General features: G+C 31.9%; 2 long non-coding RNA genes across 3 annotated transcripts; one reads left to right on the top strand and one right to left on the bottom strand.

Moving 5' to 3' along the window:
- Nucleotides 1-1150: 1150 nt before the first annotated feature.
- Nucleotides 1151-1819, bottom strand: LOC132727093 (uncharacterized). 2 transcript variants are annotated; one of them, XR_009625290.1, is made up of 2 exons: nt 1593-1819; nt 1151-1357 (listed from the first exon to the last, which is right to left on the bottom strand). It is a non-coding gene; the product is annotated as an uncharacterized LOC132727093 (long non-coding RNA). The 2 variants fall into 2 exon arrangements; XR_009625289.1 differs by having other exon boundaries at nt 1598-1819.
- Nucleotides 1820-35337: 33518 nt separating this feature from the next.
- On the top strand, nt 35338-66384 carry LOC132727092 (uncharacterized). The gene is made up of 3 exons (XR_009625288.1): nt 35338-35836; nt 62693-62835; nt 63870-66384. It is a non-coding gene; the product is annotated as an uncharacterized LOC132727092 (long non-coding RNA).
- The last annotated feature ends 5705 nt before the right edge of the window (nt 66385-72089 follow it).

The raw sequence follows: 72089 nt of genomic DNA, 5'->3' as shown, positions 1-72089 counted from the left end.
ACACTATAACCACCTATGATAGACAAATCGCTTCGTTGACAACGCAAACCCACCACCAACCACTACCACCACTAACCAGCTACCACCACCACTACCACTACCACCTACCACTACCACCACCACCACCACCACCACTAACTACCACCACCACTACCACCACGCACGCAATACTCTTCTACAACTCACTGCTACTACTCACTACTAATTAGCTTCTACTTCTACTACCTACTACTACTATCTACCACTACCAACATTCATACTACTCATATATCAGACTACTCACTAGAATCTTCTAGCCTATAACTACTATCTACTACATTCTGCTGGTGTGAATGTATATACAATGATGATAGAACCGAATTGATAATGTTTCTGTTGATAATAATAATAATATACAGTTGTAAAAAACAACAATTTCTTGTTTTGTTTTATGGCTTTTATTTTGAATCGTAAGATCATAATTCTATTGCATAATATTAGGTTAAGACATAAATATAAGTTACACTGTATATATTAAAAGGAAAGAACAATATATATCAATACTATAGGAATTTTTGCAGTACATTACTGCCTAGGTAACAGAGGATAAATAACTAGAAAAATATATTTTACACGTCAAGCAAATTAAGCAATGATCAAGGCAATTAAACAGGAGAGAGGTGACAGCGTAAACACAAACTATATCCCAGTCATTATGATATCCATAGAATGGAGCAAAATTATATAGAAAAGCCGCACGTCCTCGCAATTTTAATGTAATTTTTTTTCCTGTTTTTTGTATGCTATTTCGAGGGTTCACTTTTTTTCCCTAGATATTTATAATCGAGCATATATTCTCTAGCGTCATAATATACATTTAAACACCGATCACACTTAAATGTTCAATTATGCACTACTGCACTACACTGTGTAAAACTATATTGAAAATATATTGAAAATATACATTTCAATGAAAACCTAAACACAAACAACAACAACACCAACAATTTAATAACAACAACAATAAGGCAACAACACTGCTGTAAGTAACACTCTTTTGCACACAATATAAATTCTACTCATTTGCTGTGGTATATATATAGATAGGTATATTTTAGTAATGATACATGTATATATACAATCAATTTTTATGTCAAGGAAATAGATGTAAATATCCATCGTTATCAGTTCCCAACGTGTTTTGCGAAGAATTTCCAACGAGTCTACTTTGCTGTATTCTTTCAGAACTCGAAGTACTTCCATCGGGAATATAAGACATTGCTGAACCCGTTGGGCTACCTGGTAAGTCATCCTTCCTCATGAGGTCGATTTCTTATCGGTGTTATATACGTATTATTAAATCTAAGTTGACCATCATCTTAAAATATGAAATAATATATTATTGTTTTAAAAAGGAAACATCAAATTACATGCAATTCTTTTGTCAGTTTTGCAATACAGATATACTACGTTCAAAATTTGAAATGACATTTTTTGTTAATATAAAATAAAGATGTTATGTTTTAAACTCGATACACTATAGATAGACAGAATATAAAAATATAGTGTCATTTAAAAGTGTTTTTTGTTTTTAAAAAAAGGACCATCTTTACTTAACCCTTGACGACTCTACTTTGGTGTATTATTTCAGAACTCGAAGTACTTCCGCCAGGAATACAAGACATTGGTGAACCTGTTGGGCTACCTGGTAGGTCATCATAGGCTTCCTCATGAGGTCGATTTCTTTTTCCTCCTCTCATATACATCGGTGTTATATACGTATCATTAAATCTAAATTGGCCATCATCTTAAAATATGAAATATATATTTTTTATTAAAAGGAAACATCAAATTACATGTAATTCTTTTGTCAGTTTTTCAATACAGATATATACTACGTTCAAAATTTGAAATAACATTTTTTGTTACTTTAAAATAAAAAAATGTTATGTTTTGAACTCGACACACTAGAGATAGACACAATATGAAAATATAGTGTCATTTAAAAGTGTGTGTTTTTTTTTAGAAGAAGGAAACTCATACTTTACTCAAACCGTGAATAGGGAATGCAGATTTCTCAATGAAAGCTAGTTTTTAAAAACTTTAGCACAAATCAGAACATATAACAGTAAAGATTTTCTCAATAGATTCCTACGACTCAATCTTTTTATCTAAAAACTAATTTCTATACATATTATTTTCTATACAAAGGCTAAAACTACATTCTTTAGATGACGTTTTATTCTTTATTTTTGCTAATGAAAATGACGTAATAGTAAGATTTCATTTAGAGTTTTTGAGCATTGTGCAATGCACACACTCCGATTTTGTTACTTTTCGGCCCTTCTTTCGTCAATCTTCGGATAATTACTTATTTATTATGAATTGTCGTCGGGCAGTTCTGGATATTATGCACATTTAAACATTAAGGATAATTAACACTACTGTTTTGCGCTTAAATAATTATTTAACGTCAACAAGCACTATGATATGTTCATATTTTCAATGTAAAGTATTGTATATATTTTCAAGTCCTCAATATCACTTATATTTTAAGAACAAAACCACCGCACTCTGCAGCAGACGAACACCCAAAACTGCCAGAAAGCAGAACCAAGCAGGTGAACACAAGAAGAATAGAAGGGCCATTAATTGCAGAGCTTCGAAGGAACACTTTATTCTGAAATTTTTTTTAAGTGAAATTTCTAATAGAAATACTGACAGGCTTCAAAAGAGTAATAGTTCTAGAAATATAGCATTAGTTACTATAATGTAATGCGCCTTTTATGTTTTTTTTTTTATATCGCTTGATGCTGCTATTTTGATATCACTTAAATATAACCAATTTACATGGACTATGCACTAAACGCGGTTTTATTGTGGTTCTGACAGGAAAATTTTTTCAGAAACATTTTTCAGAAGATGTTTCTTATCTTATCATAAAATTTGATCTTGTCAAGAAAAAGTTTCATATTCAAACACAATTTGCCATGTGTATTATAATATATTAGATAACAATGCTCACGGAGAACGGTGCCCTGTTTTCGGTCACATTTTCGCTCGGCTGTATTGAATGGTATGCAATATTGGATTTTTGTCGGGGCTAGCGATGTCTTGTGAACGGTAACAACTCTGTCTCTAGTCCTCACAACATTTTTATGTTAAGATTAAGATTTTTTATAAATAGATGGCACCCGTCGAAAAATTATTAAACGTTTCGGTTGTATATCATTTATCATAATCAATTAAAATATTGGGAAAATAATTAATGGAAAATTAAAATAATGCGTATTTAATTATCAGTTATGTTGTTTCTTTATATGAAAATACATTATTTTTACTGCAGTAAAACTATTTTCCGGTGATATTTTTCTACTATGAATGTGCTTTTATCGGAACTAACTTTCTCTTTATTCAGCCAAACACAAAAACTCACACAGGAGAAATGTTTAAGAATTGTGATATGGTAAAGAAAAGAGTTACAGGGCAAAATTTTATTTTCATTAGTGGATATAAAAAATAGGTCTATTTATACATTCCACATAAAATAATCAATACTAGTAATTGTTTATAAGGAAAAAAACTTAAAATAGCCTCTAAGTTAATATGCGAGTCTTATATTAAAAATCGTTTGATATCTAGATATCATATTGCAAATACATAAAACACTTCATAAACTGACATGTCAGGATGAAATGAAATGTCATTCATTTATTAAACTTTGCATATGTTTAGTTCTTTTTTAAATGACGTGCTTGTATTTAATGATGTTACTTACTCAGATGTACGTGGAAAACATTTTTTGCAATTCTCAATGTTATCAGAGCAAGTTGACTTATTACATGCGCTCCCTCGAATTTTTCACTCAAAGATGTAATCTTAGTTGGAAAAGTAAGTCTATCCGGCATCTTCCGGTGCAACAGAAACTAAAGTCACCAGAAATACTGATAATAGAATAATTTAACTACCTTGATTTGTTTAAATAAGTTTAGATAAGTAGCTGTGTAATTCCAGAATTGGAATTATTGTCAATTATTTTTTTCGATACAACAGTAATTATATTTGAAGTAAAATTACTAAATAATTGCAACTGAACGACTTTCTAAAAAAATAATTATGGCTATAACATGTTCGAAGACTGGCGGTAGTCATCTTTCTTCATAAAACATAATCTATTAATCTACGATATACCGGTATACTCAGTTCTTATATAAAACCTTCTTCATACTCGACACCAGTTTAATAATTTTCAATCTTTTTCTTGAAAATCATTTTTTTAGCAAAGTTAACGAAAATAAAAGATATCTACTGCTAATATTAAAGAATTTACCTCTTTGTATTGCCCTTTTTCTTCTAGATTTACGACATATACTTGTAACCCTGCTATCCCATCACCATTATCATCAAATATTCTTGTTTTGAAGCTGTTAGTCCCTTGAATTTCCACTTTCTTGACTGCTTCATACATCTAGAAACAAGTATGTAAACCATTCTGATCCCTTATTAAAAGATAAATTCTATGATGTATGTGCCTAGTTTGTGTATTCTCACAGGTCGTTTGTCATATAAATGAAAAAGGAAGGACGTGTTTTGGTCTCAGTATCAGGCCTATTTTATCAACTCCGTCTTGTACAATGTAAGATTTTAATAATAACTTTTAAAATAATAAATGAATGACTATCGTATAATAATTTCTATGCTTTAAACTCATAGTAATCCAGCAATAAATGAACCGCCCAAATCGATTTTCCTAAACCCACACAGGCACATAAGATTATTTGGAAGGACTGTTAAATATGATATTTGTTTAGCAATTAACATAGTGAAAAAAATATTTATAAATGCGTGTCTTGAGTGATTTGCAAGATCTTCGGCCCTTGTTCCTCGGGCGAACTCTACTACATATTGTCCAAGCAGGCTCGTCCTTTGTAAAGCGTCCACATAGTTCTGTAGTATTTGTCATCACATTTGGTCTCCTCAATGCCTGGCAGTTTCTGCGCGCCTGACAAAAGAGCGCATTTTAAATACAATGCAAATACCGCGTATCTAAGTGCCAACAACGGCGACCTGCATCCAATCGAAAATTCGGGGTGTTAAAACACGCATTAATGGGACACATTTTCTCTGACTTAATATTAAAGGACCAGTGATAATCTGCATATCACGATATAAATATCTCCTAATATAACTGTCTTTATTGGTTTTGGAATTTCAGCAAAAACATGTTATCAGCGTATAAATTCTTTGTTTTAATGGTACTAGTATATCATGTAACTTAAAGAATTTTCTATAATTTCCATTAAGTTCTGGTCGTGACTGCTTAAAATTTTGGAAAGCATTTAAAACGTTATGTTTTTCAACAACACAGTATAGATCATATAGCGATTTCCAGCTTAGCTTGTGGAGGAAGACCTCAAGTGCCCCCTTCGTGCGTTATTTCAGGCACAAATGGCCATTTTGTTCCTTAAGTTGAATGAAAACTATCGTTACTAAGATTTGTAAGATGGTATTAAACATCGGTATAGTATTAAATATAATACAAAAATTTGATAATGTACTTGCGAGCTTTTTCCTCGATCTTTATGTGTATTACTTTACCATTCAAAATAATAAATCAAATCTCTTTTACTCACCATGTATGCGCATCGAATCCCTGAATTTATATTTTGATCGATTCAGGCTTTTAGTGCACACAGCAAAGTGGTCTTTCAGTTCTCCACGTCATGTAACTAGTTTTAATTGTGACGTTACTGGTGATACAGCATTGAGCTTTCCGTACAATGAAGCGTTAAATTCTAGTGCCCATCCTTTTTGGCACCGAACTTATAAAAAGAATTCAATTTCTGTTGAATCATACTTGAAATATTTTAAATAACTCGCTACGAGCGTCAAAATGAACCAAGGAAATTAATGGACGCTCGAATATGTATGTATGCTTTGAAATTCCGGTGTAGGTTTATTATAAGTACATTCAGAACCATATAGTGTCGGTTTTTCACAAGGATATTGTCTGAGCGAGCACACATATCAAATTCTATTATTTTTATGTAAGTTCCGTTAAATAGATCCTACCAGCCACGGCTAAGTTACGCACCTAGTCACTGTGAACAATTTGAGGAATATAGTTTTCCTTGTAGTCTCTACTACAATCTTCAAGATAGTTTTCTCGCTTTGTTCTTATGCGATCCGGGATAGGCGTACGACAAGATGAAATACTGGGATACTAATTTGATCGTCACTTAGAATAAGGAGTCCGTTGAGGCGGTAACTTATTTGTGATACTCTAAGCGCGAAATAATAATCGGCACACGGCTTTTTTGAGTCTGGACAGTGGACGGAAACATCAGCTAGACCAGCCACCGATGTAACCATCAAGGATTTTGTCACAGGCTGAGATCGGTATCACTACCGGTCTTCTTACACCATAAATCCTGCCAAATCTATGTATGTTTAAATATCTTTTCCTGAATGATTTGTGGATCATTAGCGGTCTTATTATCAATTAACGATCTCCGTCGACATAATGTCGCTTTCAGGCTTCGATTTTAGCCTCTTCACGAGCAAAACCGGACTTGTTTCGACGGAATAATCAAAACTCGGTTTTTGAGTTTCTACCAACAATTTCAATGGAAGTGGAATCCTCTGGTATGATGATATAGATAGAGGGGCAACTCCAATTATATAGATGTCACCAATGGGATGAACAAAATAAGACTCTACAAGACAGATCAGTGGGGCAAAAGTCGGACAACAGCTTTACCACAGGACAGCTTGTGCCTTCTTCGAACTCTTGCGGACCACAGCAATTCGATAGCCTGTTATGTTTGTAAAATCGCTTTATATCTGTATGAGATTAACAGTTCAACTTGTCTTTTGAATTTACTTGTACGCCCCGGCAATCTTAACTAATTCAAAAATTACAATATACGAAACTCAGTTTAAGAGATATATTAATGAAATCCTACTGAAAGTCACTAAATAGTATTATTTAAACAAATAGAATCTCTGCCATTTCTTTCAATGGTAAATTTGTTTGGGTATAAGTCGAGATCTTGTATAACAATTTGAATTACCATTTTGGCAGTACATGAAGTAAAAATAAACAACATATGTTTACAAAAGAATTGAACTGAATTCGTACCGTTATGTTGTACTAACCTTAAATCATGCATGGTCTCTCTTCTCTTGACCATATTTAGGAGTGACTGTATACCTCAAGATATTTGAGAAGAGGTCGCCAGAGCAGGTTGATCTCAGACGATTCCTCAAGAAAATTTACAACTAAATGTTGTCTGGATCTCGAAATCTCTGAAGTTTCTTATATTCTCGAGAATAGCCCAAGTTGTCAAAGTTTATTTCTGTTATGGAAGACAATTCTTTAAACAAAACAAATCATAATCTGTCGGCGTTCTGTTTTTAGTGTCATAGAAAAATCGTGCACCATATTTCTTTATTCAGAGCACGCATTTCTCTCCAATTATTGCTTCCACAACCTTAGGCATACCGAGAAGAGGTTGTCTGACACTCGGCACTATTGATTATAAACCGATACTGGAACCATCTCTACAAATTCAGGTTTAGTCAACTGGCGACACGTGTTATTTTCTTTTGTGTCAGCGGGAGTGCAGTTAAATATTTCTGTATATACTTCTCGAATCAATGAATTTAGATTCATTTTCCTGATACAGTGTTAGCGTAATCTGTGAAGATCTGTGTCCCAATGATCCCTCGAAAGCTGCTGATTACTCTTTAGGTGGACTTAAAAAAAGCTTCCCCTTATTGTAAATATTTCGCTTAGACCGTGCCCTGGATATATTCGACCTCCAGCTTCATTGAGAAATAGAAAATACTGTGTATCGAACAACACTCTTTTGTTTTATCTGACTTGAATTATCTTTGGTTTCATAGTTTGTTAAATGCAGATGACAAGGGTAGCTAAAAATGAAGACTTCCAAATACCAAAACCCGGAAATAAGTAATAAATCTGACACGCAATATAATATTTTGGTCTTTATGCTCTAGTTTTCCGCAAATTTGAGTTATCGCATTATTGTAAATGTATTGTGATTAACAGGTAATCTCGACAGGAAGCCAAATCATCAGGACGACCTTTACTGCTGCAAGGGAGTTATTCTTTGCCTCCTATTTAGTTCCATCCTGAATCCATTAGTTCGTGGAATGATTGAGCCATATAGTTGTCCAATTTTTCAACGTCCGTGACATAAAACTCTTCATACCTAAAATTTGAGTTCAAGTTTATATTAATTTTGTATAATTCAAATTTATTTTTTTATCAGAAGAATTAATAACATGAATAAACTATGATACTGACAGTGTACTTATATGGTCTTCAAATGTGAAAGACTAAAAAGTAATCAATTCTTTTTTCAGAATACTTTTAATTTGTACAAGCGATTTTTGATGATTTGGTACTCGAACGCATGCTGGGATTGTTGTGAAACAAAAGGTTTGAAAGAAGTTATTGGTCAGAAATTTCATACGAAGAGAGTCCAATGAATCGCATGAAATCTTACCAGAATAAACAGTGCATAACCCTCTTAAAAAAAAGTTTTCCCGGGGTTCTAATTATCTTTCTCGACAAAGATATTAATTAAAGAAGAAAAAGATGTTTGCCTAGACTTTTCCATAGAAAATGATCGTGGTGCTCCTGTATAGGCTTAGAACAATTTGGAACCATCAACTTGAAACATCATCAGGTGGGATTTGTCCTAAAGAAGTTCTTTGTAAACATCGTTTTCTGTCTCGAAGAGACGCTGAGGTAGCAAGAAAATGGGCACCTTGAAGCAGACGATTTTCTTCCGGTAGGGAGCTCAACAGTCTTGAGATATCTTTCAGTTTCAAAACTGTAGTCGCGATCGACTATAGACGCCCTAAAAAGTAAATAGTGTTTACAAGGATTTGATTGAAATATGCATTTTTTGTTTACTAAAGATTATCAACATTTGGTAATGTACTACTTTCGGTAGTTGTTAAAATAAATTTCATTATTAAAATTATAGAAGAGAACACAATGTTTAATATTCTATTTATGGGCTCTCACCAAATAAGAGTATCAATATCCATTCCCATTCAATAGTTTTGGAGATACCAAATTGCATGCAAACTTTAACCGAATACCAGACACAGCCTGAGTGCGGGTAAATAGTTCGAACAAGACGAGCATAAAAAACAAAAATGGATATTGTCGTAAAACTACGAAAAGATAGTAGTCGTTACATAACGTCAAACACGGAAGAAAGTGGAAAGCGGTTAATAACATTTTTAAACGCTTCTTCAGTTTACTTCGCACGCATTATTTTCGTATTTCGTAATCACGAAATATAAAAGTGACAAGGACATCATACAAAAATTAACAAGATTTATCCTTTTACTGACGAAATTGTACCTTGGCAAATATTGGCAATCAGTTTTTGCACGCAACTATTGGTTAGCGTAATTAATACTCAAAAGTTATTTATGTATGTTTATACATATGTCACTGTACACATCATCGTGTTTATCACATATATATATTCCACAAAAAACTCGTAGTGCAATTTTAATGAATATCTTAAAACACCACGGAAAGCGATAATGTCGTTATACAGAACAAATAGAATGTACAGATATTGATATTACCAATTATTCTGACATCTTTTCCACTTATTATTGTACATTTCCGTTGCAATCTGGAGTGCTATTTTTTCAGGTTCTCCTCTCTTATTACATGTCTGGCTGATCCGAAGACCTGCAATTGTTATAATGTTAATAATTAAGTGTTCCATAATAATGACATTGTTAATGGGCTGAAGACTGTCATATAAGCCGGAGGCCAAAATAATAACCAGTGGCCAGAAAAGGATAGACATTTCAAACTCACAAATAAAATGTAAAAAGCAATAAGCAGCGAATTAAGAAGGGAAATAATTATTATAAGATTTTTCAGTACTACGTATGGTCCCTCTTAATAAATAATTTAAGTTTTAACGCTCAAATGTTCAAGGTTAGGAATGTAGTCCGCATCATTGAGCTTTAATAAAAGTCCATTTTAAAATGGCTTGAATGTTTTTTGTACTGTTCATCCGCCTTGATATTATTACATGATGAGTTGGAGTAAATGGCTCCTATGAATTGAATGTAGACGTCCCATCTAGTATTGTCTTTCCTAGTCCATAGACATTGACCACAGCAAACAACAGTATATAAACTAATGATAACGTCTGTAATAATAATAATAATAAGCTGATTAATAATAATAATAAAATAATAATAATAATAATCTTCAATCATCATCATAATCATAATAATAATAAAAAGTGATGATGATGACGATGATGGAATGATGATGATCTCATCATGTGAAGATTTCGTTGACCGTGACGTTGAAGATACTGATGATAATTAATCCAATGATGACAGCATCAGCAGCAGCAAAAATAATGATTATGATAAGAAAAAGAAATCATAGAAATAAAACCTATCTCTTAACATAGGCGATATATCGGTCGTAAATTTCAGGTAAAATTGTAATATGCTTATAGATTAAGACTTTCTGTCATTTGCCCGATATTCTAATTATTCTATTAATTGGTGTTATGAATAGAATGATGAACTTAAAGGGTCGCTCTGATAATACATATAAACTAAGCATATCAAGCTCGTCTTAAATATAATGCATAGCGATGCGTGCGCAGATAACTCCTGTTTTGTACTCGGATGTCGCAAAATGAAAGTAATTGATATAAATCAATCTTTGAGTTGCAGTTTTTTTGTAGGATATGAAATGACATGGCGCAGGTCATTTATAATCACAGAAAGCGGATATGGTTTTAAAATGAGTTAAGTTACAAGAGCGAATTTGAAACGATAAAACCGTGGCATGATTAAACTATAATACTAGAGAAAAAGGTGCGAGTAATTGGAACACTACTCAATATTTTAACGTGCTCAAAAATCACTTAAAAAGCGCCCACACTTTTATCAACTCAATACACAACGAGATATATGTTATCATGTTATGAAGATCAAATATTGGATCCAAACTTTTTGAATATGAACCTGTATGATCCCAATATTATCAAAAGTTATTATCATAAAGGGCTAGGTACGGTTTGGGTCGATTTTGGCCCATCGGCAAAAAATATTCAAAATTTGATATACCAAACATTTTAACTATATTTATAACAAATGCAGAAAATTGAGTCAGATATCTGTTTTAGACAAAAAAAACAGTTATAATAAATCAAAACAACCTATCAAGAAAACAAAATACCACAGTTTGACGTCATCAACGTCCCGTATTATTTTGAGCGCATCGCTTCGAGGTAATTAAAAATATAATGACGCATATGTATTTTCCAATTTGTTTATCGTGTAATGCAAAGGAGTTGATAATACATTAGATGTACATTTCCACCGTTCAATTGCGATAGCAGACATAAATAATTAGTCACTGTGAAGTATATTAAAGCAGAGACATATAATATATACATTATATGTATTTTAACGTCTCTGATTAAAGCAGACGAAAAGGAAGGCATATACATTAGCTTTTATTTATATAATTTACTTACCCTATTTTAGAAGTGTATTCAGTTACTGCTGTTTTATAAAATACATAATTACTTTAACAAGTTCATAGCTAAATTATCGGCACTGAACCTTCTTCAGTTTAAAAGGGCTAAACACCGAAATCTATGTACGAAGAGGCACATATTCGTAACATTACCGTTATGACAATATTTTTTATTCATTGGTCTGATAATATAGCCTATTTAGTCAAGTTCCGAACTTATATGTAGGCACGTGTTTGATTATCATCATAATCATCATCATCATCATTATTATTATATTATTTATTATTATTATTATTATATGATCTAAGATCGGAGAGTTACTGCCATATTGCCACCGGAATTGCCGGATTCGTCAAGGGTTAAGTACTGTTTTAAGATTTTTTTTTTTATAAGATATAAACATTATCAATGATATGGTTATTTATGCATTTTAATAATATTTGTTTTGCCTGTTTTTATAAAATTTAAACGTTATAATTGGTCCCCAAAGGAAATGTGAAAAAAATAGCTTTTAATTAACAGTGAAAAAAATATTTAAAATCGGCGAAAACGGGTAAACTGCCGGAATCGGCGAATCATTACCGAAATCGGCCTTTAGTTTGCTTACTTATGAACTTTTAACCAATATTCTTGCATCTTTAATTAAATATAATGATATATAAAAAGAATTTTGTAAATAAAATCACTATTGATTAATAAAACAAGATATTTAATATCGGCAAGTTACTGCCATTCTATCGGAGGGTTTACCGGAATCGGCCTATAATTTGGTCTCTTTTTTGCACTTTTTAACGTTTGTTTTGCTTTTTTTATTAAATATAAACATTATCTATCATATTCAAAATAAGAATTTTGCAATTCGCTTTTGATTAATAAAACAATCGAGTAACTGTCATACTGCCGAAATGCATACCAACTAATTATGTAACTATTCGTCAATATGATCGACCTTGGTACGACTCGGAAATACGGCGATTTTCAAGAAAAAGAGATAGAACGAAAAAAATCGCTATTAGAACTAAATCTGTTAATGACTGGAGCCGATTCAAGCATTTACGCAATAAAGTTAATAATTTAAAAAAACACGCCAAAGAATTATTCTATAGTAACCTTGAATTTTCATTAGAGGAGGCCAAATCAGATAACCCGAAATTTTATTGGAAAACCGTTAAAATGTTAATTGAAAATAATAACGATCAATGTCATTGTAATAACATTCCAGTTTTATTTTCTGAAGTTAATGACGCCGAAATATGTTATTGTTCTAATAAGGAAAAAGCTGACTGTTTAAACGAATATTTTATCTCAGTTTCTACCGTTGATGCATCAAATACCCAATTACCGCCTTTCTTTCCTAGAACGGAGAGCATATTACCCAATTTCACTATCCAATCACAAGAGGTAAAAGATATTCTTGCAAATTTAACTTTAAATAAAGCAACAGGGTCGGACGAAATTAGCCATCGAATTTTAAAAGAAACGCGAAACAGTATTTGTTATCCTCTTAGTGTACTTTTTAATAGATCACTCAATGAAGGCTCATATCCCAGTTCCTGGAAACTTGCAAATGTTATGCCCCTTTTTAAAAAGGGTGACCCCCATATTCCCTCCAATTATAGACCTATATCTCTAATAAGCTGCATTGGGAAAATCATGGAAAGAATTGTATTTAAGCATATATATAACCATTTGCATTGTAATAAATTGATATATCCGTTACAATCAGGGTTTCTTCCGGGCCATTCGACAGTTTATCAACTAATCGACATGTATCATCAAATTTGCGAATCGTTTGACAAAAAGCAATCTACTTGCATTGTATTTTGTGATATATCAAAAGCGTTCGATAGGGTGTGGCATTCGGGTTTACTTTTCAAACTGAAACAATATGGTATAAATAATGAACTTCTTACATGGATTGAAAATTATTTATCTAATCGTAAACAATCTGTTTTTGTTGGTCCTGAATGTTCGGAAGTGCTAAATATACCAGCGGGTGTCCCACAGGGCTCGGCCCTAGGTCCCCTTTTATTTCTTATATATGTGAACGATATTGCTGAAAATCTATTAAGCGTAACAAGACTTTTTGCTGACGATAGCTCTTTATCCGTTTCCTCTAACGATCTAAATTACATTGAAAGTACTCTTAACTCCGACCTTGAAAAAATAAATAAATGGTCTAAACAAAGGTTGATTAATTTTAACCCAAATAAAACAGAAGTTATATTCTTCTCTCAAAATCATGAAATCAAACCCTCTTTAGTTTTTGATAATATCTCTCTAGATTTCGTGGATAATCACAAACATTTAGGATTAACTCTTTCTTGCGACTTGAAATGGCACGATCATATTAATAATATTTCAGCTTCTGCGTCAAAAGTATTAGGCTCTATGCGTGCTTTAAAATTCCAACTTAAAAGATCTACTTTAAACCAGATTTATATATCTTATATGCGTCCGATACTTGAGTATGCCTCAATTGTTTGGGATGGATGTGCTGCATATGAAAAACAATCACTTGAGCAATTACAATACGAAGCCGCTAGAATTATTACGGGTGCAACTCGGTCAGTATCGATAGATTTTTTGGTCAAAGAAGTTGGCTGGGTCTCACTCTCTGATAGGCGAAAAATTCAAAAACTTGTAATTGTTTACAAAGCTAAAAAAGGTTTACTACCGGACTATTTATCTTCTTTGTTTCCGCCTACTGTGTCAGAAATTTCTTCTTATCCTTTGCGAAATAATAACGACTATGTCTTATGCTAGACGCACTCAGTTATATAATGCATCGTTTTTACCATCCTCGTTAGAATTATGGAATAACCTCGACCCAAATATACGAAACTCTCAGACACCCAACATATTTAAATCTAGACTAAAAAATCTTTTTAAAGCACCAACGGTTCCGAAGCACTATTTTTATGGCCAGAGATACTTATCAATATTGCATACACGTCTAAGAAATAATTTTATTATATACTTATAAATGAAATATTGAGAAATATTGATGAAATAAAATGCGTATTTTCATTTTCCGTATTTTCAATGTAAAAATTTATTTTTCACTGCAGTGAAACATATTTTCCGTATTTTCACTGGTGTCTTGCCGGACTACTTTCTTTTAAATTCTACCAGTATACAAAATTTAAGGGAAAGTTTTTCAAATTTTATCGCAAAAAAGAGAAAAATGTACATAATAAACAGAAAATTCAAGTTTTTTCTATAAATACATGATTTATTTTCATCTTGTGGCATGAAAATTACCATATTTCACTCGTGGCTACCGCCACTCATGAAATATTTATTTTCATACCACTCGATGAAAATAAATCATGTGTTTATAGAAAAAACTTGAATATCCTCTATGTAGTAATTTAAATAACGATTTATATAATAACCATTTGCGCGAAGACCCTTTTTGTCAATGTGATATTGTGATTGAAAATGCCGAGCATTTCTTTTTCAAATGTAATCGTTACGTCGAACAACGAATAATACTCTTTCGAGAAACTCGATCTTACCATCCATTAAACATTGATACACTATTGTTCGGTCGTGAAAATTTAGAATACGAAGATAACGTTGTCATTTTCGAATCAGTTCAAAAATTTGTCAAGACAACTCATCGTTTTGATAATATTTGACTTTTCATTTTGTGTTTATACTAAAATTCGTCAATTACATTGGCTTTTTTGTTTTAATCCAACGTTCTTAAATAACATTATTCATTACCAATCTTTCCCCAAAAACCAAACTTCAACTATTTTAACAACTACAGTGAGATCGGGATGGCAACCTGTGGATGGATCGCACTTCAAAATCAAAACTGTACATTAAATCTTAATGAATAAATGAACTGTTCAAAAATGAAATACATATTTTTAAGTTTATATGCATGTTTAAATAATCATTGTTGCCTTAAAGTATTTTCTTTTGTAAAATTAATTTCTGGGAAGGGCTTAATCTAATGTTGTGAGAACTTGTTGCCCAACCCATTTGCATTTTGAATATATATACTTTATTTGTATGCTATATTTGTAAACATGTATTAAATGCAATAAAATATGTTTAAAATACTGCCGAAATAATCGAATGATTAGCCTCCCTTGAATTCCTGCCAAAACGTCATTACAATAAAAAGGGAGACCACTTGGAAAACCACGTACATTGATTTATAAATGATTATGAACGCGGTATAAAGATTTTGCCATGTCTGGAATGCAATACAGCTAAAATGAATTTTATACGAAACAAATAATTTTGAATCTTCCAAAACTTAGGTCTTGAATACTGGATATTTTTCGTGTTTCATATGATATTTGTCGGCGATTACCGCAAGGAAATTTTTTTTAATATTTTAAGACATAATTGAATTAATGAAATGAATGAATTATTAAATAAAAAATAATACAATGGAAAAAGAAGAGAAATAAACAAAATGTACACACACAAAAAGTCGGCATTTTTAAGTCGAAGTTTTTTTTTGGGTTTTTTTTGGTATCATTCAAAACAGATCATCATTATAATACGATGATGCAGAGGCTAAATTGTTTATATTCTGTTAAAAAAAACTAAAATACAAAAGAACATGTAACGAGATTTATTACAAGATTTTTTTCTTCTACGGATTTTTTTCTCCTGCAAGGTATATGTACGGATAATTTAAACTACCGCAGTCATTAAAACTAGTCATTTGTTTTCAGATAAAAATATTTTCAACTTGCTTAGAATACTGTTTTAATTGAAGAAAATAGGAAAATGCGGTGATCAATCAACATAAACTTTGATCAGGATAATTTACACTTTAGTCTAGTATTTATGTTTCCTGTTAATGGATAATACCACATATTTCATTGTCAGGTTTTGAATAATCAGATTACATATCTAACAACACAAAACACAAAATAGGTTTGAATTCCTTTTCAATTTATGATATAAAGAATACACATGAACACGTTAAAAAAGTGCATAAAAAATTCTAAGCTTTTTCAATGACATACCATTAATGCAACAATACTGTAATATTCTGCAATTAATTTGCATAGCAGTACAAAAATACTCCCGACGAGTTTCTTATTTTCAGTTTTGTTTCAAGTTTCAACTTATGACTCGTAAAATATAGGTACAGTTGCCGACAAAAAAGCTTTTCGAGTTATTTCAATAATATGCATTTTCGTTTTATTATATGTAATGTAATTCAATATATTACCGGTGAGCACAAAGTTGAAATTCCTAATCATTTACAAGGTAAGTATGCAAAAAAAACACACACACATACAAGACTGATTTCAGGGAAACTTTAAAAAGGGTTTCTAAAATTTTCCTAGGAAACTGCAGCTACCCACAGTTAATAGTCAAGTCCCTGGTAACATTCCCACCCGCGGGATCAATCGGATTGTTAAATCCTCGTTAATCTCCCCCTCTCTCGTTGAGTGCTTTATCCTGGGTGAAAAATCAAAACTGATTTCACATGAAACCATCGAATCTAGTGCTTAGTTTCAAAGAATGCTACACAACAACGTTAAAGATATAATCTAAAACTTGCTTATAGTGACATGCATATAAAAGTACTTAAAGTGGATTGGTCTACAAAGGGAACATCTCCCATTAGTATTTTAAATATCGATAGAAAAGATAGAAATGTATTATTCGGATATTATTTAAAAAAAATCCTTAAAAAAGAAATGTTAATAAAGTTATAAGTGATTTAGCATAATAACATTTTATATGATGAGCGATCATATTTTATTCTAGAACACTTTATAATATCTGATATATAAAATACTATTTCGGATCATGTATCTTACACTTGCCAACAATATTCAATGTACATATGTAAGTCTTTCGTGGTCTGCTGGGTATCCGGACATTTTCCCCCTCAGACAGTTGCTTCTCGGAAATTTGCCGCCTTTTTGCAGTGGGGAACATTAACCCCCTTATATCTTTGTAAGGGGCGGACATTTCTGCCCCCCCCCCCTCTCCCCTGTTTTTAAAATGTTAAAATATGTTTGTTTCAAAAAATCATCGCCTTTTGTCGAAATTCCATTGTGTATACGCGCAACTTTGTACACACAAAATAGTATCCATAAATTCATAAAATAAAATAAGCCTACCTGTTTATAAATGCGCTGCGTTAAAAAAATAATCTTTGTGCATTACATCAAATGTTTCGGATCAGCCATTGCTCAAGGCAATAGTTTGACGGTGTGTAAGTTGGATATCGGCCTCGTACATCGATCTTTCTGGTACACATGAAATTCGTGACCAGGTCTTTCCTAAACAGAAAGACCTCGTACTCGGTCGATATCCTATACAAAAATACTTTAGTTTATTAAAATGTACGGTGATATTTATCTCTTCACTAATTTAAGAACTGGAGCCTCTCCTACTACCAATATATACTCGATTACGCCCCTTACCAATCCGTCGCCATTTGGCAGTATGTAAACAGTAGTCTGACGGAGTGTAAACTTTGGGTAATTAACAGAAGTGCGCAAGCAGTAACCGCAAAATAGTAGGTGATAATTTAAAGCTAATATTTTATGGTAATATAAAATGTAAAAACCTAAGCGGTTAAAAAAGCGTTAACCTAATATTTGTAGAATAACACCAAAATTTATAGCTTAAGGTCTTCAGCGTACCCGTTTATATACTATGACATGACGTGAACGCTGAAGATAACCCCATAGGGAAAGTCCACCAATAATCGTGCCAGGAATCTGACACGCTCGTATTTATTCATCGAACATGCCATGAAGTAAAGTGAAGCATACCTTGATAAAACTATATATAATCTGTTGATAAGCCAAGGATGGACAAATAAAAATCTTATTACGAACATAAACTACCTAATAGTTTCCGACAGGTAAAATTTTCGGCACTTGGCCGCCATATTGCCAAAGTGTTTGATCACGTGATTACGAGATTGACCTTTACGAACCCCTGTGCCTCCAATATTTTTATAAATTACTTTTTTTAAAGATATTGAAAAAGGTGATTTACTGACTTTTATATTCAATACAATCGTATTTATAAGTACTAAAAAATTAATGAAAATAAATAAAAACATTATCTTGAATAAAAGTATCGAAATCATGTCAACAAAATATTCTAAATATAGTATACGACTCTATTCAAATCTGTTCCCGCGAATGACGTCATACGAGATCTCGCGTGGCACCTGAATGTCATGGCCAACTGTAGTGGGCGTAAATTGATATTTTACAGTTAAAAAGGCAATTTTAATGACGGTATTAATATTTTGATACTTTAATTGGTATAGAATGATATTAAAATGATTGTTTTATCGTAAAATGCACAAGAATTGATTGGGTCAAGTGTATTTGCAAGTGAAAAACAAGAATAAATCAACTTATGTTATTCTGGTTAGGTTTCGTAACGGGTCTAATCCAAAACTTTAATGCCGCATCAGATGAAAAACAAAAAAAGTTAAAAAGCGGCTTATAAAGTTTTGGAAGCCAGAACTACAAAATTTACTCATTTTTACGAATTTTGCCCGAACTAGAGAATGATTGACGTCATCCGTGACGTCATCAACGTTGCCGCGATACTAAGGAACGTCAGTTTTTATTTGCTTATATGTTGCTTTGTCAATTGACATTAAATGATTCATTTATATTGAATATTTAATTTCCCCAAAACTTTGGGCCAAAATCGACCCAAAACGTACAGGTAGTTAGCCCTTTAGAGTAAAATTATTTATAAAATTTAGCATTAAAGCATGGCATTATTTAAATACATAGATTCGTATGGGATAAAATGTAACCAAAGCTAATTTATACCACCGTCTTTAGATAATCGTGAAATGAAAAGTTACAAAAAATACCCGTAATATTGATATAATAAATACCTCTGACCCCTATACATCCTCTCAGACCCCAAACATCCCCTGACCCCAAACATCCCTCATACAACCTAACATGTACCAACAAATATTAAAAAGTAAGACATCATTAACATTACAGGTATTAAGTTTAGATCTTGTATTTTTTGTATGTTTTATAAATTTGAGAACGGAACCTCATAAATTAAAGTAGCACGCCTCCAGATTCATGCTAATTTTCATGAAAAATTTTGAAAATATATTTGAATGTTTAATGTTTTGAAATAACCAAAAAGATGCAATTTACACATTATCAATGGCACTTACAACCCACGTAAATTACCAAAAAGTGGTCAAAATATGCATAAATAACCCTTACTGCGTTAGTAACGCAGTAGAAGTATACTTGTAAATTCTGAAAAATCAGTCATTAACCGCACATAACATTTAAAATATCACTTGAATCTTGAATCATTTTACTTTTCCTAAAATCTTAGAACATATTTCTCAAGTTTTATTTTATTGAAATATTTTGACTTATCTGGAGGCATACAGCTTTAAGGCTTCATGTTGAAATTTTGTACGAAGAAAATCCTCGTTCGCAATCTTGATACATAGTAGTATATGCGCTTCTTTAACGTTACGACTGCACACGTGCGGCGGCAATCTTGTTCCAATATATATATATATATATGTGTGTGTGTGTAACATTTGTATACATGGTTTGGATTATGCTGAGATACTGTTAATTTAGACGAGAAAATTGTCAAGCCGTAGAACATTTACTCGACATTTTAGAACGTTTTATAAAAGAAACCAGAACACATACTTTGTACTGGACTGTATTGTAACATGTTTTGGATAAATTTGTAAAAACATAAAAGACCGTTTTGTAAAATGATATATAACTTTGTTATTATATATGTTACCATATAGAAAATAAACATGTATGATTTGAAGTAGTATTTGTCTTCTTTATATTTTGATCGTATCAATCAATTACATTTACATGGGATCATTATACATAACAAGTCAATATTGCTCTTTACAGCCCTTTATTGGAGAACCATTACATTCATTATAATACATGAAACTAAAATAAGATCGAATAAAATCTTCATTTCATTTCCTGCATTGCACTTCAAAATGTGTTAAAAGGTCCTTCAAGTTTCTACGAGAAAATCTATTCATGATGTAATAAATCCTGTATCTGACTGCAATTCATCCAGTAAGTAATTCATATCAGCAAAAATGGGTATCGTATATTTAAGATTCAGAGCAATGGTATCAAAATTTCCAAGATATAAAGGACGGGTACGCTGAACGTGAAGGTTCCATGATAACCGCCGTATGAACACATCTGCGGATGTTTCTAAATTCAAAATTTTACTATTTTATGTTTAAATGTTGAATTCTGCTAAAGCCGGGGCTAGGGGCGTGGACGGTAACTTGCGCTTTCCAGTACCGCCCATGAACAGGCTCAATCAAACCGAGCCTGCAACATTTTCAATTTTGCCGTATTGGGCTTTCTTTAGGGATTCTGTATTTATTTATTTTATGATCACATCCGTGTTATTTGTGCCGTGTGGCGGCTGTAAAAAGACTCCCCTCCCCGTACATTTTATTAATGATGTTATATTTTCGATCCTTGAAGATCGTTCAGCACGACATTATTGTTGTGCTTATGGTATTTTTAGTTTCAACTTTTCGGCATTTTCTAGTTGGGTGGTTCCAATAGTCCTACTTGAATAATGTTTAATCACCCTTAGGATATGTTGCCTGCTTTTTAAATTTGTCTTTTGACGTCTTATCTGTGATACGCAGGCTTCATAACCTCTGATCCCCTTTCAAAATTCCATTTTATTTAGTTCCGCCCATTGTTTTCTCGTTTAGGGCACACGCTTTTTATTACTTGGGGACCATAAGCCGGTTTTTAATGGAATGGCACGGAAGTGTCACATTGAAGGTTTCCATGATAACCGCCGTGGATGTTTCTAAATTCAAAATTTTACTATTTCATGTTTAGATGTTGAATTCTGCTTAAGCCGGTGCTAGGGGGTATGGACGGTAACTTGCATTTTCCAGTACCGTCCATGAACAGGCTCAATCAGACCGAGCCTGCAACATTTTCAATTTTGCCGTGTTGGGCTTTATTTAGGGATTCTGTATTTATCTATTTCAAGGTCGTTACATCGTAGGCAGTGGCGCTAAGGATAGAAGAATGGCCGAAATGGAAACGCTTCAAAAACGTGAAAACACACCCGACGTTCAACTAGTGAAACCTGTAGCTCAAGCTACAATGGCCAAGTCAGAATTAAAGCGTTTACAAAAGGAAAGTAATGCAAAGCGACACAAAGTAGATATCAATACTCCAATACGTCAGAAACATCGTGCAACACAAGCGCCTAATGACTGGAACAAATTCAAGTTTTAAACTGAATAACTATGATTTGGAAGAAATGCTAAATGAATATCCTGTTACCGTGTTACAGCGGTTAAAATTCAAATACGTAGAGGAGAATTTGTCATTTCAAATACAGACACGAGTGAAGAATCTGGAAAACATTGGGTTATATTTTATTTTCCAAAGAGTGGACCAGACTATGTTTTTAATTCATTGGATAAACGACCCAGTCAGTATAATGTTCACTTTGATCAATCGCTGAAAAAGCCTAACTGGATGAATTACAGTCAGATACAGGGTTCAAATTAATTCGAAGCTATGCGGGCTATATTGTGTATATTACATCATGAATAGACATGAATTGACCTTTTAACACATTTTGCTGTGCAATGCAGGAAATGGAATGACGATTTTATTCGATCTTATTTTAGTTTCATTTAATTAGTTATTTTTTGAATTTATTTTAGTATAGGTGATGTAAAAACTTTACATCCTATTCGAACAATATGAAAATGAGGCCTTTTCCATTATTTATACACATGCTCTGGATTTTATAGATAAATATTGCTTAAAAAGCATGAAAAATATAGAAAAAGATTGACATAGGGTTGACATTTTCCCCTATAAGTCAAGGCATAGCAAAGAAAATGAATGTTTGACCATATATTACAAAGACCTGGACAGCATCTTAGTTATTGCACCCTTATTTTTATCTGTATTATGTAAGAATGTGGATTCTGATAATCCTTATGTGGGTGGGGTACACGAAAATTAAGTATTTTGTAAACTGGTATGTGATGATAATTGAAAATAGGAATTGTCAACATGTATTGCACTTTGTCATGTACCTAAAGTAATTAAGAATGCTAGATTTTATATTTTGTGCAACAATATTTAACATGTTAAGATTTTTCCAATACACGTCTGTGTAAAATAAAATGACCCCAGGGACAGGCCCAACCATAATTTGAAGAAACATGATAAAGTTTACAAAAAAAGGTCACAAGCTCTGAACAATGGGGTTTACGGGCTGACTTTTGTATAGGATTTCTTGTACAAGACTATACAAGTAAACCTTGGGAAAATTAATTTTGATCAAACAGGTCATTATTTAAACAAGCTTTGTTGTTACAAAATCATGACAGAAATTGATAACAGTTAACGAGAAAATGCTTCAAAATAAATGCCTGAGCATTTCATTATTAGAGAAGATAATTATCAAAGCCTTTTTTATGTAACACTATAAAATGACACCTTGAGCCGGATCAACTTTGACCCGTTGGTGTCTTTGGCAATGTTGTTTTGACAATGTTATACATTAAAAAATCCTAGGCTACAGGCATTTTTTTCTGCAAAAAAAAATAAATGATTTTTAAATGTTTTTATGTCTCCATTTAAAATTAAGTGACCCAGGGATGGGTCAAATTTTCACCATATGGTCATGATTTAAATTTATCAAGTAGTGATCTCTGTGTTACCTCCGTGGCTTGTGAACTTTGAACCCTTGGTTATATTTTAAACAAGCTTAGTTGAGTCCCATCTGAAGCAGCTACAAATATAGCTTGAGATCTTTTCATTTCTGAGAAGATTTTAAAACATTACACATTGTCAGTTCTATTTTTAACTTTTATGACCAAGATATGCAATAAAAACGACAACCATTTAAACAACTTTAGTAAAGATTCGTGCAAAACAACAACAACAGAACAATATTTCTGCCAAATTTCATGAAATCTAGCCTACTTGACGGACAACCAAATTCGAAAAGCTTACTATTGTCATTATGTGACACGTGATATTTGGTTTGGTTTTACGTCGCATCAACACTTTAAGGCCATATGACAACTTTCCTGCTTTTCTGAAGGAAAACCTTTTGTGCCCCTTAGTGCAATAATTAATAATATTGACACATTCTAGTAAACCAAAATTACAAAGTCCATAAGAAAGTGAAATTGGTCCTAGGCAAATAAAGAAAACATTGAAATTGTTTCTGGAATAAGGAAATCAAAGTCATATGTTCATCCTGATTCCATATTCAAAAAATCCTAAACAACATATGCATTACATGTTACCAGACAATATGAGAAATGATATTTTTCTATCTCCGATGATATTTATGGTTTTCAGACTGCACTTTTATAATGACTTATTTATATCAGAAAGCTTACATGAATTTTGGATACGTTCAGCCACAGTTTATTCCACATGATTGATGTATATTTATTGATGATGAAAAAATCATGACATTACCAATGTTTTTGTGAATTTTTTGAATGCTTACCTGTATAATCAGTTATAGCGTATAACTACATGACGACAATATACATACTTTTTTGCGTGAGTGGTGTGTTTTATTGTCGTGAAAATCGCTCCCAAAGTTTTACAATCACATATTTTGCTGATTTTTTGGTAAAAAAGGACGGAAGTACATGGAAAATCTTGTTAATTTATTCTTTATTATTATTATTATTGTTACTGTTGTTGTTGTTGTTGTTGTTTTAACACCATGCAAATTTACAAAGCAAAGTGCCTTTCTTATACAATGTATATAAAACATATCCAAATGCATTATAATCAACAAATATATACATATTATAAGTAAGATTATTATCGTTTAGAAAAAAATATCAACTGTTATACAATTCTATATATGAATTTGTAAAACTATTTTTAAAGGCGGACAATGCCTACCCCCCCCCCCCGTTTTTCGGTGGATTACTGATTTATCCGTGAAAATTATATTTCACAGTGAAAATTATCAAAATATAATTTAACACTTTTCAATGACGAAACTTCTTTTTTAAGATTTTCCCCATGTGGTACCTCAATTTTATATTTGCTGAAAATTTTGACAATGTTAAGCTGTTAAGAGAAAAGCAAAGCTGAAATTGATAAGTAACTTTTAAATGTCAAAAGTTATAAAAAAAGAAAACTTTCTTCTATTCATTCAAATTACCAATCACCAAATATCGTCGCTTAATTTTTTTGTTTCATTTTTACAGTCTGCAAAAAATACATTTCTTCCACATGCAAAACTGTTCTTGATGACATTTGGGCATATTTAAGTAAAAGCTGCCGTATGCTTTATAAAACCTTGAAAAGCAATGAAAGCCATCAGCCCGAAGAATAAGTAAACAACCCAGCGTTCGTAAGCAGCCTTTCAACAAATCCAAGTTTCCAATTTCCTTACCGTTTTTTTATGTTTACACATCTGTCTTCACTTATATATTGTTTATTACAGTCCTCAAATAAGTTTTCTTTCTTTTAAAAAGGTGTATGACTAACAAATCCAAATGATATCCCTCTGTATCAAACACAATTATTTTCCTCCCGTGAAATATACAACTTCTAAAAATGGCGACCGCTTACTTTTGACAGAGCTAGGTCTAATATAAATTGCAGTAAGTAACAGAAATATGGATGGATGGTTGGACTTTTTCTCTTACTTGAATTGTTTGTTTTTATTATAAAAACAAGCAATCATTCATATCGTTTTAATAAAAAGAATGATATAACCGCAATTTAACGTTGATTATCGAACTTATTTTTTCAGCCCAAGACCTTTTGTATTTTTTGAGAAATTCGACTAATACATGTACATAATAGAGGCTACCAGTGGGGAAAACAGATTTAAATATTAAAGTTAATATCAAGAAAATTTCGTTTTAACTTGTTTTTAAGCATAAAATAAAAAGAAAATTTGTTTGTTTGTTGTGTTAGCAAATCTAAATATATGGTATGATAAGGAATGTGTCGACCATAAGATACTTTATAAACGCGCGTTGCACAATTATAACAGTAACCAGTCTGAAATGAATAGAATTGAACTTTGCAAACAGCGTAAAACGTATAAATATATAGTGCGCAAGAAAAACCGCGCTTACAAATTAAAAGAAGGTAGGAAGCTTTCAGAGTTAAGAAAAAAGTAAACCGCGTGAGTTTTGGAAAAATTTTAAATCTAATATTCAGTCATGTCAAAATGATATAACCGTCGGGCATTTTAAAAATTATTTTTCAGATTTGTTTAAATATATTCCGACAACTGTTATAAATGAGCTTGAAAATTTTAACGATAAAAATGATTAAAATGTACATGATCCTACATACGGTGAGCTTAACTTACCTTTCACACTAGGGGAGGTAACCGCTGCAGTCAAGCGACTCGGCCGAAACAAATCGCCATGTCCCAGTGATAATATTTTAAATGAATACTTAATCGAATCGATTGATATCATTGGAGGCCATCTAACAGATCTTTTTAATATTGTTTTTTAATTCAGGTTATTTCCCAGATATATGGGCACAAGGTTATATAATACCGATCCACAAGAAGGGAAATAAAAATGACCCTAACAACTATAGGGGCATTACACTTTTGAGTAATCTTGGAAAATTATTCACTGGTGTGTTAACAGCTAGGGTTGAGAAATAGTTTGAAAGTTATAATATTCTATCTGACGCCTAGTTCGGTTTCAGAAAGGGTCACAGCACTGTAGACGCTATATTTGCATTACATAACCTCATAGAACATGTTATTTCACAAGGGTCACGTTTGCCATGTGCATTTGTAGATCTACAACCGGCTTTTGACTCCGTTTATCGAAAAGCACTGTGGTTTAAATTGTATCATCTTGGGTTGGATGAAAAACTTTTTAAAATGTTTAGGTCCATGTATAATATAGTTAAGTCTTGTGATAAACATTCTGATTCCTATTCTGACTTTTTCAATATTTCCATTGGATTGAGGCAAGGCCTAGATAATTCGCCAGTCATGTTTGCCCTTTTTCTTGAAGACTTGGAACTTTTCTTGCAAGGATCCATTAAATCAGGTTTATCTATTTATGATATGTGCCTTATCATACTGCTATTCGCTGATGATATGGCAATTATTGGACATTCTGTTGAAGATTTGCAGGCCAGTTTAGACAAATTATACGAGTACTGCCAGTACTGGGGCCTACAAGTTAACACATCTAAGACTAAGATAGTGGTGTTTCGTCGTAGGGGTGGGCTAAAATGCATTTCAATAATGTGCCTCTAGAAATAGTTAATGACTTCAACTACCTAGGGGTGGTGTTTAATTATACCGGCTCATTCGTATTAAATAACCAGTACATAGTCGGAAAGGCCTTAAAATCCTCAAATATACTGCTAAATAATATAAAACAATATGAACTTAGCCCTTCGATATCGCTTCAATTGTTTGATGCTTTTGTGGGATCTATCTTAAACTATGCCTGCCCGGTTTGGGGCTTCACTAAGTCCAAAGAGTTAGAATGTGTACATCTCAAATACTGTAAAACGATTTTGGGCGTTAAATTAAGTACAAGTAACGTATCGGTCTACGGGGAATTAGGGAGGTATCCGTTATTTATCACTAGGTATACACATATAATAAAGTATTGGTTTAAGTTACTGAATACGGATAACATTATATTAAAATGCACTTACGAAAATGCCCGTGACAAATGTGAAAATGGCACAAATAACTGGCCATGTAAAATTAAAAAACTGCTTGCGGTACTTGGTTTTGCCGAAATATGGAATTTTCCCGATAGTGTATTGTTAAAACAGTTCTTACCTATTTTTTAAACAAAGACTTATTGATTGTTATTTACAAGAATAGCGTGCAGATGTATCTAGTAATGGTGTGCTCAGTCATCTATATTCATACGTAAAAGAACAGTTCTGTTATGAATTAAATTTAGATAAGATTAATTGTAAATCATGTAGAAGCGCTCTTACACGCCTTCGAGTGTCCTCCCACAGACTCAGAATTGAGTCCGGAAGGTATGGTCGAGGCCATGTAGAACGCCATGAAAGAACTTGTCAATTATGTGATTTTAACGAGCTCGAAGATAAGTATCATTTTGTTTTAAAATACATTGCAAATCTTCGTATACAATATATTAAGCGTTATTATTATATTAAGCCTAGTCTGGCCAAATTTAAAGAATAACTGCAACCTAATAGCCATAAAGAACATAGAAGCTTATGTTATTATTTAAAAAAGGCAAAAATCAGACACAATGATAACTCTAGAAACCTTCAATAGTATTATGATGCAGTTTTGATTATATATACCTTGATGTTCTTTTTGTATATTAAATAAATAATTTGTCAAACAAATTAGATTAAAAGCGAAGTTATAGTTTGTTCTCCGCTTAAATTTAGTACTCTTCATTATTCATTTACAGAAGTAATTTAAAGATATGAATATATAATTGATCAATGGAGTTTTGTCAGTATATGTAATGTATTACATTGTATGTATTAAATATCCCATTACTCAGTATTGTATTGATTTGTTTTTACTTTATGTGTAATTGTAAAATATGTGACCTATAATTATATTTCAAAATGCTTGTTATAACGATGTACCTATGTGTGTACAAGTTATGAAATAAACTCTGTTCTGTTCTGTTCTGTAATATGTAATTTTATTTCATCTCGTGAACTTTAAAAACAGTATTCTCACTCGTGGGCGGAAGTTCACTCGATGAAAAAATTCCATCTTACACACAAACAAACAAATATACTCTATATAAAATGTACACCATTGGAAGGCAAAGGTAAAAAAAATGTAATGCAATGAAATATATCAAATGATTTTTTGCAGAAACTGTTAATATGTTTATGGTAAATTGATGTGTGTTTCAATACAGTTTGTATAATTAGGCGGTTCGTATTATGCATTGTTCAACGGTAATTAGCATCTGCTAAGATAGTCAAATATTAGGGCTGCGGTCACAAAACTCCTATTGTCTACATATCGGAATAACTAATATTGTATAATTAATTTGAGATTTTAAATTTCTATTTTGGGTATATTTTCCAAAATGTATACTAATGATTTTTAATTGAACGGAAAATATATGCAATGATTTGTACTGAATTCGATTTTCAATAGATAAACAAAGGAGCTTCTATAGGATGGTGTATTGTGTTTAAATTGTGTTGTTTGCGTAATAAGACAAGCTGCTATATGGTGAACAGTCCGGAGTTTGTTGATAATTATTTAACTTAAAGGCAGACCGGTCGTAAAACTAGGCATTCTGTAGGTCGCAAGCAAGTTTATGAAGAATTTTAAGACATCAGTGGAAAAGTATTTTCTTTTGTGGCTTATTTGTTGTGCGTAAGACATATACATAGGATTTATATGTTGCTAGTATAGAGGAAAGTGTCAAATTTCTGACACAAAATGTTGATTTTATCCCTGTTTTTTTCAACTGTTGATGTTTTTTCATCAGCCACGCTTGTATTGCGTTGAGCTGAAATCAGAATCATTTAGGTTTTTCCAGATTACATTGCAATTATGACACATTATCTTGAAGACATTCTCCAACACAACATATTGACATATCGTCACTCCCTACTTATCGCAGTTGATCTGTGGGAGTAAACGCAGTTGTCAACATGATATGGGTGGAGAGACCATGTTTTTTTACAAATCTTATGTTCGTTGGAATGAAATGAATTTGCATTATTTGTATTTCTTGTCTTCTTCTTCTTTTTTTTGCTTTATTTGTATTTGTTTCATAATTTCAGAATATTCCCTCACGCTGTTTTCCTAGAATAGTTTTTTTTCATTGTGCAAAATGACCAATAAATGAAGAATGTTGCAAAGTCATTTTACTCAAGCCGGGCTTTACATTGCAAAAATTTGTTTTTTATTATTTTTTATCTTTTGCCTCTAAAAAGCTCTATGTCCTGATGACGGAGGGATTTTATTTCTATTAGTGTGTTAAAACAGTAACGATTCAGCAAAAGTGTTACAGATGTTTAATTTCAAATTTGTATTTCTTTTCGTGTAAAATAAATGTTAAGATGTTTGAGATGATTTTTTATGTTTCAATTGCAACAGTGTGCGTAATTTTACCCAACTTTAGGATCACTTTGTTTCCAGACTTTTGAATTTATGACAAATAATGACATTTTTTTCTAAAACATGCTTGTAATGATAATTTTTAAAAATTGAAAGCCTCATATGTTCTGGATGTCTTTTATTTCAAGTATCTTTTATTTTACATATAAAACAACCTTAGTTTATACAAATTTATAGTTGACTTGGCAACAGAACCAAATAGTATTGTTAGTAGACAACAAATCTACTTTTAAATCATTATTGTAGATTTAAAAACATTTCAAAATGCATTACATGTTAGTCATTCTCAGTCTTAGTAATCGTAATATATCAATTCACTAGTGTACCCCATCCACTTTAGGAATATCAGAATCCACATTTTAACACTATGAAGATAAAAGTAAGGATACAATAACTAAGATGTTGTCCAGGTATTTGTAATAAATGATGAAATATTCATTTTTTCCGCTATGCCTTGACTTATAGGGAAAAATGGCAACCCTATGTCGATTTTTTAAATATATTTTTCATGCTTTTTTAAGCAGAATTTATCTATGAAATCCAGATCTTATGTATAAATAATGGAAAAGGCCCATTTTCATATTGTTCGAAAGTTTATACATCACCTATACTAAAATAAATACAAAAAATAACTAATTATAGCAAATAAAATGCCTATGAGCCATTTTTCAATACATTGGCGGCCATCTTGGCGGCCATTTTGGATTTCTCAAAACGTACCATAATTTGACATGTCTTCCCAAAATTTTTGTAAACTTCAAATATTTAGCTTAACATTGATATAACATTTATCCATGGACCTTTTTTGCACACAAACGGTCCCCAGGGACTGTATTACAATGTAATATTCAGAAAATGTTATTTAAAAAAAATGCAAAACTGGAAAAATGTTCACTTACCATGTTTGTAAATTATTCCTACAGGTACACTATTTTTAAGGGAATACCCCTTTTAATTTTCATTGTTATATGATAAACTCCACTACGTCACAGATCAGTTGCTCCCGGTAGTAAAAAATATATTATTTTGACACCTTCTATCTTACCGATATTTGATCTGGTTTATTCAAAAATATTAAGTAACATAACATTTATTCCCCTTTTACAATTACCCCAAAATTAGATACATTCATCCGCATTCCATTTTTCAATTTAACAGATTTCATTCTTTATTTGTTTTGTACAAAAATATATAACATTACATCAAACTTGCCATAGTTTTACTCGAAATGTACTAGATAAAATAGTACATGTATTCAAGTTATTGCTTTTTCTATGGAACGCCGGTGGTTCTACTCAGCTAAAGTAATGCACGAAAACAATAATACTAAATAATAATAATAATAATAAAAAAAAAACAACAACTTAATTTTTGACATCTGATTGAGTTTGTACACGGTATAGGAGTTTTCTTGGTTTATAATATCACGTGGGCAAAAAATATGTTTTAAAAAACGTCACCTGTACTTTTGAATCATAGAACATATAGTTGTTTAAGAAGGTATTTCTCAAAATCTTTTTACAACTTTATCTTCTTCTTGACAATAATATGTTAGTTGCCTACCTCAAAGTTTTTTTTAGCAGTTAAGAGTCACGCTTATATGCTTCATCAAGAATACTATCCGGTTCAGCCCCAAAATTTTCCTTAAACCGGTAAAATGTATGACAAGGAAAATTTTATGACAAGGACATTTTATTTTGTATTCGTCAGAAAAAAGCTATCAAATATCAATTAATGTGACATAAAGTAATAATGGAGGTAATTATTTTAACTGTATTTTATAACCATATGAAAGCTTTTATTAATGGTGGATGAATTTCCCCATGTCGGATTTCTTCGCAACTAATAATCGAAAACACGCAGGGACGTGTCGTATTGCCGTCATTCTTTTGTGGTCGACAATTTTCAAATTTTCTAAATATGCCTGGAGATTTTTATTTCATTTAATGGTATGTCTGTAGATCATTCTTATTTTCAATGTTCCGCATAAATTATCGTTTTTTATATATTTTGAAATTAATTCAAACTAAAATTTCCTTGTTTAACTAAAACTTCCTTGTATAACGTCATTAAAAAATAATCTATACGCGTGTGTGCGCTGGAGTGCGAGTGTGTGTGTGAGTGTGTGTGCGTGCGTGTGTGTGTTGGTGGGATAACTTTTGATAAAGGATTTAAGTGCCCTCCGAAAATGAATCTTAGATTTGCCTTTCCTTTATGGCGATTTTCGGGTAATACATGTTGGAAAAGAAATAGGGAATTCCTATCAAAAGGAAGAACGGGTAGATATTTGACATAAAGAAAAATACGGTGCTTGTAGGTGGTAGATGCCGAAACAAATCTCAAATAGACCACGAAAAAAGTTTTACATGATTTTGTGTCAACAAAGATATTCTAATTAAAACACTCTGGACGTTGTTTCACACCAAACATAATTATGAGTATATTCAATTAATAGAATACTCCTCTTCTTTTACACTAGTGGTTGTTGAACTCTTTTTTTACTTTTAATATGACATTTGTTTTGTTGTTGCTGTTTTTTTTTATTTATTTTTAATTTCACAGGCATACAATTACATCTACAGTAAATGACAGCACATTTACTAACAATTGGAATGGCCTTTAACATAGGGTAAGGTCAATGAGCGTCAATTTGGTAGGTAGTAGGTTGTTATCCGTACTTTCAAAACATTTAACATCTAGTTCCACTATCACCAGCATTAAAAGTTGAATGACATATTCACTTTTTTAAAAAACAAAAAGAATAAGGGGACCTAGTTGGTTTTACGTCTGAATCCACAGCTAGCTTTGTTATGGCTTTTACGGTTACCTAAATTTCATTCTCAAGTTTTGTGTGACATTCGATAAACATTCTTTCTTGTGTTATTATACAGGTAAACAAACATATTTTCCCTTATAGAATGAGGTATACTAAAACTTCCTAGTCTAATATCAATAGGCTTGATTTTCACAAAACGAGTGAGTGTAACTGTTAACGTGTGCACATAAGTATGAACAATTTTATTTATATTCTTTGAATGGATTCATAACAATAACTCAACAACAACAACAGCAGCAGCTGCAGCAGCAGCAGCAACAGAAGAAACCGCAACAACCACAAAAAATCATGCGTTGGCGTATTTAAACAGTTTAACAGTATATAAACAAAATCACTGTATTTAAAATACCTTGTCTTGTGAGCCTATGTAATTTAATGTGTACCCTGTCTTGCGAGTAAAAGCAAATGTTTCTTCCGATCACTCTACGTTACTTGAGAGCCTATACATTTTAACTTTTTCCTTAATTGCGATAACAGGATGTAGACTTGTTTCTTAAGGGATTCTTATTTCACTCTATGTTGTTCATATACTGTGCGTTTAGATTGAATAAAACATTTTAGAATTTTTGAATTAAAAGAAAAACGAACTGATCATACATTTCTGATACAACTGCAGATGACGTGTTCATCAGGCCTTAGCTGTTTATAAAATACGTGTTAAGTCATTCTATGAAACCTTTGAAACACATCGATGATAGTTTAAGCTTTTTGCCTTATATAAGCGTGTTTCGACGGTTTTTTGCCCCCCCCCCCCCTTAATTGAGTCCTCAAACAGTGAAAAAATGCCCTAATTAGGCCCCAAACACTGTTTTTCGTTTGAGAAATGTTGTTTAAAAAATGACCACTTTTTCGGCGCCGTCCCCATCCAAATGTTACATCAGGGGGGTAGCCAGAAGGGGGTTATGCCCCCTTCTGTTTTGGGGGTTTGAAGGGGGCGGTAGTCCCCCTTATCGCCTAGTTTATTTTGTAATCTTATGGTAACTAGTAACAGACGATGAAAAGCCTTTCACTCTATCTCAATAAATTGAGAAGTTGCACTTTGAGGGAAAAAAAAGCAAAATAGTGATTTATGGCAATTTTGAGACGTCCCCCCGTTGCCACGGTAACAGGAAATTTACAATTTAGCATGCTGTTACAGAGGCTATGGTCTAGTCAACATTTGTGCCAAGTTTCATCAGTATTGAAGCATTTTTCATAGTTTGATAGCAGTTTGAACTTGTTACAGGAGGTTTTTCAATGAAAACGGCCTTTTAATGGGGTAAAAGGTTAACTGTCAAAACAGCTAGCCAGATAGGGAGAAAATTCAAGGTTTGTACTTCCGTCCATAAACAGGCTTAATAAAACCGAGTTTCTCTTGAAATTGAGTATTAAGAAATATCCGCAGACTACAAAGGTTTGAAATCGACGTAAAAATAAATTGTATCAAAGTTTGGGGACCTTTCTGTTGAAAAGTGTCAGAGTTAAATCGTATACATACACTAACTGAAGTACATGTATCAATTACCCGCACTCAAGAGCATGCCCGTTGATTGGCTAATTTTTGCTGGGGTTTACTTATTATAACGACAGAGAATGAAAGGCGGCAGAAATATTATATTTAGATGCTCTTTCATTGGTTACTCTTTTCTGGGGTTTCATACTGTGACAACAGGGAACGTGTTGTTATGTTTGACTATGATACAAAAGAGAAAGAATACCAAAACACTCGGCAATCTGATTTATACTCGGGGGACTACGCCCCTCGTACAAATCAGATAGCCTAGAGTTTCGGTGCTCTTTCTATTACTTAAATCATGATTTATTTTTACTGAGACCTTTCTATTGAAAAAATGTGACAGAGTTAATGGTGTACCCATGCATGCACAGTGCGTTAACTGCCCTCTAATTAACGCACTGTATGTCGTTGTTTAAAATAAAGCATGCTCGCCTACTCTTTTTTCCTGAGGTTTACTTATTGTCACGGTAGGATATAATTCAAATTCAGTTGTTCGTTTATTGGTTACATTTTTACTCGTGGTTTTATATAATGACGACCTGGAAAGTGTTTTTATTTTTGCCTATGATAAGCCCCTTCCTCGTTCAATACAGAGAGCCTCTATTTATTTCTTATACCAAACATTTACTCTGTACATATACTTTTTTTTATAATTTTAATGAGTTAAACTTTTTATAATTATGAAGAATAAAAACATAAATTTCGAATATACATTTTATTTCTCTTCTTTAATTACCATGACATTTCTTTTATCTAATTCATTCCATTGATCATGTGCTATCTATTATTTATGAACATTTTAAGGCAAGTCGATTTATTTCCCTTTGATACAAAAATAATATTTCTTCTTTATTTCCTTTCATTATATCAATTTAAGAAATAGATTGGTGCGTGTGTCATTATCTGTGTTAATAAAAGCAAAATACATTGCATAAAACAATATTTGTGACGCATGCAGCTTTGCATTATGCATATTTCATGATTTCAAAACGATTTGAAGTGTAAATACAAGTTGATATTGTGACACTAACATAATATATTTTGTGTACTGTTTGAACGATCAACATTCCCATGCTCTTGAGGACACAGTGATTTTTTGTATGCAAGTGAAATAAAATGAGAACAGAGTACAATCTATCTGAAACATGTTGATATGATATTGATATTTTGTGAAAAAAAGGACAAATAGAAAATAGATTCACTTCCCCAAGGTCATTTTTACGATGACATATTATCCTCCCATTCACTGCACTCGCGCTCATCTTAATATCGACTTTTTCCAAGCTCTCTCTAGCCTTTGTGACGTTTCCTAGCTCACAGCGCTTTATAGCTATGTGCATGGTCGATAAAACACTGTTCATGCAAAGCTCTTTGCAAAACATGACATCTTGTATACCTGAATAACCAGTATACAACTCAGTTACCGGAGATATATTCATGCTGCATTTCTCCTACTAAACTATTGGAATTAAAGTGAAATAAAAGAACTTTCTGTGGTGAAGGATTGAGTTGATTTTCACTGAAAGCCAATAATTTAGCCGGATTGAGATGTGTTATTAGTTTGGAAAACATAGTAAGAAATTGTCATTGAGCGTTGGTGCCGACACAAAATAGACTAGCAAATAGGGAAAAATAGATCTTCTTAAAAAAAGAATAGTGCGTTTGATTAGTGTATAAATTTGCTCCTGGCAAAGGAGAAGAAAAAGGTTGATGGATAGGAATGCGTAATCGCCTTAAATGTTAACAAAGCTGCTCCAAGATTGATGGCAGATATGTATATACAAACAGGAACGCTTGTGGTTTTGATATCATTATTTGGTAAGCATAGATGAAATGTGTTGTGTAGAATATATGTATCTCTCTATACGCCTGAATTTATATAGACATATATGTAATAGATTAGTTAAGTGGTGATACACATATATATATATAATATTTGTATATAGATATATGAATTAAAGATCTTTAACGATATTAAAACATCGGTTTTTAAAATAAAAACTTTTTTCCCCGCTTAAAGTAATGTAAGAAAGTTTTTAGAGACGATTCTTTTGCAAGATTGTTATATAAAGTACATACGTTGTAAAAAAATTTATCATAGTCAATCAAGTATAGAATTTCATAACATAACGTTATTTTTATAAATATTGTTACAATTATTATTAATCAGTTTCAATGCATAATATATGTGAATCCTCAAACAGGAATATTGTACTTATCATTATCATTATCATATTTCTTACCATTTTATCAAAGTAACAGCCTAGAAAATGGTCAATTAATGATGACTATCAGCTATTTTGCCGTTGATTTGTTATGAATAATTTTGTTTAAACGAACTTTGATGCATATAATCTGCCATATCGTAAGTGTAAAACTGATAAGCAATAGTAAGCTTGATGCTTTTCTTGAATTTTATGCACAATTTAAGTTAAGTATTACATTATTTGATTAAACAAATTTGAACAAAACTCTAATATACAGTAAGTTACCTTTGTCACTACACATTGCATGTTTTTTTTTCAGGTACGAATCTCAAATCTATAATTAATCTCTTTTAGCTAAAAAGTCTGAAAGAAACTGTATTAAATATTTATCATCATAATTATTGTTCTGAACTTTACCTCAATAAAGTAGAATACTATTTTCTTTTCTTACACAAGAAGGAGTAATAACAAAACTGATCTCCTCTAATCAAGCTGATTGTTATAGGTGTGAAAGGCGTTTCAACAACTACCGATCAGTATTGACTTCTGGTGTCTTGAAAATGCGTTTAACAATATCAATCATTGTTTATTCTCCTGTTTAACACGCCAGTAATTGTATTTCCAGATTTCGTTCATGAACCAGTTATATCATGTTTCACAACGAAAACAAATGTTTTAAAGCTATCATATAAAATACTTTAGCAAGATATTACAGATCTGCTAAAGTTAACATTCAACATGTAAAATGCCTAATGATGTATTCTTTGAACGAGGAGGGATGGAGGCTGGTGTGTGTGTGTGTGTGGGGGGGGGGGGGTTGTGCCCCGGATTCCTGAATAATTGTTGATTACTCTAATGTGTGTAACAGCGAAGACTAAGCTGAATGTGCATGTAATAAGCATTTGAAGACTTAAAATAGTAAGGAAAATCTTTATCACTTAAATATAAACTCCAATTATATCGACATAACCGATTATCTGTTGCTTAATTCGACAAGACAACATTGTACTTCAATGAAATGATATTCTGTCTTATTTTTTCTACATTTGTAAAATCCTAACAAAACATCTTTTTTACCCAGTATTGACATTATATAATTGAAAATCTAAAATAAATTTCAAAATAGCATCGGCAGAAAACATTTAACATGAACTGGTGAAACTTTGAATGTGAAACAGACTGGAATTTGCTGAGCTTACAGAATTATTCATATATTTAGAATACATTGGCCAGACTATTGCAAGGTCAATTCTATATGTATGGTTTTCATCAGTTCCATGGCTTTAATTTCCTATTACATGTCTGCATGCCAATCAATTCTTGTTTGTAATTTCTAAACATTACCATTAGAATAGAGTTTGACTACACTTATCTTATACGCTTTGAAATGTTAAATATTAAAATGGCATAATGTTATTATTTTAAAGTGTATAAAGCTATACATCTGCTGCAAAACATATTGCTTGAATTAAAAAATAAAGAGAATACTTCTAAAATGCTTGTGTGAAATAAATATGGTAGTACAATGCATTAAAATCAAATTGCTCATGCACGAAATCATTGCTCTACTTTAAATAGCATCATAATAATTTCTTCCGGTGAACATGTTATTCTGTTTAAGCACAATATACACATGTGTTGAATAACAGAAGCATTTTATGTTACATAATTTTTCAAGAATCGGCTTTAAGATTATGGAATTATTAATACCCTTGAAGTTTTTAAATTTCATTCAAATTGCCTCGTTCCCGACGTGTATTCGGGATATGTATTGTAAAGAAGTTAAACGCGGGCAATCCAATTAATATATTTCAATGCATTGTTATTAAATACATTGGAAAATCACCTGTTATCGTAGCGTTCGAGGCAAATTGTTATATTTTATAGCCCCGGGCCCTGCTTAGACAGGCTCGTATGAATATATAAATATAATATAATATATATGTTGAGATCAGTGCAGCAGAGGGTTTATCGATTTGCATATAAAAGAAAGATTTTCAATAAAAGAAGAAATAGTATACAACCACCAATATTTCAGTTATTTATCACATCTTTTTTCTTGGAAATTGCTCAACATCGTCTGCTATGCATATTGCATTTGAGCCGCGTCATGACAAAACCAACATAGTGGGTTTGCGACCAGCATGGATCCAGACCAGCCTGCGCCTCCGCGCAGTCTGATCAGGATCCATGCTGTTCGCTTACAAACCCTATTACAAGTAGAGAAACTGATAGCGAACAGCATGGCTCCTGATCAGACTGCGCGGATGCTCAGGCTGGTCTGGATCCATGCTGGTCGCAAACACACTATGTTGGTTTTGTCATGACGCGGCTCATTTATCCGATGCGTAAACGACCCCAATAAAAATTGATTTCAATCTATATGCGTGTTATTAAGACACTTGTATTTTGCAATAAAAGCGGCGATTCAATATTTCTATTTTAAGAACACGTGGTAATTAATTTACACGTGCACTCAAGAAACATTTTCTCCTATCATTTATCTATTTCAAACAATTCTTTGGGAATATTTTGCAATTATCAATGTTTTGTATAAAACATCACATCTTTAGATAACATTTTACGTGTTTTTTTTTTAAAATACATGCTATGATGTATGATTAACATTTATTTCTAAATGCATTCCAAATGGCCGGGCTAGATGTGCAGAAGATAGTCACTCTTGTTACTTAGGCAAATGAGTTCTATTTTACATTAGCTACATTCGAAGACTGACATCATTTCCTGTAGATGGCTTGTAATTGTTTTAATTTTTTTCCTCAAATGATATTCAGAAGGTCTGCAGCGTTAAGGTTAATTGATTCCATAAAATCTTCTGGGTCATTAAATAATTCATTCATAATCGCATGCTTACCACGCGTATAAGCATCGTTTAATGTCATTAAAACAAAAACAATTGTTGCAAATGTCACACAGTTTATATGCAATTTTCTAACTCTAAGTTTGCCAATATACTTCATTGTAAGTTTGTACTGTATGTTAAAGCATTTAGAGAGAGGTAATAGTCGTATAAAATTGCAGCGAATAAAATCTTGAAACTCGGTTTCATGTCGTGCCCATCACCAAAAACAGCAAAAACAACAACAACAAAAAATAAAAATAAATAAATAAATAAAAAAAAAATAACAAACAATAAAAAAAACAACAACAAACAAATGAACATATGAAAATAAACTTCAAAGTCGTCGTTGTAAATTGAACACAGATTTAATGAAACGGTCTTACTGTCTTCAGCTCAACTTTGAGAGTTCGAGCTCTTCTGTGGTTCTAGCTATGACACCACTGTCCAGAACAAACGCTCCGTATTGATTTAAATATGCTAACAATTTTCGTCATTTGCAATAACACTATTAAATAAAAAAGAAAAGGAAAAACCTTATAGGACGAGTAATGACATCGTCATGGAAATGGATTAGCCGTTGTCACTAGTTTAGAGTCAGGTCAGCCAGCATAGCCGTGCTTTCTAACCAAGCTCTATAACGTTTGTTGAGTTACTTTTAACTTTCATCTCAATATTCCTTAAATTGTAATGAACAGATCAAAGTAAAAGGGAAAGCTAGACAAATATATCATAAGAAATTCAGCTAATTTAAGAAGTTACTTGTGATTGTTGTATTGTATTGACTAAATAGGCAGCTGGTCATAATAGGGTTATTTATAACATTAGTGAAAAAATGTAAATTAACTGTTCATGCATGAGTGATATTTCTTTGAAAGTATACCACAAAATGTACTAAGATTGACAGTAAATGTTTGTCATTTTTATACTGTTATAGCATGTGAATTCTCTTAAGAAAGGAGATAGTATAGAAGGAGACCATTGCAAAATTGTTTGAAATTGCTTAATATCCGACTGAAATAAATCGACACAGTCGACACCACCCCTGCACCGGTTTAAACAATTTCATCATCATCGGTTATATAAAAAAGACGTTTAGCTACGAGATTGACATAAAATCATGATTAATCTAAAATTTCTTTCGCCTTAAGAAATGCTTCGTTAAATAATGCTCTGCATTTTGTTTCAAACTTTAGAAAGTTGTTATGTTTCATGTCGTGTTATTAACAGTGTATCATAGGCCTTACTGAAACAATAACTTGATGTACTATATACATGTAACTGAATCCAAATATTGCTTTCATTTTGATCGTGACACGATGTGTGGAATGATACAATGTTTCTAGATGAAACGTATAGAAAATGTCTATACAATAGACATGTATATAGCCATTACTTAGTCTCTAGACAAAGTAAGTATCCTTTGTCATTAGGACTGAATGATGTGATGGATAATGTACTTCGTGAAATTGACTAAATAAGTGTACATCAGTAGAACAACGGAACACAGATAGTATCACAAAAAGTATATTAAGAGAAGAACAAATGGATATTAAATTGTCCTACCCACACATAGATATGGTGATTTTTTACCGTAAAATAGATAATATATGTACCAAATTATATCAAGTGACATACATGTATAACCAACCTGTAACCTGCAACTTTGCCTCGATATAATCTAGCCACTGGCCAATTTGAATAGCCATTGGCATATGCTAATACCTGCTCTTGCTGGATTTCCCCTTTTCCAGATTTTTGTAAAATGAGAGAAGCAACAGCTCCAAAATCAACAAGCAATCTTATAAACACAAATTATTTTTACATTCCATTTTATATTTGTCAAAATTTCACAATTTAAAGTGGATTTGACTACGATAGGCACATTTTCCATACGTTTGTTTTTAAATATTGATAAAAACAATAGAAATGTGTCATTATCATATTTTTAGAATAGTTTTTGAAAAAGAAATGTTGATAAAGTGCATTTATATGATGAGCAATAATTTTTGTGTTTACAAAACGTTATTATCTGCTATATAAATATATGTAATATTTGACCATGTATCTCACACTTTAATCAACATATATAAATAATTAGTGTGTGGTTTGATGTTATGTCTGATGCTTTAATATCAAAATAATTTTTCATTGTTTTACAGGCCTTCCATCAAAGACCAATTCACTTTAAATGATAAGTTAGTTCGTCGCTTAAATACGACATTGTTTTTATTATATTATACGTATACTTTTTCATCAACCCAAATGAGATTGAAATACACTTCTTAGTTTAAATGTCAAAGTACTCCGATCGAAATGGTTAGACATCATAAGACATAACGCCAAAAAAACCCCAAAAAACACATAAAAAACACAAACAACAACAACAACAACAACAACAATAACAAACACAAACAAACAAAAAACGTCTGACATCACGGTCATTTGATTAGAGAAATATGCTTTTATTATGATTTTTGTGATTGTTATTATTTTCCTGTTTCACCAACTGATAACCCTTGATATATTATATTTTTGTATGTTATTAGTTTCCTGTTTTCCTGCTGAGAACCCTTGATAATTTCAATCGATCAGAAAGCCGCCAGTGTAGCAGCAACATAAACTATGTGCTAAAACCCTGTATATATGTAGATATTCAATTTATATATAAAACAGTTTTGAAATTTGTTCTGTTGATGATCTGTCTTTATCAATTATTAATATAAACCCAGACAGTCAATGTAAAATGAATCAATAAAGCAAAACTAAAATCCATATTTGAATTACAAATTGCACGAAATTTACAGAGGCCTGTAAAACGGCAGTAACGCATCATGAAACCCCAAACACAGTTCCTGTACATTCGGTGCTATTATACTTCAGGTCGTGCTCTCAAAGCTTCATGCTAATTGTCATGAAAATTCAAAAAATGCACTGAAAAGTAAAATATTTTGAAGTATACAAAGAAAGTAATCTACGCATTACAAACGGCACTTACAATCCATGTAAATAAGCAAAAAAAAAACGGAGGTCAAAATATGCAAAAATAGCCCTTACTGTGTTAGTGACGCAGTAGAAATATAGTGGTACTAAATACTGCAAATATCCGTCGTTAATCGCAACTAACATGTTAATTATCACGTGAATGTTGCTTCTTCTTTACTTTTCTTAAAATTTTAGTACAATTTTCCCAGGTTTGATTTTCTTAAAACATGTTGTCTTATCTGGAGGCATGCAGCTTTAAACTATACAACTTTTGTATCAATGATAATATTTTTAAGATGAATGTTTTGTCTCTAACATGGTAAACAGTGTTGCAAGCTTATTGTAAGTGATGCACATATGTTGAAAAAAATGACATACTTTCACTTATATGAAATATGAATGAATTAGATAGCTTACATTGAGACTTTTTTTGTGGATTATTTTTACGAAATGCATATTTATTAAAATTCGAAACTAAGAAACGTTGTTATAACGACAGAAGCGCACATTTGGTTTTATATTTCAAGAAAATATACGTACTTTCTTAGTTATACACACGTCCGTCGTCATTTCTCCGTGAAAATTGATCTCGAGCTTTAAGTTTTTTGGCCATTTGTCTCTCAACTCTGATTAAGAAAGGTATTGGGATAGTCGGTCACTTGCAGAGAATTGTTAATTACTTGTCAGTTATCCAGGGAAGCCGGTTCTGCCGCCGAGATATGACCAAACATGTGTAAAAAAACTTACCCCCTACCTCCTACCTCCAAAACAAACCCCAAAACAACAACAACAACAACAACAAAAACAACAACAAACAAACAAATAATAGAATTAAAAAAAACAAACAACAAAAAACCCCAAAAAACAAACAAACAAAAAACAAACAAACAAACATAAGTTTATACAGAAATATACAGAAAATGTAAAAATGTTAACAAAATCAACTGCGTCAAATAATAAACGGAAATGATACTTGCAAGTTATTTTGAAACGTAATCAAATAAAGCCAACATAAGGTTTCATTTCTTGTGTAATCGGCGCCATTTACCTCCGTTCCTCGTATCAGGACTGAGACAAAAATAGAATTTGGAAACATTTAATCAATTATTGGGGCAAACTCTCTTACAAAAGATCTAATTTATTTCACAGTTTTTGTTTGCCCAGACAGATGTTTCTTTGTTTTGTAAGTTTGTGGTATCTGTTCCAGGAAGGAAGTATTGATGAGACGAAGATAGAAAAAATAAAGCCAAAACTAGGATTTGTCAATATATCGAAATGACATAGAAACTATTTTAGAACAGCATTTGTTATCAGGAACTATTGAGTATGGGTCGCTTCCGGCCAATCTATTCATTTCGTCCCATTTAATATTGATTGTCATATCTTAGAAATTAATGTTTCAGTTTCATTTTTAGAAAACGACTGATAGGTCATAAAATATATGCAGTCACAGGTGAAAGGAAAAGTTTCTATATAGTTTAAGTCTTTTTTTATTTGACTGCAATGTTTAAACGTGACATTGACAAATAAAACTGAAATCGAAGTTGAAGTATCGTAAAATAAAATTTATGATAAGAATTTTGAAAGATTAAAGAGGGATTTTAACAACATTATAAACTAATGGTCTCATACTTCATACAACTTATAATAACACCAAGATTCATAATATGAAAAAGGCAAAGCCTAAAAGCGAGCTCGATTTTCTTTTACCGTGAAATAGTATAAAATAATAGTTCATTTTTATTTTACATTTTCCGTTTTAAAATTGCCATTCGGTATTTTATACACTGCTTCCGTTTATTCTGGTTCCCTAAACCATTATGGTTCCCATATAAATGCGCAGGCTTCCGTTTTCAATTAAAATATCTCGGCATTTATTTTATCTTGTAATTCGAAAAGTTGCGATGTGTCAATTCGGTACTTTCATCTAGCAGGTACTCGCGTTACCGTAAAAGAATCTATACATGCAGTTATTCATTTTATTATGATAATGTTTTGTTTTTTTTTCATTTTGTGAATTAGTATTATACCTTTAAGGTATAAATTTAAAACTACATGTATATCTTAGCGTATTTGTGGTACATGCAGGCCATTATACGGAATATATAGAGAATATTCAAGTTTTTTTCTGTAAATACATGATTTATTTTCATCGAGTGGAATGAAAATAAATATTTCATGAGTGGCGGTAGCCACGAGTGAAATATGATAATTTTCGTACCACAAGATGAAAATAAATCATGTGGTTACAGAATAAGCTTGAATTTTCTGTTTATTATATACGTTTTCCTCTTTTTTTGACATTACAATTGGAAAGACTTTCCCTTAAATGTTGTGTACTGGCAGAATTTAAAAGAAAGTAGTCCGTCAAGACACCAGTGAAAATACGGAAAATATGTTTTACCACAGTGAAAAATAATTTTTTACAGTGAAAATACGGAAAATGAAAATACGCATTTCATTTCATCAATATTTCTCAATATTTCATCCATAAGTATATAATAAAAAATAGTAACAAATGATAAGAAGAACAGATGATTGTTTCTCGTGACAAATAAAAAAAAAGATGTATTAAAGAAAGAATATTACTTTGTTCTCTTTGAGACTTTGTGTATATCTAAATTACGCATGTTTTAGATTTATCATACAAGAATTATTGTGTGTATTTATATTATCAGACTCGAGAGATAATCATTTATTAGATATTTTCAAAAAAGAACAAACATGCCATGTAATTTTGTCACACTTGTTACACTACATGGTTTAGAAAGAAAATTAGGTTGACATTTGAGAATTATGCTGCTATGAAAAGATATGCAATGATACGAATTTGACGGTCCAAAAATTTAAGTGAATTACCAAACCATTTTACTCTAGTTTTAAGAGATATGTTTAGTATACGATTCTGTTCTTGATTTTACATTTGGTATAAGTTGGCTCGGAATTTGGCTTATGTTTTGGTGGTTGTTTTATCGTCCTATTATTGCGTCAGATCATTTCTTAAAAGGACGTTTGCCTTCTATTCGTCTTCATCAAAAGATTATGTACCGTTCACTTAATTTGTTTTACGTTTTATGTTGTTAAATAAAAAGACAAAAAATTCACCAATTACTACCAATCGATCAGCTTTTGATCTACTGGTAATGACGTAAAGTCACGTGATCGAATATTTGATCTTTGAAAATAAAATGACACATGCACAAGTAATTTAAGTCTGATTCATTTTAGTTTTATATGAGCATGCCCTTAGACGATGGTATGCTTTAAATAATTTATGCAACGTAATATGCGGCAGACTGCACACTGTAAAATGCATCAAAGCGAGGTAAAATACTCACTTATGCATGTACAGGCATGACGCTATGATTCATTTAATGACTATCGTATGATAAGATCTCAAAACATAGTTATTTCCGTTTTGATACATGTATATCATTCAGTTTGTCTGTGAGATTAAAATTAAACATTTACACGTTAATAATCATAAATGGACATGTCCATCTTTCAGTCGTTACAATAAGGAATTGCACTGACTGAAAAGCGAACAGACGACAATGATCAGACGGCACCGACGTGCCAGCTAATCCTTGCCTATAGTGGTTGCGATGGTAAAAACATTTTCCTCCAGTAAATTAGGATTACAAACAGTCATATTTTGTTGAATATGAATTGTTAACACTCTGTAAGATAAATATATTTTTAAATTCAAACCTTAAACTTCGTTTTCATTTTATGGTAAATACAAGAATACAATTTCTTGACATAATGATTGGCAACTGGTACAAGTGATATAGACGAGTTGTGCTTTGTAACTGACATATATCTTTTCAACATTTGTGATTGCCGGTGCTAGGGGGCGTGAAGGATGCCGCACTTATTCATTTTCCCTCATGTATAACTCAATCAAACCGAGTCTGCAATTTTCATGTAATCTTGTTGTGATTGAAGCCTCGAAAGGATCACTTTGTTTCCAGATTTTTTCACTTAATTACAAATTTCCTTGCAACAGACAGAATACTAACCCCACATAATATGTGAATCAACGGGGTGTGACAATTGACCATCAGAGCCAATGTCTCCATCGTATGGTTATAATATTTATAAAATACCTTATACAACTTTTCTACCGTTTTATTGATGAACCGATGAGTTGTAAAATCGATTAACAAGTCTATTTCTATATTTTGCGCTTCCTGATTGCAGCAGACGTTATTTATTGTACAGACAGACAATGCTTTTTAACCCCTAACACGCTAATAAATACTAGTTTTTTAAATGGACTTGTCCATATTTCACTCAGACCGTTCATCATTTTCAGGAGAAATTTAAAAAATAAGCGCTGAAGAATGCCCGCGGTAGCTGATATTCGTCCGCTAAGGTCGCGTGGGTCACGTGGGTATAATTAAATTGTCGTCTGCAGACTAAGGGTTAATTAGTCATCCCAGGCTAATTCAATAAAGTATTTGTATTAATGAATGTCTGGATATTAATGAAATGAAGAAAACGTTCAATATTACAGCACCGGCATCAAGTAACATTTCATCATCATTAAACGCCGCGTACACGCGTACACGCGGCGTCTAGTAGATATGCATTCGTTCAGTCAACAATGGGGAAAATTTTAGTCTTGTTTTTGTTTAATTTTTATGTTCTAACAAAATTACAGTTTTCAGATTTGCGGATAAAATAGCTTTTCTGATGATCAACATGTCCCCAACGTCATGGAATTAAATAAACGTTCAACAAAAGTGATACTTCCATGGTAAAATATCACATTCTTTTTATTTTTATCATTTTTTTATAATTTACCAATAAAATAACGTGCCAATGAGCCAGTCTATATTATAAAGCAGGAAATTATCGAGCGGAATATCCTCGGTTATTATCAATATCAACAAGAAGGGCCGAAAAGTTGCGGTTGAGGAAATTAGGGTATAATCAGCGTAATTCCTTCAATTACCGTAATGCATTTTCAATCTTTATTTAGTGGTCATTGTATCGACGATATATAGAATATGTTTTACAACAAACACGGATAAGTGTAAACTTACATTTTGAAAATAATAAAAAGGGGTTGAATTGAAAATCGTAAATTTAGTATACAATCATTTAATTAGGCCTCGGTCCGTTGGGGAGTATTTCTTAACACTGTAGGCTAGGTGGATGTTGGTAAATTTGTAACCCTAATACCCGTTTAGGTGTTTAAATCACGCGTGCTAGCTATTTTCGCGAAAACAAATTCGCAGCTACGAAAATAAGATCTATTTTTGAAATAGTGCATTTATCTGTTTAAATAATTATGTTAAATCATATATTCATGCATGCTTTGAATGATTTTACAGCAAATCAAAATTTCAGAATAAAAAAAAGAAAAAAAAGTGCATATTATATAAATGTTTATACCTCAAATGGCCGTAAGATCGTGTCTACGAAATTGATATAATTGATATAATGTATTAAAAACGTATTTTTGTTGTTATTAATTTTTAATGTTTTAATGTAAGTTATGAACCATGTTTACAAATCTTATTTTCGTAGTCGCCTTCTTGGGTTATTTTAGCATGCATTATTTATATACTGTATATACTGAATCAGGGTCAGCTCGGTCCCAAAACGTGCTCGGCCCCCGAGTCAGCTCGGTCCTATTCTAACTCGGCACGGGTCAACTCGGCCCATAATTATATATTACTGGCAATGATTACTTTGATTACTTTTTATATGTTTTCATCGTAACTTTCATTGTTTAACATTTTCACAGTAACAGACATCTACTCAAGAATAATGAAAAGTTTTAATGATGACAGTACCATTTTGTAAAAGGAAGAATTTACAATTTTAGATCTATATGCATGTTTTACCTACTTCAGACATTGGTTAAAAACAACATTTATTGTCATAAAAATTTAATCTATAAAAAAATTATTTATGGATCAATATTTAACATATATAGTCTTGATATCTCTTCTTAACAAAGATAATATCAAACAATACGTACATGCATGGAGCTAAATTGTACATATATCTGTGGTACATGTACACTGCCAACCTTTTCAATTTTTGTGTGTAAGTGATCGTACTTCTGACTACTTTGACATTAATTTACTCCTAAAATTTTTTATTAACTAAACAATCTATATCCTAATATAGGTTTTTAATAGAGGGCCAAGTTGACCTGTGCCCAGTTGACCCGTGCCGAGTTGGTATAGGGCCGAATTAACCCTTTACCGTATATACTATTTGGGTAATTTACCATATTTACCGAACGAACGTGTAATATTTCATTATAAAACATTTCATTCTTTATTAATTCATTCATACAAATTATTTAATAACAACAAAAATACGTTTAAAAGTTCAATAAAAACTAGTTTATTTCTTTTATCTTCCATTTAGTTTAAGTATACCAATCATTACATTTTCATTTGTTGCCCAATTTATTTTGCTTGGAGCAGACCTTTCAATCTTTGTCAAAACAGACAAACATTGTTTACTGAGTTTTCAGAATTTCTGACATGGCATTACTTTGTGAATTTATGCATTAGGTATTAGGTTTGTAGACCCAGGCGGTTCCCGGCATCGGAACACACTATTGTTCTCAAGTTTGGTTTCGTCTTGATTTATTAAACAAGCAGCAAATACGTTGTACCAAAAAAAAAATTGTTTTGATTACTGCTTCGGATATTCAACTGCAGAGAGCAATTTGCTGATTTTGTACATTACCTGTGACTGTTCACATCATTTTGCGGCGTCTTTGATGTGCAGCATCAACATTTAACTTGTTGGTATTGATATATAGACATCATGGTGTTAATTTTTTACAAATTCCTTCAAAACATGACATTGTCATGAAATGCACATAACATCATTCTTAGCTTTTGTGAGTAAATTTTGTTAAGGATAGACAGAAATATTGGGTTTGACAAGGATTATCCTAATTGTAACAAATGTGTTCAAAACACAGCAATAAAGTGCTTCAAAACACCACAACAATATTTCAAACAATGTTTTTAAACAATAATTATTCTTTTTTGCGATATTTTATAACAGTGTTTGACAGCTTTATATACACACTTAATTAGTATATGTATATTGAATTTTGTTTATAAACTATCTTATCTACTTTACCCTTTACTTCTCAAAATCTTTTCATTTGTAATTTATAAAACGTTTCAAAATGAGTTTTATTATTACGACTATAATCAATAGGAATAATATACATATGTATTTCAATCAGTTACATTTTTACTCTATTTGTACATCATACGGTAGAATTTTAGAATGCCAATGCATTTTATTTTCATTGTACATCTTATTATATGCGATAATATGAGTAGTTATTGTGTAGTACAATACTGAATTTTACTGGAAGAGAACGCGGCTGTCAAATCTATATTGGACGAGGCGCAATCCGAGTCTGATATCGGTCATGCAGCTTTATACGAGTCTAATAGAATCAGTATTGTCCTAAACAATGCATACTGACCTCTTTATTTCATATTTTTGACAGAACATTGTTACTCCAAGTACAATAAGGAATGATAAGATACTTACATGTATACACTGACTGAGGCTTCATGAAGTACGATCTGCATCTGATATAGATATTTTGGACTCTGAAAATGAAAACGAGGCTGTAAGGGGTACAATACGCGCTTGATATGGATTTTTTGAAAACTGTTAACTTCATAGCTATGCCGGAGCATAGCAGTTAAAGCCTTTGACCTTTAAATCTACAACAATTTTAACGTGTTTCTGTGTTTTTTCTTTTAAATTAAATTTCTATCTTAATCACATTACATTAAATGGTCATGTACTATCTTATTCTATTACATCATGTGTTGATAACTTAGGTCTATAACATTTCCTGACAGAATGCATACCTGTTAACATGTTAGTATTGTAAATCGATAAGCTAGGCTTAATTGATCTGTAACTTGTAAAAATCACTTGCTTTCCATCGATGTCGTATACACAATGTTCACAGGTGAATTCGTAGCTGTCTACAAGATCAATTTGAAAATTACGACATGGAATATAATTCTTACCAAATCTGCGTGGGTATTTTTTTTGTTCTTGTTTTTATTCCTCCCGAGCGACCTTCCTTTTCATAATTGTTATTATAATTACTTATAATTACTTACTTACTTACTTACTTACTGGGCAATACATAGACTTAATTTTCTAAAACACTAGTTGTAATTATGTATGGACTGCGGTTTTATGATAAGGTATCCCACAATTTTTCCTTTTAATTTCTCTTTTTGTTGTGTATTATTATTACATTTTTTGTAACTTGATGAAGCTGTCTTGAATCACTTCCATGGAAAAATACAATCATGCACTTTTTGTAGCTTTGTATCAAAGGACATGCGAAAACTAGCACAGTTAATTACTTTGCTATATTCAATCCTTTCATCTAGTTCATGTAGTTTGAACATCCTTTGATACTTTCTTATGCGTCATCATTCACCACATAGCCTTTATAGAACCAGATTGAAATGACTTGAACTATATTTTTACCTCGATACCATTATTTGGATTAATAAACATTCTATTTTCAGTGTATATGTATACATGAACGAATTCCTTAAGTAAGTTTTATAAGCGGTTGTACTACGGTCTAATTACGTGTACCCTTCTTGAACCGGAAGTGCTTGGCTTTTGTCGCCAGTATAGAGCCATGTCAGCCATCACATCCACGCAATCTGAACTCGAAACTGAAAACAGTGCTAATCCATTATCTTGCTCTTTACTGGTGGCAAAGGCTACTTTATTCAGTGGGGGAATTACTTAAGTAAAGAAATAAAACACTAATTAGGAACGACTTTACATGTAATTGTTTGTATGATGAGTGAATTTGAAATACACACGTATAGATTAAATCGCTATTATTTTTAGCGTGACAAATTTTGATGATTGTAAACGGGCATGTTTTGCAAAAGGTCAAGGTCGCATGTTTTGCAAAAGGTCAAGGTCGTTGTAAAATACGGAATAAAATAACGCTAGTGCAATAAATGTAATCTTTGTTTCATATCAATTTAAGTGTCATACTGTTACATTAGTGTTATTTTACAAATTCATTGTTAAATGTCATAGACAGGTTTTATTTGTTGTGACGTTTTCAAAGTATACGACCCGCATAGCTATTATTGTCCCTTCATAAAAGGCATTCTTGCCAAAAATAATCTTGTTTAGATAAAAAAGGAAATGCTTCAAATAAAACATGATCTTTGCAATTTCTCCGAAAAAGAAAAACAAACAACAAACATTTATTAAGTAACAAAAACTATCAATTGCTTCCTAATATCAAGAAAACACATCACTTTTCATTCAACGTGTAAATTTATTTTAGACGAATGTTGCGTAGTCGTTGTTTTTGAATTACAGTATATACGTTTAGAAATAATATGTTTATATTCATTCTGTAGCGTTTTTAATTGTTACTGTAGAGGTGAAACAAAACCAGGAAGTTTGTCAAAAGTATGCTGTCTTTTATCTTTAATCTATAGACTTGTCCATCTTTCATTTTTTGCAACTGTCCATTACCAATGTAAGAGATACTAAGATGAAAATTTAGTGTAAGTGTGTGTGTGTGGGGGAGGGGGGGCAAATCACTTTCTGTACCAGCAGTTTAAGGGTTAAAGCCATAAATAAGTGTCCACATGACATTTTTATGTAATACCTAGAAATTATACTTTTTAAGTTAGCGTTTTTCGCAGTGGATGCATTTCCGCTGATGGCTTGTGGACTGTAGCATACATTCATGTCCAGGAACAGGCTCAATCATACCGAGCCTGCAACATTTTTATTTTTCCTGTTTCGGGCGTTATTTAGAAATTCCATTTTTCTCTAAGTGTGTGTCTTTGTAAGACATGCTGTTCTCTAACTGTGATACAACGTGACTTCTGTCATGAATGATTTGTTACCGGAGATAAATGAACTACCGATGATGAATTGTCATGTTTTGTTCAAGTGGGGTTAGCTGTTTGGCAAGAACCAGCAATGAATTACTTTGATTGTCATTAGATGTCGCGTCAAAGGCATCAGAAAAAGTCAATGATATTTGAAGTGAATTGTTCTATGATGGTAGATCTGTGATACTAGGTAATTACGTTGATAGCCTTTAAAATCAGACATAGAAACAAATCACGAAAGAATTGTATAAGGATATTGCTGACAAGTATGATATACCGATATTACACATATTATAGCATAAAATCGGCTATTTTTCCCTCTTTTGCCCATGTTATAACGGGGCCAAAACCATGCGTTAACATAGTCACGCGCTCTTGTTATAGCCCGGTTTTACCTATGCGCAATACATACAGGGCCCAGTAAACAAACAAAAAATGACGATTTGGCCTGTTTGCCAGAGTCATGCGCTCTTGTTATATTGGAATTATTAATTCGAGGGCCTCAGTCGCATAACGGCGAGCAGCATTCAAGTAATTATGCCGGCAATACGGCGTATAGACATCGCCGCTTATCTTGGTTGTCGCCCTTTCTTAGAAACGGACAGTTGTCAATGTAAACAAATTGAATCTGTCATTCAGTTTAATCCCCCGATTAATTTACAAAAATGGAAAGCACAAAATGAATATAAGAAAACATTGTTTTATTGACGTTTATATTGATAAATGTTCTGTATGTTTCTTTGAGAGAATAATGTTTTATGCCTGATTTTTTTTAAACTTGCGTGCTTAAAAAAAACGATTCTGAAATTGAATATGATGTCACTGATCTTTTTCCTACCGCCAATCTGTTATCATTCTAGGAATTTCTGAGGCGCCTGTTTTGTCTTGGGTAGAGTAATGTTATGTTTTTCTTAAGTTAATATATCTCCAAAGTTAAACTTTGTTAAATCAATTAAAATTCGAAATTTCGTTCGGTTCTCAAGTTGTTGGCCCCGGAAAAAATAAAACGCATACGTAAAACATGTAGAGTTGGATAAATACCGTTCAAGCACAAGGATTTAATGTTTGTGTTTTATATATAATATACATCATGAATCTGTTTTAAAATTTTATGCTATAATAGCGTCAACGCACGTTTATTTCGTGTTATAAAGTCTGCAGAGTCCCTCGGAACTGTTGGAGCCCTCGCCCTACCGGGCTCGGGCACCAACCGTTCCTCGGGACTCTGCAGACGTTATAACACGGAAAAACGTGCGTTAACCCTATATTTGTAAATGGAGATAATGAAATGTTCCTCAACAAAATTTAAATTTTCATCATATAGATGATCATACATGTACTATATCACTTAGAATATGTAGAACTTTAAAATATAATTTTCAAGCAAAATATAATTAGAATATCCAAATGATTCATTCCTTTTGTTTTTTTAACTTTATTAGAAATGCTTATGAACAACGTGCTCGTATTAGACCAATGCAGGAGCGAATTGTTTCCACGTTTATATTCCTTGAAATAGACAGATATAAAGTAAGTTAGCCAAGTTAAACTCGCTTACCATGGATTCTCGAAATAAATACAAATTATATTCATGTATTTTATCATCTCAAAATGTGATAAGCCGACTGGTAGTTGTCACAATAAATATCTTAATTTGACATAAGATATCTTTTCAAAGGAAAATTTAGGATTTTAAAATGAAACGCATATTTGTTTAAAGGCGCTATGTTTACTCGTCAAGAAACTTACAACAGATTGATTGATAAAGAAAAGTAATTTTGTCTGGTTTAGCATAATGATAGACACGTCACAGAAGTTTTATCATAAACTTTGTCACCTAGCAAGTATAAAGCATAATGCTCATGTTCCTTTCTATATACCGGTACCTAAAGGCAACCCTTTCGCGATTTAGAAGCAATAGAAGAAACATAGTCTTTCTTATGTTTTCTTTCCTGAAGAAAATGATTCCCATTTGTCGATAAAAAATTCCTCATATTTTTACAGTTGCCCGTAAATTGTGCGACGACTAATTAGTAGTCGTAAAAAGAGTAAATCGTTCCTTATATTGTTTAAAATTCCCCTGACAAAAAAGCGGTCGTTATTCCTAATATTGTTCAAAGTTTCTCTTGAAATGCTGTGTTGTCAAATGAACAGTTCGTAAATATGATAAAATTGTTCGTATATTTTTCTATTTTCAAAGTTCCACTGATAATATCGTGTTGACTACCTAATATAGTGTCCCTTGTTTACCGTAGAAATTGGTATTTTGATACATTTCGTAACCTAAAAGCTTATAAGACAAGTAAAAAATTGCTGGGAAATGCAGCAATATGATTGTCACGGCGAAAAACAACAACAACAAAAAAACCCAACCCCCACACAAAAAAAACCAACAAAAAAAAACCCCAGTTAAATATATTGATAAGGTATCTCCAAATAGCATTGTTTTGAATTGACATGTTAACTTGTTCAGAAGGTTTTAAAATATCATAATCATGTAACTTGTTACAAGAGCCATGTTTGTATGTAGTAGAGCAGAATAATTATCATTCTTATGTACTGCATACCTCTCGAGTGAGATTTATCCACCTATGAAGGTTCATGTTGATATCTCAAAGGCCTTTGTAGTTATGCTATGGACAAAATTAAGTATGAAAAATAACAAAGGGCAATAACTGAAAAATAATGCACGGTAGGTTAAATGTCTTGTGTGCTGCACTCCTCCTCAATGAGATCTATCCACCTAATAAGTTTCAAGTTGATACCTCTAACACCTTTTTGAGATTATTATTATTATTATTATTATTATTATTATTATTATATACCACATTTCTATAGCACTCTTTTCATAAATAATAAATGTTCAAGAGTGCTTTACATAAATCCGATAAAACATAACCATATATATATAAGACATAATGAACAACATTAATTAAGTAAACCTATTAAACAATAATGATAATCTAAAACCAGTAAAGGATGGTAAGAAATACAGACACATTTAGTTTAAAATCAAGGCTCAATTAATAATAATTGAGATAAGCTCCGGACAAAAAGTAAGAAAAATAACAAATGGCAATAACTAACAAAATATAAAGGGTATTATTCTTGCGCATAACATTCCTCTTCACCTATAAAGTTTCATGTTGACATTTCAAATACTTTTTCAGAGATATGCTCCACTCAGGTGAAAAATTTAGTATGGAAAATAACAAAGGGCAATAACTCAAAAATTATGAAGGGTAGAGTTATCACTCTTTTGCACTGCATACCTCCTGAGTAAGATCTATCCACCTATGAAGTTTCATGTTGAAATCTCAAATGCTTTTGTAGTTATACCCTGGACAAAAATAAAGTATGAAAAATAACAAAGTGCAATAACTGAAAAAACAATGCACGGTATGTTATCATTCTAGTGTGCTGCAATGCTCCCCAATAAGATCTATCCACCTATGAAGTTTCAAGTTGTTACCTCTAACATTTTTTTTAGATAAGCTCCGGACAAAAAGTTTGAAAAATAACAAATGGCAATAACTCAAACATTATAAAGGATAGAGTTATCATTCTTGCGCACAACATTCCTCCTCAAAAAGATCTATCCACCTATGAAGTTTCATGTTGACATTTCAAAGACTTTTTCAGAGATATGCTCCACTGAGGTGAAAAAATTAGTATGAAAAATAACAAAGGGCAATAACTAAAAATTATGAAGGGTAGAGTTATCACTCTTTTGCACTTCATATCTCCTGAGTGAGATCTGTCCACCTTTGAAGGTTCATGTAGATATCTCAAAGGCTTTTGTAGTTATACCCTGGACAAAATTAAGTATGAAAAATAACAAAGGGCAATAACTGAAAAATAATGCACGGTTAGTTATCATTCTAGTGTGCTGCACTTCTCATCAAAAAGAGCTATCCACCTATGAAGTTTCAAGTTGTTACCTCTACCACTTTTTTAGATATTCTCCGGACAAAAAGTAAGAAAATAACAAATGTCAATAACTCAAAAATTATAAAGGTTAGAGTTATCATTCTTTCGCACAACATTCATCCTCAAAAAGATCTATCTACCTATGAAGATTACATTGACATCTCAAAGTTTGTTTTTTTAGTTAATTTATGCTCCACTCGGGTGAAAAATTAAGTATGAAAAATAACAAAGAGCAATAACTCAAAATTTAGAAATGGTACAGTTATCACTCTTGCATTGCACACCTCCTGAGTGAGATCTATCCACATGAAGTTTCATGTTGATATCTCAAAGGCTTTTTGCTGTGGACAAAAATTGAGTTTGAAGAATAACAAAGGGCAACAATGAAATAAATATGCAGCGTAGAGTTATCATTCTTGTGCACTGCACTTTTCCTAAATATGATTTATCCACAAATGAAGTTTCAAGTTGATACCTCCACCTATGAAGTTTCAAATTGATACTTTTTGAGATATGCTCCGGACAAAAATGTAGAGTGACGGACGGAAGGACAGACGGACGGATGGAGACTAATTCTATATCCGTCTTTTCGGCGGGGGGTAATAAACATTTTCTTGTTCATATCTAAAGGAAACTCAGAATTTTGCTCACAATAACGTGACATGAATTCTGAATGAAGTTTGATGTTGTGGTAAAAACTGATTTAAGGACCAAATTAAGTTAATGGTGAATGTTAATTGTGAAACGCATATAGAAAAACGAAGTCTCATTTTAGAGAATTGCGCAAGAAAAATGAAATTATTAAACAAGAGGGCCATGATGGCCCTGAGTCGCTCACCAGAAACAACTGTTTTTCAGTGTTGGAAATTAATTTTCAAAAGAACTTGCTGAAAGGCAAGTCCAGCTCTTTCGGCAGTTCAGCTCGATCAACTTTAACTTGCCCCTTTAGTAATATACTTTCACAACACTGATTGTTTTAGCTTTTTTTCTTCATAATAAACAATAGGACCACTAAGATGGCCCTAGATGACTCATCTAACCCATCATTTCATTATTCACTATAAAAATTGTAATATTTTGCCCTTATATTTTGGAAAGGATTTGTTAAAATATGTATGTTGCAAGTGTGTTCCTATGAGACTATGTAGAATAAATGCAGAACAACTGACCACTAGAGCAGGATTAATTTTGATTGGACAATTTTTTTTAAAACTTTTTTTGAATGAAAACACAAAATGTCACATGCAAAACATGTAAGGTGTAGTTGTTTGAAGTTCACAGTTTGGGACAAATTTTTTTTATACATTCTGTATGGTAACATAACTGTACCTCAAAAAAAGACAATAGGTCAAACATTGTAAAAAATATGAAAAGTAGGCCAGTTAATATCAAAATTCAATTCAGCATCAGAAATTACACCCCTAGTCCAAATTTCAAGTCTGTATGTCAAGAACACAAGAATGAAAGTCAAATTATATCAAAAATATCAAAAGTAGGTCAGTTGATATCAAAATTCATTTCGACATCAGAATTTACAAACCTGGTCAACATTTAAAATCTGAATGTCAAAATACAAGACAGTAGGTCAAATGATGTCAGTAATACCTAAAGTAGGTCAGCTGGTATCAAAATTGAATTCAACATCAAAAATTACACAAATTACACCCATAGTCCAAATTTCAAGTCTGTACATAAAAGACAAAAAAAGTAGGTAAAGCGATATCAAATATATCAAAAGTAAGCCAGTTCATATCAAAATTCAATTCAGAAACAGAAATTAAACCCCTTGTCCCTTGTTAATTCAACAACAAAAAATGAAAAAAATACAATTTTTTACAAAATTCAATAAGAGAATTGAGCAGATAAACTCATCTTTGATAGTAAAGTACAGGAGAAACAAATTTTATGTTTCTTTAGGCCTATTTTTTTTTCCTGGTTAATGACCTACAACTGACCTTACAATGATGCAGTAGTCCGAATTCCAGAGCTGAAATATATTTACACATCATAAACAGGTCATGACCCAAGCCAATGAAATTTATGAAATTCTTGCTGAAAATGTCTTGTTTTATTTGGATAAAAGAATGAATATACTATGTACAGGAAACTACATATGCTATTAGAGGCAATGTAAAGATGGTCTTTTCTATAAAAAAAAAGAAAAAAAAGTTTTTGTAATGACACTATCATTATATTTATACTGTGACCACGAATAGTGTTAAGACTTTAAAACATAACATATCTACTTTGTGTGAAGTCAAAACACGTATATTTCATATTTATATTTATAAGGAGACTGTGTATCCATTGTCAATATTTTTTTTATATTAAAATTAGAGCTTAGAATATCTTTAAACTTTAATTTAAAGAAATGCTAGTGCATTTAAGCTTTAGCTTTAACAGGACCAATCAAACTAATATGAGCAAACTTGATTAAAGACTACCCAAGAATGCTACAGACAAAGTTTGGTGATCATCCATCAATTGGTTCTGTAGAAGAAAATGTCTAAAGGTTTTCTATTTTAAGCCATAGTGACCCCTAAAAGGGGCCAATCAAATTAATATGAGCAAACTTGATAAAAGACTACCTAAGGATGCTACAGACAAAGTTTGGTGATCATCCATCAATTAGTTCTGTAGAAGAAGACGTTTAAAGGTATTTCTATTTTTAGCTATAGCAGCCCCTACAAGGGGCCAATCAAATTAATATGAGCAAACTTGATAAAAGACTACCCAAGAATGCTACAGACCAAGTTTGGTGATCATCCATCAATTGGTTCTGTAGAAGAATTGTCTAAAGGTTTTTCCATTTTTAGCCCTAGTGCCAATCAAATTAATATGAGCAAACTTGATAAAAGACTACCTAAGGATGCTACAGACAAAGTTTGGTGATCATCCATCCATTAGTTCTGTAGTAGAAGATGTTTAAAGGTTTTTCTATTTTTAGCTCTGCTGAACCCTAAAAGGGGCCAATTGAAATGACATGAGCAAATTTAAGTGTGACTATCACAAGGATGCTTCAGACCAAATTTTTGTTAAATCTGTCCAGCAGTTTCAGAGAAGAAGATTATTGTTGACGCATGACGACGGACGACGGACGCCGGAGTATCCCCCTTTGATACTAATAGCTCACCCTGAGCCTTCGGCTCTGGTGAGCTAAAAAAAGAAGACAATTTAAGTTCTTAATTGCAAATATAGAAACTTAGGAATGTAATGTTCAAAGACATTTTACACGTGAAAAGATTCACTCCGAGAGAGACATAGATCCGACATGAGAACACATTAGTCAAAATATGTCGTCCCTTCGTGTTTTCGCATTTTCGCATTTTGAGGCGAAGACGCGAAAATATTTGGATGGCGTTAATCAGCCACCATACATAATCCATTCAAGGCGAATTTCTCAAGCATGTCGAAAGGATGTCCGGAAATGTGTTAATATAAAACGCTGATATTTCGTGTGTTGATAAAAATACTGTTTAGATTCTATATGGTTTTGAAAAAAAAAAACTGTTTCTATGTAACTTTTCACGGAAATGGGCTGTACAATGATTACGTAAAAACAATAAAATGTCGGCTGTAGAAATCGAAAGGCATTTTGTCACGTGACTTTTGCCCATGCTACCGAAAACTACCCATCACAATATCACGGCGTTGAGACGCCGTGAAATAAAGTTTCAAGGCTACCTTCTACTTGTTGTCCTGGTTTCTTTCTCAAGAGAGCAATACTATATATTATATTTATATTGATAAAGGAAGGAAATCTAGTTTATTATATACTTTTTAATGAAATATTGAGAAATATTGATGAAATAAAATGCGTATTTTCATTTTCCGTATTTTCACTGTAAAAATTTATTTTTCACTGCAGTGAAACATATTTTCTGTATTTTCACTGGTGTCTTGCCGGACTACTTTCTTTTAAATTCTGCCAGTTCACAAAATTTAAGGGAAATTTTTCAAATTTTAATGTCAAAAAAGAGAAAAATGTATATAATAAACAGAAAATTTAAGTTTTTTCTATAAATACATGATTTATTTTCATCTTGTGGCATGAAAATTACCATATTTCACTCGTGGCTACCGCCACTCATGAAATATTTATTTTCATACCACTCGTTGAAAATAAATCATGTATTTATAGAAAAAACTTGAATATCCTCTATATCGCTGAAGTTTGGATGTTTATACATAAAAATATCTAGGAAATTACTTTTTAAATAGTTTTTAAAGTAATCTTTCATGACTTTTTGAGGAAACCTGATATTTTCTGTATGATACACGTGATATGATACACTTGACAATAACAGAAAACTGTTGGTAAAATAGAAAAATTGGAATTAATTTTTGTTTTGCAGTGTCATGCTATTTGAATTACAACTCAGAGATACTATATTGAGAGAATCAAAATATTTGTAAAAAGAATTGTATGATACTAAAAGTATTACAATGTATTTCAATATCAAATCTATTTTGTAATGGTAAAATGTCGCGAAAGTTGTAATAAGTTTCCTTTTTACATGCGTTTCGGTTGTTTATAGACATACATCAGTGAACTAAAGAAACTATAATTCCACCGTTTGAAACAGTGAAATTATCAATTTGATAATTTTCACTGTTTTGAATTTAAGCCTGTTACTTTGTTTCAGTGAAATACCAGCGTGCACAGTACTGGAAACCAACTTAGAAACGTCGTAAATGACGTCACGTTGTATTATTATTTGGCGCACTTTTCATTTAGCATTAAGTTAAAACGTCTTTTAAAACTTTTTTGCATATAATAAAAGGAAAAATTTGTTTAGTTTAGTGTAAGATCGAAATACATGTATATTTTACCTCGTGGACACCAAAAGTTTATATTGAGAAATGTACCTTTTGGTGCTAACTCGGAGAAATATATTCCGATCTAACACTGAACTTAACAAATATCCTCTATGTATTTAGGCTATGGACAACAAAACATATGTAAAAATTGTTTCATAGTATTTTGTAAGGGCAAGTGTCCAGTTATTAATATCTACTATAGATCACAACTGATAACCCAAGTCAATACCTCCAAATTCTTGGGTATTGTATTTTCTGCCAATGGTTTGTTTCATCATTGTCAGGAGGATTTATGTAAGAGAGCTTTAAGAGCATATTTTAAACTTTTGAAATGTATATCTAGTAGCAATATTAATGTTAAAAGTTTTGTGCATTTGTTTGACCATACCATTAAACCAGTGTGAAATATGGGGCACAATTAATACAGACTCATATATAGTAAGAAAAGATAATTATAGTCTTGAAATGTCTTTTAATAACATTCCATGTGATAAGATACATTTAAAAGCCCTGAAATACACTCTGGTGTTAATAAGAAAGCTACAAATGATGCTGTTTTGGGTGAAACAGGGCATCACCCTTTTTATATAGATATTTTATGTCATTCTGTTAAATATTACCAAAGATTGGCAGGGCCTGATTGCCCTCACTTGTTATCATAAGCATTTAAAGAAAGTTGTCAGTTGCATGATCATGGTAAAACTAGTTGGATGTCAAGTATTTACTTTGTTAAAGATCATATGACAACTTTTGCTCAGATAATAAAAACATTCATCATATTGTCAAGTCCAAAGCCATTAATAGTTTTAAATCAAATTGGTTAAACAGAATGACTGTTTGTGGCGAACAACAAATTGGTAAATTACGTACATATGCCTTATTTAAGAATGTTTTTGTAAGTGAACAATATCTTAGTGTATTAAGGGACAGTAATGTTAGGTCATGCTATACAAAATTTAGAATAAGTGCCCATATATTAGTAATAGAATGTGGTAGATACAAAAATACTCCTATCTCTGAGAGATTATGTAAAATGTGCAATCTAGGGAAAACAGAAGATGAAATTCATTTCATACTTGAATGTCCTAAATATGACACTTTTAGAAGCATTTACCTTAAAGAATGTGCTGATTTATGTAAAAACTTTGCTACACTCAATTGTAAAGATCAATTTATATTTTTGCTTAGCAATGAAAATGAAAAGTTTACTGAACGTACTGCATCTTATATATGGCAGTGTTATAACATACGATCACTTACAATTACAACAACTTAAAAAATGCCAAATAATTGTGAGATTATTTTCCAATCTACTTAGTAAAGGCTATAGAAGTATCTTTCCCACATACTAGTGAGGGGTCAAATACCTTCAAATAAATGCAAAACATGGTAATATGCATTTATAGGCCAATAGCTGATTGTATAAATGGTCATTTTAGTCAAGTACATTTATACAGTACAACAATAAATAGAACTTTTATGCTTAATTAGTAATTATATTATTTATTAACATCATTAGTCTTTGTCAATGTGCATCTCAAAAGATATTGTGGGTTAGTTATTTGTTGTGTTTTTTTACAAATTCTATTTCTTTTATGTGTTGTCATTTAAAATGCCTTTGTTGAATGCATATAGTTACTAGTCCTTTTCTAATTGTGTTTTCAAATCAGAATTAGCTTATTATTGTTTTGTTTATGTACATTTACATTTAATGTACTGATATTTATTTTATGTAATTGTATGCCTGAGAAGGCCCATGATTGGTAATAAACACTATTCTATTCTAAAATGCATTCAAATTACTCAAGCACTTATAAAAAGGCTAGCTTTGACAAACTGGCTAGCTTGGGATTGTGTGTCTGCATTGCTTTCTTGTTATATCGGATTCAGGGTTTATTCTTGTTTATTTTAATGTCTCAGTTATCAAATATTGCATATTGGATATTTATTATTTCAGGCATGACCTCTGCACGTGAGTGCATTGCCTGTCAATGGAATGCAAAGAACAGTTCGTTAGAAGACAACTGTTTGGGAGCTCCTTTCAAAACAAAAACAGCCGTGTGTCAGGAGGCTGGTGGTGGTCAACGTATTGGTTGTCAGGTACTTCATCTATGTTGTCTATAAAAAACAGTTTATTTGATAAAAATGTTGTTGATGATGATGATGATGATGGTGGTGATGATGATGATGATGATGATGACGATGATGTTGTTGTTGTTGTTGATGATGATGATGATGGTGATGATGATGATGTTGATGATGATGATGATGGGGGAAAATAACACTGATACACAGTTTTTTACATATAAATATGCATGCAATCAAATGGCTTGTTATTTATAATACCATTACAAACATTTTGATTAAAATATGAGGAATCCCACTTACAGCTCTTGGCTCAAATCCAGCAAAAATGTTTGGATTCGTTCTTGAAAGAGAGTTGTCATGCTAGCTTTTTGGTAACCTTTGGTGGTTCTATTGGGTGCTCACTTGTGACTGACAGAAGTCAATAGCTAGCGTAAGTGAATCCAAATAAACGTATATAACAGAAAACAGGTGTTTGTTTTTTAAATAATCATACGTAAATCATAAGAAAAATGTTCATATCCAGAAGTTTGCAAAATACAAGACTCTTGCATAGATGTATAAGCTTGCCGTTTCGGTAATTTTGCATACGCTCAAAATTATCTGTGATGGGAGTGCCTGTCGCATGCTCCAAAAATTATGGTTAACCATTTCAAATAATGGTACAATATGTTAAAATATGCAAGAATATGTATCTGGCATGTGTTTCCGTTTCAGATCGGAATATCCATCTCTCAGGTACCTGCGCATTTGGCGTTTACGAGGCTTTTCTCTGGACGGATATTCCGATCCAGACCGCAACATTTGACAGATATTACTATATCTGGTGATCAATCCATCCGTCCGTCCGAGCAAACATGTTGGGTTTATGTGGCTATTGGAACAATAGGTTACAGTCAATTTACTTTGATCCTATTCATTCCGTAAAGTTAAATGTGGCTTTTTGGGTTTTATGTGGCTTTTTGAACAAAAGAATAGTCATATAAAACCAAAATCTTAGATTGTCCGTCCGTTCGTCCGTCTATAATAGTGATTTTTATTTTCTTCAGACATTGGCTGTGTTTAATAAGAAGACGAGAAGCCTTGAAAGCCTAGAACGTAAGTGTGGCAGCAAACATTCCAAATGCAACAATGCATGCACAGATGACGTAACAAATTGCTGGTTATGCTGTGATGATTACGACAAATGCAATGGCTTTCCTTTGCGCAGCAACATCGTTGTCACATCTACGTCTTCAGCAAACATACTGGAATTCATCTTAAGTTCATTTGTTCTGACCACTATGTCGGTCTTTCTATCTCTTGTATAACCACTCAGGCAACCAAGATTATCATGATAGATGTTTTTGTTAATAAATGTGAATACATTGTTGTGTTGATATTTTGCACATTTTGAAATATCGTTGAAAAAGCACGCACTAAATTGTTTTACTATTGTTTTAAAGATAAACTTGCATTTCAGTGACATGTTTTTGAATTAAATGTAAGAGCAGGCAAACTGATGCTTTAAAATCATATTTGGGGTAATTTGTGACGCATCATGTAGTTCATTTTTTACCACCTGCCTTCTTGATTTGAAACAAAAGGTGAAAATACTTACGCAAATATAGAGGAGAAAATGCACATAAATTTTCAACATAAAATTTCGAAAGAAGATTTTATGGAATAACCTTTTAAATGTGAAAACCAGTTTTTGTAATTCATTGGTGAAAGTAGCCCGTATTTTATCGTCAACTGTAGAAAATATTTGGTTATTCATGAATTTTAGTATACATCGATAAAACTAAGGATAAATAAGAATTATAAACCTTTCGTGTTTTGATCTTGAAAATAAATTTTTCATTTGTGAACATGGGACATTGACAATAATGGAACATGTAAAAACAAAGAAAGTACACAAATGTAGATGTATATATACAAAGATGTGTAAATATGTATATTTAATGTATTGTCTATCACAAATGGGGGCAGTTTCAGGAACAGCTTTGACGTATTCTAAGAAATGCATACTTAAGGTAATGCAAGGTCAACAGAAATACCGTTGCTAATTTTAGAAATCAAGTCGAGCTTACATTGTTGTTTGCTATTTATTCAAAGTAAATCGTTGTCTTTATCTTCTAAGTATATTCCTATTAATAATAGTTGAATATATTTTGATGCAAAACATGCTTTGTTTAGCTTGTGTATTTCCAAATTTCATTTGTTTGTAATTACATGTTAAGAGATCGCTTAAGATATAACATTCTGTCGAGTGAAAAGGGCAATTAAATATATCATGTACATGTAATGATACGTTAATTTAATTGGATGTATTGATATTTTTGGTAAATGCTTTCAAGAACCGACATATTTTAATGAACATAACATAATGGGAAGAAATTGTGATTTACTATAATCCAATAATTGAATATATCTATAATTATCTAGCTATTTTACCGGCTTTCTCAAGCGGTTATTGTAAATTAAGATGAACTTTACACTGAGAAAAAGTCAAACTGTGTATAATAGCTTTAAATTAACGAACTCGTGGTGCGCATTGGCATATACTGCAATTATTTACGTACTTTCGCCTAACCTTTAGGTATTGCGCCAATATTGCTTTGCTTCAAACCAAATTGATATTTTGCCCATAAATAGAGAACGTAGTTATAAAACCAGCAAAAACACATTGTAGGTCGCAAAATGCCACTACTGATGGATTGCCTTATCAAAACCTGCTGTAACCTTGTTGGCATCTATGTAATTTGTAATTATTCAAGGTAAAAGAGAGTACCGATTTACGCTTTTAAGACCTTTTGAAAACATTTTAAAATTGTCTAACATATAACTACAAACCTAGAATAATATCTTTCCTGTTAATTAATGTATTGTTCTTTTCAATGATTATAGTGAATGGTCCAATACAGTTGGTATGTTATACTAAAAAGTCAAAGTCAAATATTTTATTGGCAACATACCTTAAATAATATTTTGATAATATTTATTATCATAATAAACCTCGAAATAATTATATTTGATTTTTGTTGGTTAGTGAGATACATGATACGATATGAAATTTCTTTACATAGCAAATAATAAATTGTTCTGGGGAAAAATATTATCATGCATCATATAAATTTCCAATTTTCCATACAAAACCAGTAAGAACTCTTTTTTTTTCAAGAAATACCGGTATATTCATTAGAATATTTAAATAATACATTTCTACATTTTTTAGATTGATCAATATTTGAATTATTTATGGAATATGTGCCCATTGTAGACCAGTTCACTTTAATAAAGTCATGTTTTCAATACAAATGTATATGTTTTGCTGTCACTAATATTTAAATAGCTTTAAAAAAAAGAAAAAAAAGAGTAAGTCTACCTCTACACCTTATGATCAAATTGAGACAAATGCGTAATGACTAATTTACATCTGGTTGAATTTTGTTTAATATATTAGTTAGATATTACTGTTATTTGTTGTAAAAAAGCTATTGTTTATACATTTATTGTTATATTTTATTATGTATATCCTTGTTGTTAGCTTGTATATTTAATAAAATATTTATCTTGTCGAAATTAGTTTCTGTGTGTCATTTTTTTAATTTATTCATGAAATTTGGAGGAAGTCTCTAGTATCTGCCATATAAAGTGAAGCAAATATGTCGTTATCTATTCATACATTCATTTGAGCCGTGTCCCGACAAAACCAACATAATGGGTTTGCGACCAGCGTGGATCCAAAGCAGCCTGCGCATCCGCACAGTCTGATCAGGAGCCATGCTGTTCGCTTACCAACCGTATTACAAGTAGAGAAACTGATAGCGAACAGCATGGATCCTGATCAGACTGCGCGGATGCGCAGGCTAGTCTGGATTTATGCTGGTCGCAAACCCATTATGTTGGTTTTGTCGTGACACGGCTCATATTTTTATGACAAGACAAAAACTGTGCTAAAAGGTCATTTGTTTCAGTGTTAGTGAACGAGTAACTGTGACGTACCGATTAGCAATAAATAGTCTCTTGTAAATGCACTTGATCTCACATATAACACTGGTTATTACCAATACAATTCAGATGAATTAGGCCTTTGAAATAAAAGAAGAAAACAGGAACGTGTGTTCAACCAAAAATGTGTTTCTTCTAAACTTTGTCAGTCTTTAAAACCACATGCTGTCAATTTCATGCATTCATTTTATGTTGGAAACAAAGCTTGTTATTTAATAAATTAGTGAATTACATTAAAAAAATCATCATCTCGACAAAAGAAACTTTCGTCTATGATAAGGTTTATAATAGTTGCGATTGCAACACATGTACATTGTAATTGTTACATGTTAGATTTGTCAAGGAATAGAGAACTTGTGTCGTCATAAGGTGTAATTTAAAAGGTCATCGTTAAAATCATTTCTTAATGTTCCTAACGTCATTTTTATGGATTTCAAAAGCCAGAATATGGATAGGTTGCACATTTAGTTAAAGCGAGCGAAATGGTTGAAAACTTGACTCAATGCCCACCGTCTCATAAAGATTCGAAATGCGCGATCGTCCAAGTTCAGTCAATTCATATTTGGTTCTTTACTATTTCTGAGTATGTCATGCAAAATATATGACATATTTGGTTTACGGTTTCAGCCGCCTAGACCCTTATTTTTACAAAGTTATTGTTGGTATTAAAATGTATGGTCGTGTTTCTATTTGAGATTTAATAACTTGCCATTCTGTTCGGGGTTTCTACTTTTAATTCCAATATGTAAAAAGTTATAAAATTCGCCGTTTATAGAAATTTTATTTCTTATATACCAAATAAAGGTTTTATACACAAAACGTTTCTTGTTTAAGCATGTCCTGGTTTTACTGACACAATAAATAATGCGTCTGTCTACGATTTGTAACTAACGATAGGTGATCCAAATAAATATTTTCTATCTTTGTCGCATTCAATAATTTAATATGACGTATCACAGACAAAAGAATTACAATCAAAATCATTAACAACTATTGTCCTGTCTATCTATTGATCAAATTTATTTTTGTATAGCTTAACATATAGGGAAAGGCATCAAGTTAGAAGAGACAGTTATATACCTAGTTTATATTTTCAAAGCATCCGTTTTCCCTTCATACATCAAGTAATTTTGCTTTGGCATGCTCTAACAAATATCTACTTTGGAAAATAAATTGAAATGTGTCAAAAGTGTAAAATGGTACTCACATTGTGACAAATTACAAGATAAGAGATGCTTTGTCAGTAATGGAAAATATCCGTTTATTTTCTTACCAACGTGACACGTAGACAGCTTAAAATAAAGAGTTTTTATAAAAGAACCAGTAAACTTAGTCCATATTTCTTGTTAGGTTTCTGAGATGTTACCTAGGTACGAGGTAGATTAAAAATCGTTTGTCTTATACTTGCATATATATAATCATAATATGTTTTCAGAAGAAAGCATGTTTGGGATTGAACCAGTTAATCAAACAAGGAATAGTCCTAAAAATATTTTTATATGCAAACATATTATTTGTTTCCATGAATAAATGAATCAGGACAGAGCATTTAACATAGTCTTTTATTTTATGCTTTTCAGTGAATTACTGATTTATCCGTGAAAATTATATTTGATAATTTCACAGTGAAAATTATCAAAATATAATTTCACACTTTTCAATGACAAAACTACTTTTTTAAGATTTTTCCCATGTGGTACATCAATTTTATTTTTGCTAACAATTCTGACAATGTCAGGCTGTTTAAAGAAAACGCAAAGCTGAAATTGATAAATACCTTAATCGTCAAAAGTAATAAAAATAAGAAAACTTACTTCTATTCATTCAAATTCCAATCACCAAATTTCGTCTCTAAATTTTTTGTTTCATTTTTACAGTCTGAAAAATACATTCCTTCCACATGCAAACTGCTCTTGATGACATTTGTGCATATTGGGCATACGAGTAATAACTGCCGTATGCTTTGTGAAAAATTGAAAAGCAATGACAGCTACAGCTCGTAGAACAAGTAAACCACCCAGCGTTCCGAGCAAGTTCCAAATCTTCCATTTTCATAGCTGCTTTTTTCATGTTTTCACATCTGTCAACACTTATTTTTTGTCTGTTTCAATCCTCAAATATGTTTTCTTTCTTTTAAAAAGGTGTATGACTAACAAATCCAAATGATATCCCTCTGAATCAAACACAATTATTTTCCTCCCGTGAAATACACAACTTTAAAAAATGGCTGCCGCTTACATTTAACAAAGCCAGGTCTAATATAAATTCGCAGTAAGTAACAGAAATATGGATGGATGTTTGGAATTTTCACCTACACGAATTGTTTGTTTTTATTATTAAAACAAGCGATCATTCATATTTTTTAAACAAAAAAATAATATCACTGTCATTTAACGTTGATTGTCGGACTTATTTTTCAGCTCAAGACTTCTTGTTTTTAATGAGAAATTCGCACGAAATGGGGCTCTCAATGGGGAAACAGATTTTAATATTTATGTTAATATTATGGAAATTTCGTTTAAACTTGTTTTTTAGCATAAAATAAAAAGAAAATTTGTTTGTATGTTGTGTAAGATGTAATTTTATTTCATCTCGTGAACTTTAAAAACAGTATTCTCACTCGTGGCTACGCCACTCGTGAGAATACTGTTTTTAAAGCCCACTCGATGAAATAAAATTTCATCTTACACACAAACAAACAAATATCCTCTATATCAATTGACTATTACATTCGTCTATAAATAAATAAAGTATGTCTTAAATGTTATAAAAAAAACAACAGGAAACAAGCAAACAAACAAAAAATCCAAACTGTTAACAAATTTTATATCATCAATTTTTATTCGATTGAATAATTTAATTATTATCCTTCGTATTAAGTATTATTATCCGTAACTGTCTTCAAGATTAATTTGGCAATTGCGACATGAAATACAATTATTATCAAATCTGCTTGTTTTTTTGTTCTTGTTTTTATTCCTCTGGAGGGACCTTCCTTTACATAATTGTTATTAAAATTACTTACTTACTGGAAAGTACATAGACTCTAAAACACTATTAGTAATTATGTATGAACTGCGGTTGAATGATAAGGTATCCCACACTGTTTCCTTTGAATTTCTCTTTTTGATGAGTAAAATGTTATTTCTTTATTTTTCAATTATTACATATCTTTGTAGCTTAAAGCTGTCTTGAATGACTGCTTTGGAAAAATGCATGCACATTTTTGTAGCTTTGTATCAAAGGTCATGCGGAAACTAGCACAGTTAATTACTTACCTATATTCCATCATTACATCTAGTTGGACTGTCCTTTGATATTTTCTCCATAGTTTCATACGTCAGGTCATTCGTCAAATGGCCTTTATAGAGTCAGACTGAAATAACTTGAGCTATGTTGGTATTTTTTATATTTAACCTCAATACCATTATTTGGATTAATAAACATTCTATTCTCAGTGTTAACATATATACCAATTTCATAAGTAAGTTGTACTACGACCTAATAACGTGTACCCTGCTGGAACCGGAAGTGCTTGGCTTTTGCCGCTAGTATAGAACCATGTCAGTCAGCACATCCAGGCAACCTGAACTCGAAATAAAAAACAGAACTTATCAATTTTCTTGCTCTATGCTACTTTAATTCAGCGGTGAATAAAAAACTTAAGTAAAAAATGAATGAAGAAAATTCTATAATTGTATGTATGATCGAGTAAATTTGAAATACACGACGACAGATTAAATCGCATTTATTCTTGTTGGAAATTGCAAACGAGTATGTTTTGCAAAAGCTCAAGGTCGTTGCAAAGTACGGAATAAAGTAAAGCTTGCGCAATAAATGTAATCTTTGTTTCATATCAATTGAAGTGTCATGTTGTTACAATAGCTGTATTTTATGAATTCATTTTTAAATGTCAAAGACAGGTTTTATGAGTTGTGACGTTTTCTAAATCATAGGGCACGCAAAGCTATTTGTCCCTATATCTTGTTAGGATTAAAAAGGAAATGCTTAAAATTAAGCATGATCTTTGAAAATTTCCCCGAAAAAGAAAAAATAAACAACATAAAATAAACACTGATAAGTAAAAACAAAAACTTTCAATTGCTTCCTAAGTCAAGAAAATATATCACTTTTCATTCAACAAGTCGACAACAGACTTGTCCAGCTTTCATTTTTGCAACTGTCTATTATCATTGTTAGAGATATTAAGATGAAAATTTATTGTAAGTGTGTGTGTGTGTGTGGGGGGGGGGGGGGGGGGTGGTTCGGCGAATCACTTTTTGTACCAGCAATTTAAGGGTTACCATGGATTCTTGAAATAAATACAAATTATATACATGTATTTTATCATCTCAAAATGTGATAAACCGAAAGGTAGTTGTCACAATAAATATCTTAATTTGACATAGGATATCTTTTCAAAGGAGAATTTATGATTTTAAAATTAAACGTATATTTGTTTAAAGGCGCTATCTTAACTCGCCAAGAAACGTACAACACATTGATTGATAAAGAAAAGTAATTTTGTCTGGTTTAGCATGATGATAGACAAGTCACAAGAGTTTTATCATAAACTTTGTCACCTAGCAAGTATAAAGCATAATACTTATGTTCCCTTTTTTATATACCGGTACCTAAATGCCTTTCGCGATTTAGAAGCAAAAGAAGAAACATATTCTTTCTTATGTTTTCTTTCTTGAATGAAATGATTCCCATTTGTCGGTAAAAATTTCCTCATATTTTTTTTTCAGTTTCCCGTAAATTGTGTGACGACTAATAAGTTTTAGTAAATCGTTAGTAATCGTTCCTTAATTATATTATCAAAATTCCCCTAACGAAAAAGCGGTCGTTATTCCTAATAATGTTCAAAGTTTCTCTTGAAATGTTGTGTTGTCAAATTAACAGTTCTTAAATATGATAAAATTGTTCGTATATTATTTCTATTTTCAAAGTTCCACTGATAATATCGTGTTGACTACCTAATATAGTGTCCCTTGTTTACCGTAGCAATTGGTATTTTGATACATTTCGTAACCTAAAACGCTTATAAGATAAAGTTTCAATGCAACTTTCTGCTTGTTGTCCTGATTTCCTTCTCAAGAGAGCAATACTATACTGCTATATATTATATACCTATAAATTTTCTCCCTAAAATACACGCAAATACGCTACAACGGATAGAAATTTCCGTATTATGTTAGTGACAAATACGGTACCATATATGGAAGCGACAGACTATTTTTGACGTTGGTTCCGATCTAAGCTTTGTATTACGT

Source organism: Ruditapes philippinarum, unplaced genomic scaffold (genome assembly GCF_026571515.1).
Source record: "Ruditapes philippinarum isolate M1 unplaced genomic scaffold, ASM2657151v2 ctg2574_1_1_1_1, whole genome shotgun sequence".
In the NCBI taxonomy this organism is placed as follows: Eukaryota; Metazoa; Mollusca; class Bivalvia; order Venerida; family Veneridae; genus Ruditapes; species Ruditapes philippinarum.
The sequence above is the reverse complement of the archived record's forward strand: the minus strand, read 5'-3'. Positions and strand labels throughout refer to the sequence as shown.